The sequence below is a fragment of the Medicago truncatula genome, chromosome 2, assembly GCF_003473485.1.
Source record: "Medicago truncatula cultivar Jemalong A17 chromosome 2, MtrunA17r5.0-ANR, whole genome shotgun sequence".
Lineage (NCBI taxonomy): Eukaryota > Viridiplantae > Streptophyta > Magnoliopsida > Fabales > Fabaceae > Medicago > Medicago truncatula.
The window spans coordinates 51,805,451-51,877,539 of NC_053043.1; the positions used below are offsets into that span (position 1 = coordinate 51,805,451).

Consider the following 72,089-nt stretch of genomic DNA (forward strand, 5'->3'; position numbering starts at 1 on the left):
TACCAATTAGTGATGTTATGTAGTGATAATTTAGGAGAGAGACATAGGGGTTGGAGTGATAAAGAGGTCATGGGTTTAACTCCCTCATTAACAAAATAACAACTAAATTTTTTTTATAAGCAAATGTTAGTGGTTAGCTTGTCAGGGGAAGGGCAAATTGTTGGCAGGAATGATAAAACCCTGGACCTCCTTCAGCATCCCAAACCCATACCGTTTGGCTACACTTTCAGGAACAACAACTAACATTTGTCATTAAAAAAAACTATGTAGTCTGATTTGAGGAAACAAAATTAAACGATAAATGATAGTGGCCTTAAGGTTTCCCCTTATCTTCAAGTCTATCAACATTCCTTTCGAGTACTAACCGCCAAGTAATGCATGTGTATCACTTTCTCTCATTTTCATTAGTTTTACATTGTTCATCTGGTCAAACTCTCATCAACAACAAGCAAGCATTATCCCACTAAGTGGGGTCGGCTACATAGATCAAAGTACGCCATAATGTTCTATCATAAACCATATTTGGATCGAACTCATTACCTCTAAATCTTTTCTAATAGTTTCTCTTATAGTTTTTCCAGGTCTTCCTCTACCTCTTTTGGTCAAACTCTCATCAACTAAATAAATATATAGATGAGAAATACTAGGGTCACACACTCCAATTATAATTCGCCACATCGTCTATTTATTTTACCTATTAACCGGTTGTACAGGTTGAGAAAATACATCTTCTTTTGGAAATTTACCCGCACTATTCACACACAAAAAACTGCAACGCTCATCACTCTCCCAAATTCCATGGCCCCTTCCAATCTTTCTCACACTGCCGCCATTGTCTCTGTCAAGCTCTTATGGTCGATTTCTTAAACATCTTTAGTCGTCGTCGTTGATTTCAAAGAACCAATTTACAGTCCATATCAAATTGAAAGAAAAGATTAAAACTTTACCCAAACCTATATGCAAACAAGGGTACCCAGATCAGAAGTCTTTAATGGGAACCTTTTAATGGGATTTAATATATCAGATTTTTTATTCATCCCTAACTTGCAACTAAAACATGGCAGTAATATGCAAATCAACATCTTAGTCGCATAGCAGCCGCTGCCATATCAGATTTTCCGTCCTCACCTTCCGTCTTAAATTGGAAAATATTCAAACATGTTTGAATTGAAAAAAGATGTGAAGAAAGATTGTGAAAACTGAACTTCAAAAATAGGGTAGTGAATTTTTTCAAAAGTAAATAGAACGTTTGTTCTGGAAGCAATTTTTTACAGGTCCCATTGTTGAATCCTTGAACTTGAAGAGATGGAGGTGGGAGGTTGAAGTGCACAGGAAGATGGAAAGCTTTTTTTTTTTTGTTAAAATAAAAAAAATAATGATTAATGGTTGAAACAGGTACAAGTTATGGAGTAAAAAAAGTGAATGAGGTGTCGAATTATAATTTCAGTTTGTTAGAGAGGTGTGACCTTTGTATTTCTCATATATGGATATAGTTGGTGTTCCAAACAAAACCTCTCAAAAGGCATCCTTAACTATTGACCCTAGTTTAATCCTTTGTTTGTGTTTGAGGAGGGCAGGTAGTAAGTTTTAACATTGTTGACATACACACATACAAAATATATCTTTCATTGTCTAACTCTACTTGGACTTGTAACTTGAAGTTCTCACCTGTAAAATAAGGCCTTACTAGAAAAATGGATACCAGTAAATGTGCAACGCTTGTTAACAACTCACAAATGGCATATATACAAACAATTTCTTAAAAGGAAGAAAAAAAATTGTTAACAAATATGAATGGCTTCATCTCAAGTACGTCATCATGAAGTTAATTGTAGTTGTACAAAGCAAAATAAAATGTGGCAAAAGAAGGAACCTGGTCAACTGGAGCATAAAAATTTTGTTGACTTCTAAGTTGAAAGTAAAGGTAGCTTGCATAGGCGACTAGCATTATACAGCTGCTAAATCTTGATAGAGATAAAACGGACTTCCCAAGATGAACTTCGGAGTGAGTGAAATGAAGCACGGCTGGAAATAGTATTCCCATTACAGCCATCAACAACAAGCCTGAGTTGACAACAGCAGCTGCCTTATTGAAAACCTGAAGTTTATTGTAGTGAACAATACCACCAGTAAAGAATGCACATCCAAGGACAAGAAGCATATTGGACAAGATGGAACCAAGTAAAGATTGCTGAACAACACGAATCATATCGCTTTTCAAAGCGTATATAGATATAATCATTTCAGTTGCATTTCCAAATGTTGCATTAAGTAAACCCCCAAGTGTTGGTCCGGTGTAGAAAGCAAGTTGCTCGGTAGCATAACCTAGACGTTCAGCCAAAGGAGCAATACCCAATAAGGCGAAGAAAAAGACCCAAACATGTTTTCCGCCAGAGAAATAGTGTAGGAAGATGGCAAAAGGACCAAAGGGGAGTAAGATGTTGATCTTAGCTTTGATTAAGACGATATATATACTTTTGCTGATTAGTCTAGTGCGGGAATGATTAAAGAAAGAAGGAGAAGATGATTTAGGTAAAGAAGAAGAATCGAAATGAAAAGAGTGTGGTTTAACAGAAGAAGAAGTATTAGCAGATGTAGATGAAGGTGAAGTTGAACTGAAAGGTGTCTCTTCATCGAAATCAGCGTCCATCTTGTCCCCAGCAGATGCAGAACCCATATCTAACTACTGTAAAAACAACAACAACAAAAACAAATCAGTCAAGTAGATTTAAAATTCAAAAAACAGATCAGATCAGATCAAATGAAACAAAACCTGTGAAAGTGTAAGCCAGGGTAGGGTAGGGTAGTCTATTAATTGTTGTGATTTGGATGGAAATAATACAATACAGATGGAGCCCACAGCAGAAGCAGAAGCAGAAGCAGAAGAAGTATGATGTATTTCGATGAATCTAATCTACCAAGCACTTTCTGTGTGAATCTGGGAATGAATCAATCAATCTGTGATTTAGGGGAAGAAAATCCAAAGTAATTTGATTGATTGATATTAGCGTTGAATGGCCTGCAAGTGGTAAGGATGTCACTCAGTCCCACCTGCGATGCGAACCAAGGAAGCTTCGCCGAAATATCACTCAACCCTTTTTCTCTAAATTATTATTATTATTACTCTGCCTAATTTTCTTTCTTAGTCTCATCTTTTTCCTTTCTTCTCTTCTCTTCTCTTTTTTTAATTAATCATTAAATCCGCATATCCTATAACCTTTCTTTCTAAATCTACACCACTTTAATTTTATTTACTAGTACAATTTTTGGGAGCTTTTTTATCTATTACTATATATATATATATATATATATATATATATATATATATATAACTAGAAACATATATGTACTCTTGAATGAATCGCGCGCTAAACCGCGCATTAACGTGTTGTTCGTTTATACGTGTCATATAGAATATTATATGAGGGATAATATAATTTTGAAATTCTTTTTCAATGATAAGCAAGTTAATTAATTATGTGCATGGTTGTAAGCTGCAAACTCTTTTAAAAGTTTTTTTCCATTCTAAATACCAACATTGTCATTTGTATGAACTCATGTCTTATTTTAGTATTCTTTACATGGATAATAATGAAATAAGTTTTCCTTGATTTACATTAGGAATAGGATCATTCAAATAATTCTTGCTTGCATTACAAAAACAATTGGATCATTGAAATTTTTAGATTTGATTCACCAGTAGTCTGAGTGACAATTAACATGAGAAAAGGTTAAAAGTTTCCCACGGGAAAGTTAATTAACTATTTAATTAAATAGAGAACACATTTTTATCATACACCCACAACACTAGATTTGTTTCCACACCACTATTCTCCCCCACCTCAAAGACTTCGGCTATGGCAGAAAAAGACGACTCACTTTCATAACAGATTCACAACTCGCTATCACCCCAACAAACACATTTTTATTTGTTGAAAAAGGACAAAAAAATTGGGGAAACATTAGGATGACAGTAATGGTAAAGTTTATAAATAAGAAGAAAGAACTTAAAAAGGTATTCTAATAAATATTGGTGAAAAGGGGGAAAATTGATTCTTGGAAGAAAAAAAAAATTCATATTTGATTTATGCTTTCATTGTTAATTTTACTAGGAATTTATTTTAGGATCTGCATTCAAATTGGTTACATGATTCTGTTTTCATTCTAATTTTGAAAGGAAATTACTGATAATTCTATCAACGTATATGTTCAAGGAACTTGTTTTTGGGATGTTAGATGTAATGGGATCAACATGAGGGGAAAAAGCTAAGGTAATGGTCCATGGTTTCGCTAAAAACGGGATTGGATTGAGATTTCAAAGAATTTTAAAAGACTTTTTTGTTTTATAAAAGTCTTGTGGTATTCAATCAAGATTTTTAAGGAATGTAAAACATTCTTGTGGTATTCAATTAGGATTTTCAAGATTTTTTAATGAGTCCAATGAAATTCAGTGGTATTCAATTGTGATTTTGCATAACTTAAAAATTGTCTACTGGTATTCAAAACTCTACGGATTTTAATGGATTGTTGTCAGTAATGGATTTTGTGAGATTGTTTAGTGTAAAATGTACCTACTAACAATCTCACACCTAACCTTGAGACTTTTTTATCTCCCACACATAGCCTTGAGATTTTGTAATACACTTCCAAATTCTTTTTTTTTTTTTTTTTACGTTTCTTCCAAATTCTTTTATGTTCCACTGCAACAATGACAGGTTATATATTTTGTTTGACAAACTTATTGTCGAAATCATCATGCCTCTAACTTGCACTTTTCTTAACATAATTTTTACGTTCATTAAAAAAAAATGTACTGTATAATCTTGTGGTTAATTTACCATCTACCTATATATCAAATTATTATAAAAATCACAACTTTACGTTCATTGGTATTATAATAATTTTTCTACTTGCATTTTTCAATCAAATTATTATAATCAATAAACTAACATAACTTATTTTTTGGTCTATTTATTTTGATATCATATGTCAAGAATTTTTAAGATCAATCAACCTGCTAGTAGTATATTATCTAATAGTCTTTTTTTTGAAGAAATATTACACTCATTGATTCAATATTTTTTTTCGGTTGATTTATAACCGTACTTTTGTTTTTGAGATTTTTTGGTCTGTACTGTATCTTTAAATTTATTGACCCTTTTAAAATCTTTAAAATCCATTAAAATCTTTTAAAATCTATATCATGAATCCATTAAAATCTTGCAAAGAATCTTGATTGTAAAAAGTCTTTCAAAAAAAGTCTTTTAAAATCTCACAAAATCAATACAATCCAACAAAGTCTTTTAAAATCTTCAAGATTTTTTCTATCAAAACAGTCTTTTAAAATCTCAATCCAATACACCCCCTAAGAGTTGAGGATAATGTGAGGGGAGAGTAGTGGTGGAAGATGGTGAGGAAACAAATCTAGTGTTATAGGTGTATGATAAAAGTGTGTTCTTTATTTGATCAAATGGATAAAATTAATTTTTTATGGTGGGAAACTTTTAACCTTTTTCATGTTAAATTTATATAAGATTCACAATTGTCAAATTTATATAACATATTGAAATTCTTGATAGTATAAAGATTGCAACACTAGTTGATATAAGTCTTGCTGCAAATTAGTTCACCTTCCATATATAAAAAAGTTGGTTTTATTAATGTTGATCAAATGATTGATTCACCTTAGAATGATAATGAATATATAAATGGTTAAAAATCCGATTGACTTGTTGGCTTTGATGATCATGAATTAACATTCTTAATCCCTCTTTATTTTTAACTCTTAAAAGTGTCACATAAAGTTATTGTGGCTGAAGATTGATCCAGGGAAATAGATAATGACATTGTAAGTGATTGATCTTAAGATTTGTTGATTGTCATGTCATATGATAATATAGTTGAAAACTATATTCGGTTGAGTTCAAAAGGTCATGGTGATTGTGAAGGCGACATAGACATTCTTGAAATGTTGACTACATTTCAACAATTTTTTTTAGTTATTATTTTTGTCTTGACAATATGTGTTGTTAGTCTTGTTACAATCAATCGAGTACCATTGCATAACCATGTTAACTAACCTCAAAAGCGTATTGGTGCTTCCGATCATCCATAATCATGTGATTAAGGAGACTTGATATCCCGAGGGAGTTGTAAAATTCAGGTGTAAGTACTTTTAAACCTTTATTTCTTTCAGCCCTATCAAATGAGTCAAAACGGAAGGATGTATTCTTTTTCGTTGTCTACTTATAAAATAAAATAAAAATCAATAAGTAATTCATAATTACAGTGTATAAAAATGGCTTAATGTAATTTCAATTATCCGACATCGATGATACTACATAATCATTTATTTCATCTAGTTGTTCAATGGTTGATACAAATATACCTCTACTTTGCAAAAAATCCACATTATTAAAATTTGTCGAGAAGTTGGGATATGCACATTGAAGTATGCCTTTTGTTGGGTAATTAAATTGTGAAATTAATTGAGGCATATTATCAGTTTCAGTTTATTATCCTGAGGCATATCAATTAAGTTGGAATATGTACATTTGACGTCCGGATGGTGTTGGGTTGCATTTATTTAAGCCTTCATCTTGATTGACTAATGGTGAATGCATTCTACGATAGGGCAATCTTAGATTCTCGTTTTTCCTCTAAGGCAAATTTTGGAGTCTGAATCATCCATTGTTGTCGTTGTTAGAGGGTTTTCTAGTTTCAACATTATTGTTGGCTGCATCATGGTTGTCACATGTGAGTTAATTTTGGAAGTTCTCTCGTGGACGTTGTTTTTTAGTTACATCCATGTTGTGAAATCTTAAGGCCTCAGTATTTGTTTTATCGATATTATTATCATTATTATTATTATTATTGTAAATAATGTTAAAAAAAAATGTAATTTTAAGTTTGAAATTGACGGTTAAGACTTAAAATCAAGATTGTGGTAAATTCTATTATTTGCATTATATATAATTTTGTGATAAACCCTATTCAGATAGCTTACCTTCCACTCAACACTAGAATGTGCTGTGGTCATGTGCAGATTTTTTAGCAATTTTCAAAATGATTCATCACGGTTCATTAGGTTACCCTCCACTTAAGTTTTTCTCTACCTAATTTGCACTACCACCTTGAACCACCAACCCACCGCCATGTCTTCCTCCACCGTTCCAAATAACATAATTATTTCTTGGATTTGCCTCTCTTCCCATCCAGATCAAAGCATTATTCCCACCAACAAAGCCAAATCAACTCCAGCTACCCAACAAAAAACATTTGCTAAGTTTTGACATCAAAAATGTCAAATGTAATGTCCAAACATCGTAACAACACAAATAACAATAAACAATAAAAACTTAATGTAAAGTGCAGGAAGGAAGTAACATAAGGCATTTGTTAACCAAGTTCGGTGCAACATCACCTACATCTAGGGGCTCCAAGCCAGGAACGAAATCCACTATAATAGTAATAGTATTAGTTTGATGCCGGCATAAACAACATCTGGTTTACTAGCTTCGCACCTAATCACTATTCGTTATATTTCTATCTAAGACACTATTAGATATGAGACTCCTCTCACTTCCCCTCAACCACTCACCAATGATAACAACAAATACAATCAAAATGGAGACGCCCTCCGATAAACATAATCCACTCTTGCTTAGAAGCTTACGAGTGATTCACAATTACAACTCAACTATTAGTCCAGCTAAATGCATCCAAGTTATACAAAGATAGGCTCACAAATAAAAAGGACAAACACGAAATCTTAAATGGATCTTTTCTCAAATGACAGTTTCATTCCTTTTACAACTGAACTAAATAAACCATCTCTGGATTTTGATAAACAGTGGCAGTAGCCATAGAGGTATACAATAAAGCACAAGGCTTAACAAAGACACGAAACCCTAAAAGACTCTTTCTTTGATATGACGGCTTCGAATACTTCACAAGGGTTTGAGTCTTCCTTATACAATCATTCAACAACTTGGGCTTTTTCTTCATAGGCTAAACAAAAAACAGACCAAAACGTATATTCGGTCTTCACAATATTCTAGGAGCAAATATATTATTTCCTAAAATATTTTGACATCCAACTTAGGAAACATGACAATGGCTAAACCGACCTTTGCTGTTTCTAGAAACACATGCTTCTTGGACAGCAATCCACGTGAATCATATCTTCATAGAATCTTCAGTGATCTCGCGTTTAAAACAAATATTCCAAAATTGTGAAACAAGGCACTCTACGATGTCGTACCAACATGTCAAGACATCTTGCTAAAACACTTGTTTTAACAAAATGCGGCCAATCACAATACACAAACCTATCACACCCCTCTAAGCCAACCACCTCAATTGTGCATCAAAGGTGATTGCGTAACAATTACAATTCATGAATATGAGTATCAAGCAGGTGTATAAGCATGCAAACATAACCTACATGGTAGTATCATCTTGCCTACAAATTCTAGACTGATCTATGTTGATAGCTTGAGAGCCAAGCTTGCTATCTTGAGAGCCAGTTTAAACCTATTGTTATTGCCAACTTCAAATTCAATATTATATAAAAAAAAAAAAAAAAATGGCAGACAGATTAGCTATTATCATGTTAGCTATCACATATGTGCAACAAATGTGATTCATTAAGGGGAGAATCATCAAAGATTCTATCTGTCTTACATCTGAAGCAATTAACTCATTGCATAAGAAATCTTTTTGAGGGAATCTAGTACTGAAAATTGATATTACAAAAGCTTTGGATACACTAAACCAGAACTTTCTATTAAAGGTTCTCAAAGCTTTTGGTTTCCACTAATTTTTTTTCAATTGGATTCATGCCATTCTCAAATCAGAAAAATTATCAATCTCTTTTAATAGTAAGCATTATGGATAATTTTCTTGCAATTGAGGGGTTAGGCAGGGCCCCCTCTTTTTCCTTGCAGAAGAAGTGATTGGTAGAGGCATCACCAAAATGGCCAGGGAAGGCAAGTTAAGCTTAATTCAAGGATCAAGAAGTAATACTCTTCCATCTCACACACTATAGTTAATGATATCATGCTGCTTTGTAAATGGACTTCATCAAATATTCAAGCTCTCACTCATCTTTTCATCATATATGCTGAAGCTTCTGGTTAACATGTTAATCCTAAAAAATCTTCCAATTTTTAGAGGATTTATATCTAATGCTAGACTATCTCAAATTGCTAATTTGATAGCATTTAACATTAGCACCCATCCATTCACATACTTAGGGGTACCGATACATAAAGGCAAACCAAACTATGTTTATCTACAACCAATTGCTGACAAGATTAAAACAAAGCTCTCAGCCTGGAAAACCTCTCTTAGTTTTGAATGCGAAGACTTTTCATGATTTGTTCTTTGATTGTATCTTTGCTAAATTCATTTGGCATCGTATCATCTTAGTTTTGAACTTACATTGTAGCTTCAATTCTTTTATTGATGCTCTTGACATGTGTAATAGGAGTTATTCCCCACTGTGCAAATGGATCATTCTAGCAGCTATCACAATTTGTTGCAGTATCATTTGGTATTGTAGAAACTAAAAAAATTCTCAGAGAGATTCGTTCATCCAAAATCTACAATCAATATGATTATTATTTCAGCGACCTCTCTTTTAGGTAACTCTAGTAAACTTCATGCAAACTCTTCCATCTCATACTTCATGGTTCTAAAATTCAAGGTTATGCTAAGGCATCCTCTTTGGGAAACCATGGGCAACCCGCATGTGGAGAGATTTTCGGATATAACAATTCATATTTTTTTAGGTGCTTTTGCCTATAACCTATATCATTCTAATTTCCTGAATACAGAGCTCATTGGTGCTACGTGTATAGCAGAAATTGCTCATAAAATAAGTTGGATGGAGCTTTGGATTTAAACAAACTCTACGCTAGTTCCCTTAACATACAAGTTATCTAAAAAAATTCCTTGACATCTTGAGAATAAGTGGGATAATTGGCTTATCTTTAGTTTCTCATGCTTGGTGGACTCATATGTCTGTTCAAATTAGGGGTGATTTTACTAGAAATAGGTTAGGTCTTTCATATGTTAGACCCCTCTTTCTCTTGTACTCTTTTTCTCTCATCAATATATCTTGAGGCTTGCAGTTACTTAGGCTTCAATTTATCTTATATAAAAAAATCATATTCAGTTAGTATATTTTTTTAAGTTTTATTTAGTTATCTTACACAAAGACTTTTAGTAACTCAAAAAGTAAAAACCTATTCAAATGATTTCTTCTATTCTCTACAAGTTTATTACTATTTTTACTGCTAAACTCTTGTTTTTTTACAGATACTGATAAACTCTTATAAAGATGGTAATAAATCATTGTAGTATTTATTCGTAATTTACTTGTTCATTTTAATTTTATTCTTCAAGTTTCGAACAAAATGAACATTATGTACTCATAGTAAATTATTATATTTCTATCTTTGCACAACAACTTCTGATGGTTAGATTAGGCAAGTGTACCAAATCGTTTATCAAGTAATAAAGTGATAAGTAAAATATCGTATTTACAGGGATTGTCGTTTTGTCCAAGCAATTCGTGTTAATTATTTGAGAACAAAATAATATAAAAGAGCTGACGGTTTAGAGATTTGCAATTTTTATCTGTTTGCAACATAGCAAGTTACCTGTTTTGGTTGCAGAACGTTAGCAGCGGTTAGGATTCTTTGAATCCCCCTATTCATTTGTTGGAATTATTTAACAGTCAAATCACGTTCAATTATTCTAAGTAGATTATCTAAGTGATGAGTCCGCTGGAACATGGTAACCTAATCGATTTATCAAGTTGCAAATTATGGTCACACGATGATCCTTACATGCGGGTTCTTACTCTCTCGGTTGATTTCGGTCTATCTCTCCGCCTGTTGAGTTGCATATGTTGGTCACACGGTGATCCTTATGTGTGTGGTCTTACTCCCTCAGAGGTAATTGAAACATAAACTTAATACGGCGTTCCTAAATTTCCAAAGGTATGGTGGCCAGTGTTCCTAAAGGTTTTCCCATCTATGAATCTTAGGAGTGCATAACACACTCTTCCTCTTGGTAGTTCTACAAATGGGCAGCCCTATCAGCGACTACCTTACCAAGGTGTGAGGAGAATGGAGTTACTGTGCTGATTTAAGTCATGAAGTCACTTGTTTCCTTAATTACTAACTAGTTACATCTTGGTTTTAGTAGATTTTACTCGATATTAATAATGTCACCTCCTAAGTACTTACTACCGGGTTTCACCCGCTTTAGGTATCTTTCACTAGTTTCTAATTAATTACTTTGTAGATATACATATATAAATATCAATATTAGGCATTGTCACTACCTAAGTGCCTTAACTAGGGTTGCGCTCCAGAGGAGACAAATCTTACGCACTAAAAATTAGGAAAAAACAGTTTTGACCCACACTACTCAATGCTCGGGGCGCACAGTTCATGCCCTAGGTGCATAAGTGTGCAGAACAAACCATGCCCTAGGCGCATTAGTGACTTTTAAATGTAACAAACACAATAAACCATATTTTCCTTAAAAAAAAAACCATATTTACCTTTTCCAATGATAACAATATTATAACAAATATAACAAAAAATTTATCGTTTTTAATAATACCAACAATATAAAATTATTATTCGATTTTTTTTTAAGGGTATAATTGAAATAACAAAAAAGTCAGCCCAAAATCTCCAAAAGGAGCTATTTTCTTTATATATAGTATACCAAAAAAGTGAGATATCCATTTAACCATATATTTTTAGTTAATCATAATTATACTTCCAACTAATTTTCTTCTTTCCCTTTATTACGGGAAACAATGAGAGTGAGATATCCATTGAAGTGATCTCCAAAGGTTTTAATTTCGTTAACTCAAGAATTGTAGTGTTCTTGAATCAAAGCATGAAGAATGCTAGCAACACTCACTTTTCAACACTCTCTCTAGCACTCACTCTTTTATTGGATGAAATCAATGTATGTCCCACCACTTTGCAATTTTCCAAGTGTAGACCCACAATGATTTAAACCAATAAGAAAGTGAGTATTAGAGAGAATGTTCAAAAGAGAGTGTTGTTATCATTATTCATCAAAGCAAATTTGAGGCAATCTGGTGCCGTGACAAAAGTATGATTAAACACTTACAACTACTACGTAATGAGAGTGTTGATCAATCAAAATATGAGCTTTCTATTTATAGTTTTATTTTTTGGCAAGCAAAAATATTTTTATTTCTGATTAATCAAAATTCATTACAAATATATAAAGAAAGAACATGGATTTGGGCTGATTTTCCCATTTCCAGTTTTACCTTTCATTATAAATATTTTATTTACTATTTTATCCTTTTTATAAATATTATTTAAATTATTAATTAAAATATGAACAACCTCACTACACAATAGGAACAATATTATTTATACCGGTGTATCAAAAAAATATATGATATTTTAAGTTAGATTATTTATTATTCCAATATTATTGTCGATACCATTGAAAAATATAAAATTTTATATTATAATTGTTATATTGTTGGTGTAATTTAAAAAGATAAGCATGTTACAGTTTGAAATCACAAACATCTATATGTATAATTTTAATCAAAATTTAACTAATTTTATAATATAAAAAATTGATCATAATATACACGCGTTAGCATGATAAAAAGAATGGACAAATACGTGCCCGTTTGAATGCTAATATAGTAGTATAAATAAAGATATAAGGCAAATTCTATGGTACACCCAATAAATTTGGATGTATCGGTACACCAAGTCGTAAAATTAATAATAAATGAGTTTTTTTTTTGAAGAAAAATAATTATTTTCTATCATTGACAACTAAGATAATTAAATTTTATTTACCAAAAGCTTCGACGAAATAAAATTTAATTTTTAAGAATTTTTATTACTCATAACAATGAATATTGATTATTTTTTAGGACAAAATGTAAATTTTTTAATATGATCCTTATAAATAATGAAATGATGATTTTTCTTATGAAATGATGTTTTCTAAAATATAAATATTGATAAATACCTTTTTATTTCATTAAAGTGATCATTAATTTATATATTTTGTGAAATAAGAGTACCGGTACACTCAAAGTTGTGAGTGTACCGTAGAAGTTTTGAAGATATAAACATAATAGACTCTTGTATAATATGGATAAGGGTTGTTGTCTTGCATCCAATTAGGTCCCAGCATAAGGGGAGACGAGTGGACCATGTGAAAATCTCCATTCTCCACAAGCTAAGCATCTATCAAGCTTGATATTGTTTTCTAGAGTACAAAATTTGCAAGACCAAACTTTAAACTTTAAAACATCTTTTTCCTTCTTTGTTCCACAGGCTTCACATAGCAATAGCAATGGCTGCAATAAACCAAGTCGTCATCAGCAGGCAGTAGCAGCAACATTCAATTCTATTCGATGAATAGGAGTGCCATTTTTAAAAGGCTTAAATATGTATTTGATCCTTGCAATTAGGGATCGTTTAAAAATTGGTCCCTGTAATCGCTAATCCTGGCAATTTATCCCTGCATTGTTTAATCATTTAAAATTTTGTCCCTCTCCCTACTTAATCACTGCCATGCCACATGAAATTCCAATTTTACCCCTGAGTTTCCAATTCTTTCTTCAATATTTTGTCATCTTCTTAAGGACAAAATTGGAATTTCATGTTTGGCAGTGATTAAGTTGGTCAAAGGATTAAATTTTAAATGATTAATGATTGCAAGGCTAGTTTGCAAAGATTAGCGAATACAGCGACCAATTTTTAAACGACCCCTAATTACAAGGATCAAATACATATTTAAGCCTTTTTAAAAATAAATATCTTAATTACTAGCTTTATGATCATCTGTTGGACATTGTTTTAGGGTCCAAAATGCAACACATTAACCAAACAAATAAAATATAATGGTTATTGTTGTATCAATCTCATAATTAAACAGATAAAATATACTGTACCTCATTTAACAAAGTGCAAGTATTGCACTGCCATTTCGCTTCCTTGGTCACCGCAGATTGAACATGTAGAGTTTGACTTGGTCGTCTCTCATAAGGTCTACAGGAACTTCTACCCTCCGGAATGTAAGTGTCGCCGCTGAACCCTTTGACCATCAGTTCTTCACATTCCTGCGGTCAAAAAGGATCTGACTCATCATCTATCTATCTAATATGAATATGATCAATACCAATAAGCATCAATATATATTACCTTCCTGATTTCATCCCAAAGGTTATAAAAGTGAGTATTGTGAGGACCGTATTCATTATGGCAAAGCTCATGTAACATGGTATCGAGAATCTCTTCATATGGGAAGAAATCCCAGTCCCGATCAGGCCTCCGCAGTCTGAGCCTAACTTCTGCACCCGACCCTATATTTTCCCCTAAAAGGGTTGGATCGGCAGGACTGTGTTCAAAAGTAGTGTAAGCGTGTAACAAAAAAAAACAAAAACATGAAGTTGAAAGCTGCTAATGATGTAAATAAAAGAGCAAGTACGTACTAGAATTCAGAAAGAAGCTCTACTTTCCATCTTCTGTCAGCCATAATTGGTTGCACCTGTTTAGCTACTTTTTCAAGAATCTTTCTGGCTTCATCTTCACCAATTTTGTTGAGAGACTTAATTTCCCATACTTTGTTAACATCACTAAAATCCATGCTAGCAGCAGCTGGTATGAAAAAACTACCAAATCAAAAGTCAAGAATCACGTTGTGATGTGTTAGCAAATATTTGCAAGCTTATAAAATAAATCATGTAATACAAAATCAATTTATTATAAACCTAAGAATGAGTTATCATAGTATAAGTTTGATTCTATTCTATTTCTATGACTACAAAGCACAAACCCTTCTTCTCAATTAGCGACTGCACTACACAGCATCTCAACCATCCAATTTCATCCTTCATGTAGTATTTATTCAAGTCATTGTTATCTAAAAGTTGTTACGTGAATTTCTTAATTTGTTACGTTGAATTTGGGGAAATTTGTTACTAAAACCAAAAAAACACTAAAATCAATGTAATTATTTAATTAACGTAACTTTTTGAATATATATATACTATTTTTTTAAATATTTCCTTGTAGAAAATTGTAAAACATTTATTAGTCACTTTACAATATTAATAAAAAAATAACATTAATACCTTATAATTAATATTTCTCTTTCACATACACAATTGATTATATTTCTTAATCTTTATGAAAATGTTAAAACGACTTATAATTTATGACCTAAAGAGTACTAAACTACTCATGGTCTTTCCCAAGAACATCACCTCTCAGTAAGTTTCGGATCAAATACCCCATGGTCATGAAGTTTGAATAATTTATGACCAAAAGAGTACTAAACTACTTATGGTCTTTTCCGAGAACATCACCCTTCGGTAAGTTTTGGACCAAATACCCCATGGTTGAAGTTTGAATTCTAACCAAGTGATAAGGTACATAGAAGAGAGAAAAACAAAATGGTGGAAATAACAAAAAGGGTCTTATAAAAAGGGATAATTTTTTTTTCTCTCAAAATAATCTTATAATTAGAGACAGAGGTAGTATAATAGAAGAGAGAAAAATAATAAAAAACATAAAGTTGGAGATAAATTAGTGAAGAAGATGACCAAAATTCCTCAATTGAGTGAGTGCATCACAATGTGTGAATGGAAATTTGTCTACTATCAATCACCAAATGTTATTTAATAGATCAGATGACATCGTTTTTTTCTATATAATAAAACATTTCACTTGTCTCATAAAATAATTAATTGTGTTGATTTTAATGATAAAATAAGTTATTTTACTTAAACACTTTTATTAATTATTATTAATTAGTGAAATAATTAAGCGAATTGAGATATACTAGTAATAAACAATTGTTATTAGTTCTCTGAAAGAAAAAAAAAACAATTGTATATTAGTGGAAGAAAATAAGATAGTAGAAAATAATTATTGTTTCATTGATATTTTAAAAGTATATATAATTTGAGATATATAAATGTTAAAAAGAAAACCGTAAGGATTTATTTAAATTGGTCTGATGATGATATTGATTTGAAATTATACTCTTTAAGATCTAAAATTTATTTATCTCTTATGCTCACTTGAGTGACTTAGTTTAGCTTCCTTTTATTTAAAAGAAAAATAATGAAAGAGAGAAGTACCTTGTCGATAGAAGAAAAGGAGTGAAAAGGTACCTAACACTTTTGTCGCCTTTATTTATGTTATTAATTTTATCAAGTTATAAAATGCCAAAGTAGGCTTGAATCCATGGATGCAATTGTGGTAAAGTTTGTAGTTAAATGAGTATGAGTAAGGCTCTGATTAGCACGACTTTTTAACCACTTACTTGTATTTTATTCTATTATATTAGAGAATAGAGACCAAAGTGCAGTACACAGTTCATGTGAGAAAAGTCTTTGTTTAATTAATAAATTAATGAAAGCAACAAATATAAGAAAGTGGAAAATGCAACATTTGAAGAAATAACATTCTACTAAAAGAAAAGAAATACAAAATCCACCCAACTTGTTTTTGTTTGGATGTGTGATGAAGTAAACGTAAAGAAAGGTCCGCATACGACTCCATGGTCTTTCTCTTTCCCACCTGACTTGACTTGACCAAGTTGGAACCTGGTTAGTTTAGTGGAATATATTTATTTAAAAAATAGAAATTAAATTGAGGAAAGTGAAGTGTGAAACCGGGAAAAGGAGGAGTAACTAATTAAAATAATAAAGACAGTGCATGTGAAGAAGTATAGTAAGTGTGAAATCATAGAAATAAAAGTACTAGCATTTATGAGAGTGAGTAATGAATGACCAAACCAAAGAGACAGATACAGATACAAATACTGACACCGCTTCATACAAAAATTACAACTCCTCATGAGACTTGTTGTTGTTCTCTTCTTCTTTTTGCATTTGTATTCTGTTTCTGTTTGTGCACTGAACTCAGATGGGGTAGCACTCTTGTCATTCATGTCCCACTGGACATCAGTTCCTCCTTCCATAAACTCAACATGGATTCCATCTCATTCAACACCATGCTCATGGAAGGGTGTCAAATGCAACCCTTCCACTCACCGTGTAGTCTCTCTCAACCTTTCCTCTTGTAACATTCATGCTCCATTACGACCTGAAATTTCTAATTGCACACACCTCAACTACTTAGACCTTTCTTCTAATTACTTTACCGGTCAAATACCTCACTCATTCTCTAACCTCCACAAACTCACCTATCTCAGCCTTTCTACTAATCTACTCACTGGTCCATTTCCCTATTTCTTAACTCAAATCCCTCACCTTCACTTTCTTGATCTCTATTTCAACCAACTTACTGGTTCCATTCCAACTACTATTGCCAACATCACTCAACTTCGCTACTTGTATCTCGATACTAACCAATTCTCTGGTATAATTCCATCATCCATTGGGAACTGTACTCAACTGCAAGACTTGTATTTCAATGAAAATCAGTTTCAGGGTGTCATCCCCCACACTCTAAACCATCTCAATCATCTTCTCCGTTTAAATGTTGCCTCCAATAAACTAACAGGTATCATTCCATTCGGTTCTTCAGCTTGCCAAAATTTACTTTTTTTGGATATTTCATTCAATGCTTTCAGTGGAGGCATTCCCTCAGCCATTGGGAATTGTACTGCTTTATCACAGTTTGCTGCTGTGGAGTCTAACTTGGTTGGAACTATTCCATCCTCCATCGGTCTGCTCACCAACCTTAAACATCTACGCCTTTCTGATAACCATTTGTCCGGTAAAATACCTCCTGAAATCGGTAACTGTAAGTCTCTGAATGGATTGCAATTGTATTCCAATCGACTTGAGGGAAACATTCCAAGTGAATTAGGAAAGCTGAGTAAACTGCAGGATCTTGAACTGTTTTCCAATCAATTGAGTGGTCAAATTCCACTTGCCATATGGAAGATTCAAAGTCTTGAGTATCTGCTTGTTTATAATAACACTCTTTCCGGGGAACTTCCTGTGGAGATGACAGAGCTCAAGAACCTCAAAAACATCTCATTGTTTGACAACCTGTTCTCTGGAGTCATACCTCAAAGCTTGGGAATCAATAGCAGTTTGTTGCAATTAGACTTTATAAATAATAGGTTCACTGGCAACCTCCCACCCAATCTTTGTTTTCGCAGAAAGCTAAGCGTTTTGAATATGGGCATCAATCAACTTCAAGGTAGCATACCTCTTGATGTTGGAAGATGCACAACTCTAAGAAGGGTCATTCTTAAACAAAACAACTTTACTGGGCCTCTTCCTGATTTCAAAACCAATCCCAATCTGTTATTCATGGAGATCAGCAACAACAAAATCAACGGAACAATTCCATCAAGTTTAGGAAACTGCACAAATCTAACAGATTTAATTTTGTCAACGAACAAATTTAGTGGGCTTATACCACAAGAGTTAGGAAACCTTGTGAATCTTCGGACTTTGATTCTTGATCACAACAACTTAGAAGGACCTTTGCCATTTCAGCTGTCAAATTGTACTAAAATGGACAAGTTTGATGTGGGATTTAACTTCTTAAATGGTTCATTGCCATCAAGTTTGCAGAGGTGGACAAGGCTAAACACATTAATTTTGACTGAGAATCATTTTAGTGGCGGCATTCCAGATTTCTTGTCGGCATTCAAAGATCTTTCTGAACTACGGCTTGGTGGCAATATGTTTGGTGGGAGAATTCCTAGATCGGTTGGGGCATTGCAGAATTTGATCTATGGTTTGAATCTAAGTTCTAATGGGCTGATAGGCGACATTCCTGTGGAAATTGGAAAACTGAAAACTTTGCAATTGCTGGATCTATCTCAGAACAATTTGACAGGAAGCATACAGGTTCTTGATGACTTCCCTTCATTGGTTGAAATCAATATGTCATACAATTCTTTTCAGGGTCCTGTTCCGAAGATACTAATGAAGCTGCTCAATTCTTCCCTGTCATCATTTTTGGGGAATCCTGGGCTATGTATCAGTTGTTCACCATCCAATGGCTTGGTTTGCTCCAAAATCGGATATCTAAAACCATGTGATAACAAAACAGTTAATCACAAAGGCCTCAGTAAAATTTCAATTGTGATGATAGCTCTAGGATCCTCAATATCTGTTGTTTTGCTTCTTCTGGGATTAGTTTATTTCTTTTCTTATGGCAGAAAATCTAAGAAGCAAGTCCATTTCACTGATAATGGAGGTACTTCTCACCTTCTTAACAAAGTCATGGAGGCTACATCGAACCTAAGTGATCGGTATATTATTGGAAGAGGAGCCCATGGAGTTGTTTATAAAGCCCTTGTAAGTCAAGACAAAGCGTTTGCTGTAAAGAAGCTGGCATTTGCTGCCAGCAAAGGTAAGAACATGAGCATGGTCAGAGAAATTCAAACCCTTGGACAGATTAGGCATAGAAATCTTGTCAAATTGGAAAACTTTTGGTTGAGACAAGATTATGGTCTTATTCTGTATAGCTACATGCCAAATGGAAGCCTTTATGATGTATTGCATGAAAACAAACCAGCACCGTCCTTAGAATGGAATGTACGATATAAGATAGCCGTTGGAATTGCGCACGGCTTAGCATACCTCCATTATGACTGTGATCCTCCCATAGTGCACCGAGACATCAAACCAAACAACATACTTCTAGACTCTGATATGGAGCCTCACATTGCCGACTTTGGTATTGCCAAACTTCTGGACCAGTCTTCTACATCAAACCCTTCCTTATCTGTGCCGGGCACAATTGGTTATATTGCACCAGGTAACTAACTATTGATTGAATGTTTCTTTTCTTTTCAAAATTCTCATATGGATGATTAACATGTTTTTGTTGGCTTGTGACAGAGAATGCTTATACAACAGTAAGTAGTAGGGAGTGTGATGTGTACAGCTATGGAGTAGTTTTGCTTGAGCTGATAACCAGAAAGAAGGTAGCAGATCCATCATTTATGGAGGGTACTGATTTAGTAGGTTGGGTTAGATTGATGTGGAGTGAAACAGGAGAAATTAATCAAATTGTTGATTCAAGCCTTGTAAATGAATTTCTGGATACCAATATAATGGAAAATGTTACCAAAGTGCTTATGCTGGCTTTGAGATGTACTGAGAAGGATCCACGCAAGAGGCCAACAATGACAGATGTTACCAAGCAATTATCAGATTCCAATCCACAGAAAATAAGTAAGAAGGGCTAGTTTTTCAAAACATATCTAATTTGTATCTATGATCATGATATTGATAGGGATAGTCCTTTTGTTGTATGCACTGTGCTTCAAATTTTGTTGGGTGGCCCTTTATCTGGTGAATACTATCATAATACTAGCTCTTGTTGAAACAATGTTATGATCTTGAGTTGAGATAACCTTTATTTATTAAACCATGTTTTCGTCCATTCAAAACAAAAAATCACATTGTAGCATTATCATTAGAAACTGCAGATATGTAAATCCATATCAGCATCGCGCGTAAGAGTGATATTGCTCCTGTTAATTAATTCTTTAAATTTGTAAGTTTATAAACATGTTTGTCAATTAAATAATCGAATAAAAATATGAGACATCGTACACAGTTGTTTAGTGAATTGTGTTTTAAGTCTAATATATTACGAATACTGTGTTTGTATTGATAAATTGCAGAAAGAGTTACCTTATTTGAACACACACAGAATGCAATACTATATCAACCATCGTACAAAATACACTCTGGATCTAATTAATTTTCAAATTAAGGCGATCGAAAATAACAATGTTTGCGCTGTGGAATGTCAAATTGTGTGTACACAAAACATTTCTCGTGAAACTTATCAGTCTGTTAACTAGAATGAATTTGAAGAGACATGGAAACTCATTTCTCAATGTATGGAGACACCAATCGCACAACAAATGGTATGGAAACTCATTTGATTCAGAAAAAAACATAACAATTCAAATTTTAACTATTGGAATTTTGACAACAATCCACTCCACCCTACCCAAAAAAGGGGGAAAAGTGGTAAATGCATTTCAGAACTCGTCAAAAATTTATATGATTGTATATATGTTGAATATACAGTATATTACAGTCTAAAAGTGACATGATTGTTATATATGTTGAATATCCGGTATGTTACAAGTTCTAGAAAGAAGACTCAGTTCGGCGATATGTACGGTCTTGTCAGTTGTTAGTTAGCTTACTATGAATTGCAGGTTATAAGTTCGGCAACTCATTATGCAGTACGAGACTTCTTCAAGCGCCTAAACGCCCTCAAGATGGATCGCGACATTGGTGTTTTGGGAACTGGAATTAATTTTCCAATTACCGCAAGTGGCCAGCTGTTGGAAGGAAAAATCAGCTGGTTAGTACTATCATATGAAGCTAATATATATTGAGAGGGAAGAATGACTATCATTTTGTGATTGTAAAATGATTATCAATATGGATAATCAACCTTCTACAGTTGAGTGCACTAACCTGACCAGCCCAATACAAACACAAGCAAGCCACTGCTGCCAATTCAGCTTCACTGTTGTTGCAAACTTCCCAAGGAACTCGATGATGATTATCTATCAATTTAACATAGAGACATAGATGCATTCAAAATGTTGCCAACTAAGAAAATAAATAAAATAATGAATGATATGCCTATTTACCTGAAGTACAAAAGTCATTCCCACAATTCCGACAAAGAGACGGTTCTGAGTCACTCCCTTGAAGACATTCATCCCTTCTGGCTTTCGAGCATTGAATTCATTGAATATCTGTCAGTTGAAACATTATAAAACTGTTAAATAAGATTTTGATGAACCAACTAGATTATAAGGTTCTTGAAATTGTATAGGGGGAGAATACCACTTGATGTTTCCAAGCCTTTATTGGATATCTAGTAGTGAAATTGAACGAAATGGAATAAAGTTACCATTTCATTTGTTGGATATTTTTGTGAAAGAATATAGAAAGAAAAAAACAAAAAACGACTCCACACCTTTCCTTCAAATTTAGGAGGACAATGGATAAAATGAGATGTAATACAATCCATAATGTTCCATTTCACTATTTTTAAACGATCCAAACAATGGAACATACTATGATTACATTTCATTTATTTTTACCAATCCATACATAGGATAAGAGTCTGGTATATGAGAGAATGAAGAGGGGTTTAATCCATAAATCCCTGAGAAACCCAATTACACAATAATAAGCAAGGGCATGACCAAATATCTCAAATTTTCATTAACATGTACTAACTTGGCACATGACGAATGCGTTGAAAATTATAGTATTCTTCAATGTTAAGGTATCTGTCTCAGATTCCTCTTGTAGAAAACTGTCACCAGCAAAGTTAAGAACCAGAAGAACAGTCACTTGATAAATAGCCTGCAATGCCAAATTGATTATCGTTAAATAGTAGGATCTTTAGTTTCTTCTACTTCCAATTCACTGATGATTGTAAAAGGTGTCTGAGGAATAAAATATATTTTACCTGTACAAGCAAGTTCCTCCACATGATATTTGTTATAAGAGGTTCCCTGCAAGCCAAACGTAAGATCATACTAAAATTGCGCAAATAAAGGCTAATTCAAAGCCCAAATCAACTATAAGCTCAGTCAGTAGTGCCTCTATTATATAGAAAATGCCATCCTTTTAAATTCAGTCGATTGAATAAACGTAAAAATGGAGGGAGTTTCACAATAAACATGAGGAAAAACAATTCAATTTACTCAAAAATAAAGATGAAGACACAAGGGTGCACGGTGTAAACTCAGTTATCACATGCTTTATTGGTATGATGAAGAACAGTGAGTTCCTTTCTTCTCACTCATTATCATGCTTTTTGGAAATAGAGTTCAGGGATTCATGGAGAATGGCCAAATTTTCTGTGATGTATTTCATTGGACCGTTACATCCGTTCTCTGTACATACTTTGTCACTATCAATACTATTTTATGGGGAAGAAATGAAAAACTCATAATGTTTAATAGAGCGATGAACAAGTGATAGATTTGTGTGTTTTCTTTTATGTGCTAGCCAGCACCGTGCAGGTTCAAGAGTACTAACTATTAAGCTTAAGCTGCAAATATAGTGAGGAAGCCAATCAATCCAAACCTTCGGCCAACTGGTGATCTGTGCATAAGGCTGTCAGTTGGTGGTTCAGTAGCCAGAGCAAGAGCCCCAAGTGTGTCCATAATAAGGTTGACCCACAGAAGCTGTACCAAGAACATGTACATCAGATGTGACTCTTATTTTTAGTTTGAATCATACACACAACAAAAGAGGGCGAGGTACCTGTACTGCGGTTAAAGGAACACCACCAGAAGATATAGCTGCCACGACATTGATAGTAAGAGCAGCAACATTTACAGTGAGCTGGAACTGAATAAATTTCTGAATATTTGCATAAACAGAACGTCCCCAACGAACAACCTATACAGAGTGAACGGCACATCTTAGACAATGAGTAAAGTACATACGACTTCCCATTTTTTTTTGTTTAAAAATAAAAATGGCACGGCTGTGTCACTTTTTGGTGTTCCAGGTCAATTGATCCAAGCACATAACTACAACTCTGTTTGTCTCATATTAAGTGTCTTTTAAAGTAATGTACACTTCTTAAGAAAATCATTGAGTGTACTAAAATGAGTTTTTCTAACTAAAGTACCCTTGTTAATATACTAGTAAAAATTAGTGGAGTAGTTGTGTGGATTGGGATGCAATAAAAAAGGTAAATTAGTGGATAAAAAATATTAATGCTTATAGTGATGCTAACTATGCGGGGTTGATTTTTGTTGATAGGAGATCCACTAAAAGGTACTAGTACTGCACATTTCTATGAGGAAATTTTGTGACTTGAAGGAGTAAAAGACAAAATGCAGTATCACGTTCTAGTACTAAAGCTGAATTTTGAGTCATAGTACACAGCATTTGTGAATTACTTTAGCTTAGAATTATTTAAGAAGACTTGAAAATCAAATGGTAAAGACCTATGAAGCTATACTGTGATAACAAGTTAGCAATCAATATAGGACATAATCCAGTTCAGCATGATCAAACTAAGCATATCAAGGTTGATAGACACTTCATAAAGGAGAAGCTCGATAGTGGGCTGATTTAAACTCTATGTGTGCTCACAAGGTCAACTTGAAGATATTCTCACCAAACGAGCGAGTAGCTCAAATTTTTAAAACACATATTCACACAAATTAAACGGTAGTTTTGTAAATAGCAAGATTTATGTATGTTTCCCATTCAAAATAGGAGCACTTTAAGTCTTAGGTTCATCTATGTTAGATTCATGTACTTAAACATAACATGTAATTAATCATGAAGTGTATATAAATATCATGGTTACTGAGTTTCTTTACTCACTCAAACATAATCAGAAAAATCTGTTTTCTTATTTTTCCTAATTAATGTGAGCGTTAACTTAAAATCAGAAATCTGGAGCATCGTGCCACGATGGAGAAGCATCGCGCCACGATGGTTGAAGCAAGATTCCTGGGCAGACACTGGAAATTTCGTGCCACGATGAAGCCTCATCGCGCCACGATGGTCGCGCTGAAGATAAAAATAAAACGTATTTTTAGTTAGATTTGTTTCAGTTTTATAAGGGTTTACTTTCCACTATAAATACAGCCTTGTATCAGATGATAAAAGTGTGTAGAAAAACAAGGTTTAGACCAACAAACAAACTAGGGTTTATAGAGAATCTCTCTTGGCAACAACTCTAGGGTTGGGATTGTTTTGATTCACCTTGAACAAAACACTATTAGGATTGAGTCTCTTGGTCACGGGAAGAGGCTGGGACTTGGGTAGAATTAGGTTTGAAGACTGATTCTTGAAACTCATTATCTCTTTGTAAAGAAACTCATTCATTATAGTGGATCGGAGAGCTGCTCTCTCCCCCAGACTAGGTCATCATTAGACCGAACTGGGTAAACAAATATCTTGTGTTCTTTCTCTCTCTCTCTCTCTCTCTCTCTCTTTTATCTCTTGCTGTTTTTGTTTGGATTATTTGCTACCCGCTTGATTTGATTACTTGGTATTAATTTGCTCCACGCATCAAGTTTTTATTGGTGTGGTTTTTCTCAACGAATTCACAACAATTGGCGCCCACCGTGGGGCAAAGGTCAAATCAATAGCCAGGTATCATGGGTTCGAAGTGGGATATTGAAAAGTTCACCGGTAGTAACGACTTCGGGTTGTGGAAGGTGAAGATGAGGGCAATCTTAATTCAACAAAAGTGCGTTGAAGCACTAAAGGGAGAAGCACAGATGTCTGCACATCTGACACCTGCTGAGAAGACGGAGATGAATGATAAGGCGGTCAGCGCTATCATTCTGTGTCTTGGGGATAAGGTGTTGAGAGAAGTATCAAGGGAGGCTACTGCTGTGTCTATGTGGAATAAGTTTGATTCATTATACATGACCAAGTCTTTGGCACATAGACAGTGTCTGAAACAACAACTCTACTTTTATCGTATGGTGGAGTCAAAACCTATAATGGAGCAACTGACGGAGTTCAATAAGATTATTGATGATTTGGCGAACATAGATGTTAATCTGGAAGACGAGGATAAAGCCTTACACCTATTGTGTGCTTTACCTAGGTCCTTTGAGAATTTCAAGGATACTATGCTTTATGGCAAAGAGGGCACTATCACTTTGGAGGAAGTTCAAGCAGCTTTGAGAACCAAAGAGTTAACCAAGTTCAAAGAGTTGAAGGTTGATGATAGTGGAGAAGGCTTGAATATCTCAAGGGGGAGAAGTCACAACAAAGGAAAAGGGAAAGGCAAGAATTCCAGGTCAAAGTCTAGGTCGAAGGGTGATGGCAATAAAACACAGTACAAATGTTTTATTTGTCATAATCCAGGTCACTTCAAGAAGGATTGTCTGGAGAGAAAGGACAATGGAGGTGGAGAATCATCCGTTCAGATTGCAAGCAACGATGAAGGTTATGAGAGTGCTGGAGCACTAACTGTGACAAGTTGGGAACCTGAAAAGAGCTGGGTCTTGGACTCTAGGTGCTCTTATCACATTTGTCCAAGAAAGGAGTACTTTGAAACGTTAGAGCTGAAAGAAGGTGGAGTAGTTCGCCTTGGTAATAATAAGGCTTGTAAAATTCAAGGTATGGGTACTATCCGACTCAAGATGTTTGATGATCGTGATTTCCTTTTGAAGAATGTGAGGTATATTCCTGAACTTAGGAGAAATTTAATATCCATAAGCATGTTTGATGGTCTAGGCTATTGCACTAGAATTGAACGTGGTGTGATGAGAATTTCTCATGGTGCATTGGTTATGGCTAAAGGGTCTGAAATACAAGGTCTATATATTTTAGAAGGTTCTACCGTAATAGAAAATGCATCGGTTGCTAGTGTTGACACTCGGGACATAACTAAACTTTGGCATTTGAGGTTAGGTCATGTCAGTGAAAGGGGTTTGGTGGAGCTAGCTAAACAAGGTTTGCTAGGGAATGAAAAATTGAACAAGCTAGATTTCTGTGATAACTGCACATTAGGCAAACAACACAAGGTGAAGTTTGGAGTGGGGGTGCATAAATCTAGTAGGTCTTTTGAGTATGTTCATTCGGATCTTTGGGGTCCAGCATCGACGAAGACTCATGGGGGAGGTTCATATTTCATGTCTATCATTGATGATTATTCTAGAAGAGTATGGGTTTACATTCTGAAGAAGAAAAGTGATGCTTTTGAAAAATTCAAAGAATGGGATACACTTGTAGAAAATCAGATTGATACCAAACTGAAAGTGTTGAGAACTGACAATGGCTTGGAATTTGTTTCAGAACAGTTTAATGAGTTTTGCAGGAAGAAAGGTATAAAGAGGCATAGAACCGTGGCATACACACCTCAACAGAATGGTCTTGCTGAAAGAATGAACAGGACTCTGTTGGAGCGCGTGAGGTGTATGCTGTTGGGAGCTGGATTGTCCAAGAGTTTCTGGGGAGAGGCTGTTAGTACTGCAGCATATTTGATTAACAGATGTCCATCAACAGGGATAGATCTCAAGACACCTATGGAGGTTTGGAGTGGGAGACCGGCAGACTACTCTAACTTGAAAGTCTTCGGAGCTTTAGCGTTTGCCCATATCAGGCAAGACAAACTTGATGCTAGAGCGGTGAAGTGTATTTTCATGGGTTATCCTGAAGGTGTGAAAGGTTATAGACTATGGAAGATGGAACCTAGAGAATCAAAATTTATTATAAGCAGGGATGTTACTTTTGATGAGACCCGCATGGGGATGAAGTGCAAAGACCTGGATACAAGCTCGGAAACGGGAACAGGAAAAATTCAGTTTGAGGTGGAGCCTATCACTGATGAAAGGGAAGAGGAGGATCAGACTCCAGTACCTGATGAGGGTGAAGGCCAAGAGATAGTGAATCCTGACTATCAGCTAGCAAGAGATAGGGAGAGGAGACACATTAATCCACCTAAGAGATACGGTTATGCTGATCTTATTTATTATGCTTTGAATGTGGCTGAAGAATTGCAAGACTCGGAACCAAAGAACTTCAGGGAAGCATTAGAAAGCAATGAAAACAAGGACTGGCTGAAGGCAATGAATGAGGAAATGCTTTCATTGGAGAAGAACCAGACTTGGAGACTTGTTTCATTACCTGAGAATCAAAGGGTAGTGGGAAGCAAGTGGGTGTTCAAGAAGAAAGAAGGTATACCAGGGGTCGAAGCACCAAGGTATAAGGCAAGACTTGTAGCAAAGGGTTTTACTCAGGTGGAAGGGATTGATTACAATGAAATCTTTTCACCGGTAGTAAAACATTGTTCTATAAGGGTACTTATGGCGATTGTTAACATGTATGATCTTGAGTTAGAACAAATGGATGTGAAGACCGCATTTCTACATGGAGAGTTGGAAGAAACTATCTATATGCAACAACCAGAAGGTTTTGTAGAAGACAATACAAAAGTGTGTTTGTTGAAGAAATCTTTGTATGGGTTGAAGCAAAGTCCAAGGCAGTGGTATCGTCGGTTTGATGAGTTCCTAGTAAAGGCTGGTTTTGTGAGAAGCAACTATGACAGTTGTGTTTACATGATGAGAAGGAATGAGAAAGTCATTCTCTACCTTCTCCTTTATGTAGATGATATTCTTATGGCAAGTTCTGACATGCAAGAGATTCAGAAGCTCAAGGAAAGATTGAATGATGAATTTGAGATGAAGGATCTTGGTAATGCAAAGAAGATTCTTGGTATGGATATCATAAGGGACCGGAACAAAGGTGAGTTGTTCTTATCTCAGCAGGGGTACTTGAGGAAAGTGGTGGAGCGGTTTAGAATGAAAGATTCTAAAGTCGTTAGCACTCCTCTTGGTCACCACACTAAGCTATCTATAAAGCAGTGTCCTCAATCCGATGAAGAGAAAAGCAAGATGGAAGGTACTCCCTATGCAAGTGGGGTTGGAAGCATCATGTATGGTATGGTTTGTAGTAGACCAGACTTATCCTACGTAATCAGTGTGATAAGTCGGTTTATGGCAAATCCGGGTCAAGTGCACTGGCAAGCTTTGAAGTGGGTTCTGAGATATTTGAATGGATCTTTGAGAGGTGGTCTAAGGTATACAAAGTCATAACCAGGTAGGGATGCTTTGGAGGGATATGTGGATGCAGACTATGCAGGTAACGTAGACACTAGAAAATCTTTGTCAGGTTTTGTGTTTACATTGTTCGGTACAGCGGTAACTTGGAAGGCAAATCAACAATCAGTTGTAGCTCTTTCAACAACTCAAGCGGAGTACATAGCCCTTGTTGAAGGGGTCAAGGAAGCCATATGGTTGAAAGGTATGATTGGAGAAATGGGGATTAGTCAAGAATCTGTGAAGATACATTGTGATAGCCAAAGTGCCATTCATTTGGCAAATCATCAAGTGTATCATGAAAGGACAAAGCACATTGACATTCGTTTGCACTTCGTCAGAGACATGATTGAGACTAAGGAGATCATGGTAGAGAAAGTGGCATCGGAAGACAATCCAGCAGACATGTTCACCAAATCATTACCAAGATCAAGATTCAAGCATTGCTTGGACTTGATAAACTTCATTGAAGCATAGATGAAGGATTGGAGAGAGCAGCAAGGTGATTGATGGTTAAACTGGCATCATCACTGATTTGAAGTCAAGGTGGAGAATTGTGAGAGTTAACTTAAAATCAGAAATCTGGAGCATCGTGCCACGATGGAGAAGCATCGCGCCACGATGGTTGAAGCAAGATTCCTGGGCAGACACTGGAAATTTCGTGCCACGATGAAGCCTCATCGCGCCACGATGGTCGGGCTGAAGATAAAAATAAAACGTATTTTCAGTTAGATTTGTTTCAGTTTTATAAGGGTTTACTTTCCACTATAAATACAGCCTTGTATCAGATGATAAAAGTGTGTAGAAAAACAAGGTTTAGACCAACAAACAAACTAGGGTTTATAGAGAATCTCTCTTGGCAACAACTCTAGGGTTGGGATTGTTTTGATTCACCTTGAACAAAACACTATTAGGATTGAGTCTCTTGGTCATGGGAAGAGGCTGGGACTTGGGTAGAATTAGGTTTGAAGACTGATTCTTGAAACTCATTATCTCTTTGTAAAGAAACTCATTCATTATAGTGGATCGGAGAGCTGCTCTCTCCCCCAGACTAGGTCATCATTAGACCGAACTGGGTAAACAAATATCTTGTGTTCTTTCTCTCTCTCTCTCTTTTATCTCTTGCTGTTTTTGTTTGGATTATTTGCTACCCGCTTGATTTGATTACTTGGTATTAATTTGCTCCACGCATCAAGTTTTTATTGGTGTGGTTTTTCTCAACGAATTCACAACAATTAACATAGAAGTAAAGGTAAAGAAACAACTGCATAAGAAATCCATATGGCGTTTTACTTGTGCATATGAAGTGGTGTACCAATCACAGACAGAAAAGAAAAAAATTACTTTACTACTGCTGCTAAACCGAATAATTCATTACCTTCACTACTGATGCAAAGTTATCATCCAGGATTATAATATCTGAGCTTTCTTTTGCAACTTCAGTTCCTTGGATGCCCATAGAAAGACCAATATCTGCCTAAAATGCAAAATAGTAAAACAAGATATCAATTTTTTTTTTTTTTTGAAGGAGAACAAGATATCAACTATAATAAGAACAATAGTATCATTGGTGAGCCCATTTTAGTTAATTTGATGATTTGTATTTTAGCATGTCTACATATATTTTAATTTGAATGCAGCAGTGTGTTTTTTTAGGTGAACTGTAAATTACCTAGAAGATAGATTTCTTAACTGTCAGTCAACTGTGTCGAATCTTATTAGTTATGATATTCTTCGTAATAAAAATTCGCTCTCCTCATCATGTGTATGATTTGGTTGACCTTTATAATAGAAATAGTTGTCTATCTCTTTATGACCATACACTATGAGACAAATATCTCTTCAAAACCAATGTCTTTATTTTCCTTACATCATTTGAATAATTGAAGCCTTATATCCCGATCTTGAGCTACTCTCTTTAGCTTTGAGTCATCACACCCAATTGTTTTTCAAGGCTTGTCTCCCTTTTAGTAGCTCGATGAGATTATATGTATGATTCTTATGCAATATATTGCATCTCCTCTTGCATAGTGTTAATTCATTCTTTCATATCATTGTTAGCCGTAGCTTCTACATGGCTTTGAGGTTCTCTTATTCTTTAAGTGTTGCATATTCATTGAAAAATATTTGGTAGATGGTTGTCTCTGTCTGGTTTACCATTGTAGTTGAGGTTAACTAATATGATTTTCCATAATACTTTGATGGTTCCTATACCAAACTACTCAATTGTGTTTGAACACATCATTGACTTCAGTATGATCTCTCTTGACAGATAGCCCCCCTAAATCATCATGGCGTACCATAGGGGACGACTTCTGATTACAACTACTGTTTGACCTTTGACTAAGTTTTCTCATACTGTTTGGAATATTTAGCTGCCTGATCCTAAAAAATATAACATCTCTACTTCTAAAAATCTTCTTGTTCACAAGGTCCCAAATCGCTAATCAAACTTGTATCTTTGAGATCCAAGATAAATCGACTTTTTGGTCTCTGCATCGGACACAAATTATTCATAAAATGGAGGTACTTTTTATTTACAAGGCGTTATCAGTTTTTATTGTCTTTCATTTTTCCATCGGTGTTTGATTCACCATGTACAACATTAGCCTCACCTTTGCATTATGCATAATCTGTCGAGTAATGGGCCAAGCAACAAACAATAGAGAATGAACATAGCACCATATTCTTAACAAAATCAATATGGCTTTTCTATATATGCATGTTCTCTTCTATCATCTTCATTTAGCTTATTTTGAACTAATGTGTACTTTTTCATCACTCACACTTGACAGACAGTTAGGCTTCCCCCTAGGTTGAAGTCTGAGTACTATGCTTTCTCTCCAAAAATTGGGTCATTACTTAATATCTCTCCCTCTGGGTAAAACGTGTTCGAGTACTCAACTTCATCACTGGATACCCAGCAGTTAGTTAACATTATTTTGTTAAATATTGGATTTAAGAATTAAAATTGAATAAAGTTCAAATATAATCTTAAAAACATTGTATTTTTAACCATCAAAAACTTAATTAAGTCAAAAAAATAAATTAACAAAAATTCATTGAAAAAATTGTAATATTTCTTTACACTAGTATCAAGTAACATATTTATTCTTTGGAGTTTTCAATCTGAATACTGTACATCCAAGAAATATACAGACCTCATGAAGAGCAGGGGCATCATTAGTGCCATCTCCTGTGACGGCAACAACTTCACCTCCTTTTTTCAGTGCTTGCACGAGCAAAAGCTTGTCATTTGGAGATGATCTTCCCATCACCTATATATATTTTGCAAACAAAAGGTACAGACAATCAAACCCGAGGGATTAAATAAATAGTATGGATCACTAGCTTGAACGGGTGATATACCACATTATCTCTTCGTTGTGGCGAACGGAGAGATAATGTGTATATCTCCGTTCGCCACAACGAAGAGATAATGTGGTATATCCCCGTTTGCCACAACGAAGAGATAATGTGGTTTATTTACAAATAGTGAAAAGAGATAAATGATATTAGTTGTGTTGAAATGTTCTGGAAGTGTGTGAGTCGTTACCAAAATTTTAGTATTTTAGAAAGGTCTAATTGTTGTAGTTTACTAGGCTTGCCAGGTTAAATTTATCATGAGTTAGTGTTAGCCTGTACGCCGGTCATGACCTGAGATTGGGTCGTGACAAAGTATTCCTTTGTGTAGGATTAATTATTTAATGGATCAATAACACTCTCTAGTACATTCATCTTATGCGTATAACGAGAAATCAAAATGAAAGAACCATACAGTTATTTTCTTAGCAACTTGTTCCCTTTCCTTTTCAGAGAGTTCACGGAATGTCTTTCCTTCAATTATATTTGGCTCAACTGCATCTTCAACTGAAACCAGTATTCCGCACTCCAAAGATATTGCTTTTGCTGTTTGAAGATTATCCCCAGTAACCATGCGTACCTATGGGTTCACAATTCACACACATAAGATGTGTTGGGATCTCTTGATTTTAGATTTTTGAGAAATACTCATGCAAGTTATGAAGTCAAAGCCATGTTCTAACACTGTCCTTAATGATTTCAATGAAATGAAATCTAAATATGACGATATCTAGTTATTTGATTCGATCGATATGAAAACTTTACCTTAACACCAGCCTCAGTGCATAATCTCACAGCCTCTTTGACTCCAGGGCGACAAGGATCCTGGACATTCAGATGAAAGAATTTTAGAAGGAATATACAGGATTAATTTGAAAGCATAAAGACAAAGCGAGCTACAGAACATGATACTTAACAACAACATATTATGTACTAAAGAATAATTTCAACCTCACAACTTTTGATATTAAAAACTATCTTAGTATCTACCTACTATAACGATTGAGGACTAAATTGTTCATAAAGTTGCAAGTTATGGGGGAAACAAATTTGTAACACATTACAGGTGAAAGAAACTTGTGTTTTACCTTTATTCCAACAATAGCAAGCAAAACAAGCTCATGATCGGGTAAGGACCACTGGTCTAAATCCTCTTCCTTGGATGGAATTTTTTCCAATTCGTATGATCTGTATGCAATAGCAATACAACGCAAGCTCTGGGCAGCCATGTCATCAATTGCCTTTCTGAAGAATGCCTGAAGATTATTAAATGAATATTACACATTTAGAAAAGTGCTGAAAATATTATGAACTGCTATCAGTTGCTATATTTTAGGTACTGATATATAATTGCTTACAATCAGAGTAACTTGACACAACACTATAACCTCATTGATATTAATAAAGTTGTTGTTAGGTTGTAGCCTTGCGTGTTGGTGTTTAAATTTGGGTTAGCTATCAACCAAAATAAAATGTTTTTCATATTTCCATTTTGTTCGGTTCAATGATATTAATTCCCTCAAACTTTCTATGACATGAAGCTGCTATTCCTAACCTTCTCTTCTTCAATAGATTGTCGTTGACCATTTGAATCAAGATATTGGGTACATGTTCCTAGAACTATCTCAGCAGCACCTTTCCAATGTATATGCACTTCAGAGTCCGCCTGCCAAGAAGATTACAACAAACGTTTCTGATTAGCACATGAAAGTCGATGGAAACAACATCTAAGTGATATATATACATACATACATACATACATATATATATATATATATATATATATATATATATATATATATATATATATATATGATTCCATAAATAGTAACCAAAAAAAATGCAGGCGCGAAGACTAAATAGGTTCAAAAGTGAGAGCAAAAATATCAAAAAGCACAAAGCGATGGATATTTATGTCTGATAAATATTATAGAATACATTAGATCAAAGGATGAGTTGGTAAACAATTTTATCAAGGGATTACCAGTTTCACAGCAACACCACCTCGTTTTTTCTCAGAATTAAAGGGGAAGACATGGAGAATCTTTGATCTTGATCTGACAAGTTCAAAATTCATTCCCAACTGCCACGAGAATTCAATAATTTGAACTTCAAATCAATACGTTAATCAAGGAATAGAGAAGAAAATAAAAAAGAAATAAATGAAAAAAACAGGGAGGGTACCTTCACTGCCCAAGATAGAATTGCCTTCTCTGTAGGAGATCCTGAAATCTCTGTCTCTCCACCATCCTGCCAAAGCAAGTACGCTACAGTCATAGATAGAAATGCTAATAATTCTATAATGCAAACATTAATGAAATAAGAATCACAATAATCAAGATTCTCAAATAATAAATCCAACCGACCAAAAGAAACTGTTAGTGTTGGACTACAACGAGATCCTTAATTGGGGTAATCAAGTGCCAAATATCACAACATAATAGTTGTTAAAATTAAGTACAAAGGCAAGACATACCTTAGGAATGAAAATATTGCCTGTTGTATTTTGTGCTATGCCTTCATTTATCAGAGATAAAACTTCTGGATGCAATTTTGACGAGTCATCTGGTGGATTTAATTTCTCCCTCCCACCAGCATATGCCTCAACTACAGTCATCTACAATTCCAAGATATAAGCCACTGTCACGTCCTGATAATTCAAGGATTCTAAATAAATAAAAGAAAGAATGCATACAGCAAGGACCATGGAGTTTGGCAGAATAAACAAATAGCTTGTAAGCCTATTAGATATATTAAGCATGTAACAAAATTATGGACATTGTTAACTAGTTTGTAGCTCATTAGGCATTGGGTGAGTTTCAATCTTTTTCTCTTATACCTATGTTTTTGCACCTCTAATGTAACCAAATGAAAAATTGAATTCATTCATTGACCAGCAGATCTGTGACGAGTTCCTTATCTTTCTTTCCATATTATATTTAAATATATTAGGTTTTTAAATTGAGCCTAACTCTTTGTAAACGCATTTCAGGCCTTATCTTTACTCTTTGTAAACGATCTCATGGTATTAATCTTTGCAGTGATAGTGTTTAAATTTTCAGAAATCTAAAATTTGTTTGCTCAACAAAAACATAAATGGACCACATGTAAGCTGAAAATTCTAGAGAGAAGAGGTTATCAATCTATAATGAATCTGTTGAAAATATATTCTGATATATGTACTTATTGTATAGGCATATCATATCAAGTAAATAGGGATAGAATTGCCTATATTTATATTTGTAATTTTTGCTTTGAGCCTATAAAAAAAAAAGACTTCGCTGCGTAGTTCAGACACAGGGTTTAACCATATGTCTGTCTCATTTTCACTCTATTTCAACAAAATCCAATACCAATGTGAGCTGCATCAATTAAATAACTCAAAGCATTTGTTCACAAGCAAAAATCTAAATTATGGTCTGAGTCCTCTTGGACTATCCAATCCTCCGATCACAGAACCCACCTGGTTTAAGGTCAAAGTTCCAGTTTTATCACTGCAAATTGTCGTAGCAGAGCCCATGGTTTCGCAGGCTGATAGCCTTCGCACCTGTATCATTGTTAGGAAATGTTTCAACGGAAAATATCGCAAATTGTTACAAAAATTACAAGAGTATTGGAGAAAATAAGATACTTACCAAAGCTTTGTCTGCCATCATCTTCCGCATCGAGTATGCCAGGCTGTCATTAAAGTTGATGAGATTGTAAATTACAGAGATTAGAATAAACGTCAGCCAGGTTAGTTTTTGGCTACATCTTGCATTGTACAATGAAATAAACTAGCAACATGTACTCACGTTAAGGTAACTGCTAAAGGTAAACCTTCTGGCACTGCGACAACCACAATTGTTACCTGCACGACTCTATTTAGTTGAGAAAAACTATTACAAAAAATTAAAGAAGAAAAAAATAATGTATTTAACATTAGTTATAAATCACACTTACAGCAATGGTAAAAATTGCGATGAACCCTTCTAAAACTTTGTCAATCTTAGTCACCTTATAAACAAATTGCACTTTTCCATCTGAACCCGTTGTATGGCCAGAAAAGTATCTAACATTCCAAAATCATGACACAGCTGATCAAAGTTGTCATCGAGCTTGCATCAATAAGTTAGTACATCAAAAAGATCAATCTATGTTTACCTTCCCAAGAGAATTACAAGAACAGCAATAGCTACAGTAAGCCCAACAATACCAACAAAAGTTGCTACTCCATTCAATCGTACCTATTACATACCAACAAAAAAAAGTTTTAACAAATAGGTGATGTAGGTTTCTTTAAGTACAGCCAAAGCAACAGCTTTTATCCTTATTTGTTTTGTATAGGGCAGGGGAAACCTGTAGTGGAGTCTCTTCTCCAGTGTCCTCTGAGATAGTTGCCATCAACAATCCCCACTCAGTATTTATACCAACACTAGTTACCTACAGATGGAAGCATAAAAGTGTCAAGGTATAAGAATTGTAAAAGAATTTTGTGCTTGTGCTTAAATACCATAAAAACATAACAACAAAGTCTTTTTCTGCCAATTAAGAGTAAGTCACATGAATCAAATGACGCGATGATGCCATGTAGTAAGTCATGTTTAAAGATAAACTTCTAAAGAAAATATTAGCATTCATGCAGCTAAAGAACAAAATGCGCGGCAACAAACTTTATAAGTCAGAAACCTGTTGCACTATAGTTATTCAAATACTGAAAATAATCATGCCTTTACTCATCAAATAACAAGCAGACTAGCAGAAAGAATATAATTTCATATTATACCAGCATAGAACCAACTCCGTCTGCTACTTTGCAGCCTGACATAAAAAATGGTGCTTTGTGATCCTTGTGAACCTACAGAACACTCGATGCTTAAAACTCAATAAGGATTAAAAACTAGGAATTAGGTCAATAGAAGATATGAGCAACATACAATCTTGCTTTCACCAGTCATGCTGGATTCATCAATGGCAAGTGAGTGACCAGTAATTAAAACTCCGTCAGCAGGAACCTGAGATATAAATAGAGTAATTAATGTAGAACAAAAATAATTCAATTACCAGAGAAAAAAACTAAGATTTACACAAATTCACCTGATCTCCTATTTTAAGGGGCAGTACATCACCAACGACAATTTCAAATATCGATATTTTTATTGTTCTGCCACCTCTTATGGCCTGTAGCAAGTTTATGAGTGCATGATCGATCAGTTCAACTTCCACGTGATGTTATTTTTTAATAATATAATAATTTTACACACCTCCAATTGTATATTTTGTTTTTCTGCATTCAAGTTCTGAAACTGAAGAGATTGCCGATAATCACTGACAGCTGACAGACAAAAGTAGCAACATAAAGTTAATATAAATAAATTAAGAACCTTCCAAACCTTCCTTAGGGATTTTAATATTCTTTATAAATAAATCGCACCAATCATAAAGTTGTTTCATACTTGTCCCTTTTAATTGTTTACACACTATTGAATTAAAAGATGTGATTAAAAGTATGACGCATTCACTCAAGTGATACATTTAAAATGTCTTACATTCGTAAATTATTTGATGCATGAGGTTAAATATAACATAAGTTGTTAGGGGAAGGGAAAGGTGATTTTGACTTCTATAGAAGTGGAAGTAAAAAGTTTATCAAGTGAACATTGATTAATAAAAATAGTGTTTCTTTTATAACGGTAATGGTTCATGCAAGACACCAACCAAATGTTGGTCAGGATTAAATACATATATATATATATATTCATTAAAATGTTGATTCCAATACCTGTAACTACAATGACAAGTAAAACTGCAAAAGCAATGCTTCCTCCATCCAACCATCCTTTTTCCCAACCCTGGCCATTTCAAATAAAGATAAAGGTAAATCTTCAAGGAGGAAATAAACTTAAATAGAATGAAAGAATAATTGCAATGAAACCAAGCACTGCCAAGACAGAAAGAAGGCAAAGATTCCAAAATAAAAGAAGTAATATATACAAATAACAAAATGAAAAATTAAAAAATACAGTGAATATCTATTGTGAACAAAATACAATCAGTTCACTTTTTCTTGTTATGTATATGCAGTTCACCTTTTCAAATACTCCAAGCACTAATGATACCACAGCTGCTATAATCAATATTATAAGGGTCAGATCCTGCCAAGCTTCCCATAGAAACCTCTGTAAAACAACTGTAAAGATTTAGTACCAGCACAGGAATTAACTCAACACAGTTAACTTTTTTAAAAGAAAAAAAATTAAAAATATCACATACCCAAAGACTTCTACCCTTTTTCCGAGGATATGTATTAGTTCCAAATGCATTTTTCCTCTTTGATAGATCATCGTCATCTCCACTAATCCCTTTATTCAAATCTGACTTTAGAAAACCTGATAAGCCTTTAACCTGAATAAGACATCACTACATTATATTATCAGAAAACCAGACGGCTTCAACAAAATACGACACAAAATTACGTTGAAGTAGACCTACCCCTCCATATTGTTGTAAAGTTGAAATGTTTTGATTCTTGGACATTGAAACAAGTTGTTCGAGTCCAACTTCATAGTCACCACCTGGAGTTATTGTGGAAGCCACTGATGTACCTGTTACTGCAATTCAAAATATTAATTTAATGTTATAAGCAATTTGAAAAGTTCTTCATAACTCAAAATAACTAAGCTTTAACCAAAACTAATTATATAAATTTAGATTTATTCGTAAAACAATGAACCAAAAAAAGTAAAGGAACAAATCGTTCTCAGTGTAAGCAGAAACTATTTAAGGGTTACAACCAAGATTCAATTTGATAGAGACTTAAGAGTATAGAGCAAATACCAGGTAGGACCTAAAAGCAAGTCATATTACATTAATTCTATAATGGTGATTGCTGGATGATGTTCACTAGTTAACATATATATCCAGTTCTGTAGGCAAGTCCATATAGAGCAAAAAGCTTTACTCTAGCTTTAAATTGACCGCCCATTGGTGGATGGTGGAAATTGTCCCCCGGATTAGTCGATCTTTGGACCAGATACCGAGTTTTTTTAAAAGAAAACATATATATCCACTTATCCAGTGCTAGAATCTAGATTCTAGACCATATATCTACCTACGAATGACAAATATATACAATTGAACATTTTATAATGATAAAGAAAGTGAAATAATTTCCTAACAACTAGTTATGCTTATGCAGATACCGCCTGGTACTAGCTAGTGCTAGTTTCCAATGTGGTAAGTTTAAGAAAAATGGAAATAAAGTGAATGCAGGTTGTGAAAATGAGGGAGATTGTAAAAAGTTATACCTAGTTCGCGTTCACCGGCCATTCTGAAAAGCAAAGCAGCCTAATAGAAGAATTGATGATGGATTAGAAAATAAGATTAGCAATAGAGAATTAAGGAATTTGTGGCAATAATTCATCAGATATGTAATAATTAATTAAACATTACTCTGATGACTTGTGCATGAGCTCTAATCATGCTTTTCTTTTGTTCTTTCTCCTCTTCCTTTTTCAAGTCGAGAGTATATCTAAAACGCCTCGACGCATTGAGAACAAATGCTGCTTGCTGCAAAATCAATCAGATTGAAAAATGAATGAATGAAACAAGCACATATTGAAATGGAAATGCAAATGCAAATGAAAATGGCGAAGTATTGTTAATTAATAATAGAAAAAATGCATGCATACTCGCCAACGCTTGAGGGTCTCGGGAGGAGCATTTTTGGTTTGTGTAATATCAAAAGGATCGTCAGGATCAACGAGGAGGTCATCGTCATCGTCGTTGGCAGCGGGGCCGTGAGGGTGAGTGCTGCTAGCAATGGTGACGGTGAGGAGACCATTGGAGGATGAGGATGAACCATGAGATGTGGAACCTGTAGTAGTCTTCATGTTTTGCATGCTATTGCTCATCTTCCTCTTCTTCTTATTCGCATGCAAATTTCTTAAATTCTAGTTAGTAATTAATCAATCGGAATCATCACAACTCCCTCCCATTCTCAATGCCTATTGTTGGCAAATACTATTATTAATTAATTAACTGCTTAGATGGAATGTTAATACATTCTCTTTCTTTCTCCAAAAATAGATAGCCATCCCGAACAAAACAACACCATCTATCTATCTATCTGTCTACATTTTATTTATTGAATAAAATCTATACATAATCATCTGCCTAATAACTAGGCACACACTTGCGGTGTGCGTGCACTCTCAACTATCATCCTCCTTTATACTTTCATTTTGTTTCCCTTACCATTTAATTGTATTACTTTTTTTTTTCAACATTAATATTTAGACACCATTTATTTTTCTACACTCATTAAACACCATAGTGGGAACTTCTACGGTACACCTCACAAATTGAGGTGTACCGGTACTCTCGCTCTATAAATTTATAAATTAAGGATCATTTTATGAAATAAAAAGCTATTAGTCAATATTTATATTTTAGAAAATATCATTTTATATATAAAAAACACCATTTTATTGTTTATAAGAATCATATTGAATTTTTAACATTTTTTCATAAAAAATTATCAATATTCTTTATTATAAGTAATAAAAATTAAAAAAAAAAAAAAATTTATTTCGTCGAAACTTTTGGTAAATAAGATTTAATTATTATAATTGTTAATGATAAAAAATAATTCTTTTTCTTAAAAACAACAACTCATTTAATCATTAATTATCGATTTGGTGTACCGGTACACTCAAATTTTTGGGTGTACCATAGAATTAGCCCACCATAGTTTTATCTATATCTCTCTCTTCCTATAATATCGTCAATATATTACATAGAGTGCTGATAGGTATACAACCCCAGCTGGCAACACACTCCATACACCCCCATGTGGCAAGACATTTTTGATATTTCAACATTAAATGGAGGGCAGTTTTGTAAAAATGCTTATAAACCTACCATCTTCCTCTCTTCTCCACTGCGTTCTCACTATTCACCACCGGAAGAAACAAAATCATAGCACCTCACTGTTCACCACCATCAGAATTGCCGACACGATCCTCGCCGTCCTTTGCCTCCGTTACCAGATATACCGTCGTCCTCTATCTCTTCCATTTTCGACGACGACATTCTTTGCCTCTTTCGTTTTCGGCGACAACTCGCTGACGAATCTCCCGTTCTCCGGTGCTAGATCTTTTATTCCTTCTCTGTTTCATTCCGCCCACCGACTGCACCATCCAACCTCCATCACGACCACCGACTACACCATCCACCTTCCCTCACCACTACCACCGCAGTTGGTCCACCGATCACACCCTCTTCCCTCCCTCAACACCATTGTAATCTTCATCATTCTCCTCCTTCGTTCATCCTTCCAACACAACAACAACATCTCCGCCGTTGAATCTTTTCAGATCTGTTGTTTTACGATGGTGGGAGGATATGGAGGCCACCGGCTGCGACGGTTTTCTCCAGATCTGGACAGGAGTTGAGCGACGGTGATGGTGGTGACCGCTGTAAGGAAGAGAGAATTGGAAGTTAATGGGAAGCAAATGACAGAGAGTTTCTGGCGGAGGGGGCGGCGGAAGGTGGAGGTCTGAGGTGAGGAGAGAGAGAGAAGAGAGAGCCCGAGAAGAGAGAGAATATTTTTTTTATTAGATGAGACAAAAATTTAATGCCACGTGGGCAGTGGTACAAGGAGTGATAAAAGGTAAGGGTGTCTATGCATCATTTCTGTATTACATATATCATATCACTATCCTTTTCTCTTTATCTCAATGTGTATACACCCATTGAGATGTACACAAAAGATTTTTCTATTTTTCTTCCTGCCTTATGAGTAATATATATCTGTAGATTTTTTTTTTATATATAATGTATATTTGTAAATATATACATAACAAAATGTATTACTCCTCTGTAGATTTTTTTATATATATAATTTATATTTGTAAAAATATACATAACAAAATGTATTGCCCCTCTCCTTCAAAAAAAAAAAATGTATTGCCCCTCTGTTTCAAAAAAAAAAAAAATGTATTAGTCCTCTAAAACTCACACAAGTGCGACATCTTAAGTTCGAATTAAGGTGAAGATGTTCAACCTAATAATTTTGGTATGACAAATTGAACTAGACTTTACGGATCATATTTTGCTTTAATCTTTTTAAATAGTTTTTTTTGTCTATACAAATGTACAACTTCTTACTTTTACTCCATGGTATTTTGATTTAGTCATTGAAAAACCATTTTATATTAAAATTCGTGTCATTATATAATATTCATTTTAGTTTTTATTTTTAGAAAATAAAATTAATATTTTTACATCCATATAGGATAATTAGAATGGTTTAGAAATTGCTTTTATGACGGTAATAAATTAATGTGATTTTAAAAACAAATTAAAGTAAATTTTCTTGTTTCTAATTAACTTTGTCGAAAGAGAAGAATCCTAGACTATTAAACATCTTAAACCCCGAGACATTAGCCACCTTGAATCTTAGGTTATTCCATAAAAAAGTGTCACTCGAACCTCTCTAGAAATTCCAAAACTCGGCCAATTTCAAATTTGTCTGCTCTTATGAAACAAAGTATTACATCAGTGTTTCGTTTTGATCATAATTGTTATTCGATCAATAAATTCGTGTTTCAAATTTGTTTATGTTATTTTTCATACAAAACAACTATTTTACTCGGATACATTTCCATTACGTATATTTTTTAAAGTGTGTTTATTTTAATTTTACCAAATTTATTGTTACAATGGGTATTGAGTATTTTTATTAAATATGGTTGTAGAATATGAAGATGAGAATTTTATTTATTTAGAAAACAGATATTTGGATAACATTATAATATTCTCATATGAACCATAAAAATATGGATCGTAATAGGTAGTTATACACAATTTTATTCTCATATTGGTGAGGACTTCATTCCCACCCTTTTTTTTAAGAATTTTTTTCTATTCTCACCAAGAATAAAATTTAATAAATTTGTAACAAACATAGAAATGAATATTTCTTCCTTAAAAAAAACATAGACATGAATATTTCTATCATTTTATTCAAAAAAATCTACGAATATAATTTAAAATAAATGCACCATAAGTTTTAAAAAACGAGAGTCAATATCTCCGTTAATCTATTTAAGTAATCAAGCATCCGTCAAAATAAGGTACAAATGGTACTCGATTTATTGTTACAATGGGTATTGAGTAGGTTTATTAAATGAGTAGTGATATTTAAACAACCATTTGAGACAACTTTTAATGACAGCTTTTTTTCTCTCTCTTTTTATTAGTTAAAAACAATAGAGAGAGAAAAAGAAAGAGAGAGAATAAGAAAATAACGTGAATATGAGAAAAAAAGTTGTCAAAAAATTATCATAAAATAATTGTACAAATATCATTTTTCTTATTAAATATGATGTCTCATGATCCTTATGTCTTCCACGACCATTGTTTTACTTAAAAGTTAAAATCTATGGAGACAACAGATTAGACTAGATGCTTTGATGATCTCTAGTGTCGTGTCATCTTTGTGATGTAAGTTGCATAATATGATGAGTAAGTAAAATGCGTGTTCCTCTCTCTTGACTGATTGCGATATTACACTTTTCTCCCCTCGTTTTTTTTTTTTACAAAATATTTATTCATTTAAATTAATTTGATAGAGTATATGGATACAATAGAAATTCAAAGTCGCTAAAAACAAAAATGATGATTCTGCAAACAAACTCACATCATCTATGTTAATAGCATAAAATGACAAAGTATACATACCTAAGGATGTGTTTGTTTCAAGTTTACCAAATTTATTCTTAGGAATAACATTCCTTGGAACATAAAGATGAGAATTTTATTCCAAGGCATTTTAAAAAAAAATGTTTGCTTAACATTATAATATTCCTGGGAACCATAAAAATAGGAATTATAATTGCAAATTACTCATGAATTTATTTTCATCTCCATGGGAACTTTATTCCCACCCTTTTCCTTGGGAAAAATTTTCTATTCCCATGAACGTTTTATACCCGGGAATAAAATTTAGTAAACTTGTAACAAACATAGACATGTGTATTCCTATCATTTTATTCCCAGAAATCTACGAATATAACTTGAAACAAACGCACCCTAAAAATATTACTATATTCAAGTCTCTGGAATATTCATGTCTTCGGATCTGCAACGTTGACGACGTTAAAGTCATTGATTAGATCTGCATTTGCTCAAAGATAATCTTTCAACATGAGTCAAATAAACACCGTACTAAGATGAGAAATAAAAAAAAAAAACACATCGCACAAAGACGGAAAATCAAAACAAACAGAGTCGTGCAAATACGATGAAATCACAAAAAATAAATAAAAGAAGACTAACAATATATGGAAATCACTTATTCAATTAGAAAATAATGAAAACAATTCGGATGAGTGATTTTGAGTCAAAATTTACCGTAAATCACCCCATCTTCAATAGAAAAGAAGAAATGGATGATGACTAGAACTTCGGAAGTAATCCTCCCCTCTTGTTTTAAAACACAGTTCTAATAATTTGATTCCTTCTAAAAAAATTAATAATTTGTTATACTTAAACCATTTTAAAATTGAGCATTGCTATAATAAGGATCTTAAATGTGTTTTTTTTTTTTTATTTTACATGGTATTTTTTAAAATTTACGTATATTACAGAGTCAATTTAAACATTTAACCCTAAATAAAATTTCTAATAGAATTTGATTTGAACTTAACAGAAAATTTAAAATGAATTAAATATATTATATGATACCTCTCTCGGGAGGTGAGAAGTGTAACATCAAAATCATTCAAAGGAGTGTGTATTTTACTCTAATATGATTTTGTTGATATGGTTGTTGTTTAATCTGATATGATAATTGAATGTATGTGTATTTATGTATGTCGATGTGAAATTGAGCTGTTCATATGTTGATGATGTTTACGTGAAGTTTCTGCAAGTTTCTTTTGTTATGTGTGTTAGATAATAGATTAGTGTAACTAGTTTAATCAATTAATATGCCAAGACTATAAAAATTATAAGAATTTTGAATTAATAATACTTCTGTGGTCCTTTTTATAAGAAATATGCTAAATTACATCAAAGGTTCTTTAAATTATTAATCATAATAAGTTGATCTTTAAACTATTTTTTGTATCGGTGAGTGTCTTTAACTTTTTTAATTGTAACAAGTTAGCCTTTAAGTATTTTCATACCACTTAGATCATTGAAGTTATTTAATTGTAACTTTTGTAAAAAATCTTTTTTTAATATCCTAAACATGCATGTAAAAAATCATAAAAAAAATAAAATAAAATAAAACTTAAGTCACTTTTCTGGATTTTGCATGTATTATAGAATAAAAAATAGGAAGAATATCAAATTACAGGATAGTATGTGTTTTTATTTTTACAGGTCATTTTTTAAACTTCACATATATTACAAAGTCAATTGAACAATTAACTTTTTTTTTTATTTAGTACTCCTATAAAAAAAAATCCATGAACACCCTTATATTAATTACTTTTCATCCCACCAATTTACTTACTCTTAAATTCTCTCCCATAATAAATAAAGACACATGAAATTTAACATCCAAGAGACTAAGACATTTAAAAATTGGTCAATATTTCTTATAAAAAGGACCAACAAATTTTACATTTTTGTTTCTTAAATAAAAAAACTGGAGAAAATAGTAGATAGTCGATCAAGCAATTAATATTGTTAGGGTAATCGATTGGTTAATAAAGAATGATCGATTAATGGACTGAAAAACAGTCAGATTAATTGTTGATCAACAAACATGTTAGATGTGATAATAGATTAAATTAGGATGATAATCACTTAGTTGATGTAATAATCGAATAATTTGATTAGATAATCTATAAGGTGACAGAATAAGACAATTGTCTAAGTTATAATCGATTAATAGGAGTCGTATGACCAATTAACGAGTAAAAATAGACCGTGTAATAGGATTGGCCGATTAATTTGAAGTCAATGGCTTAAAACACTTGGTAATAATTATTATTAGGACAACAATTGAATGTAGTTACTTAATTAATTAATTAAAATATACTACTTGCTAATGTGTTGATGATAAATATGATGATGATGGATGGTGATGATGATAAGTTAATTTGTGGGGGTAGCAAGTGGCTTCTCTTACCCGAATCAACCTGGAGTTAGAAGGATTCATGTGTGAGAATTATTTGAAGATTAGGATGCAGAAGTTACCGCCATGCATAATGATTGTAGATTATTGTAGTAATATATATGATGATGTGCAATAAAACTACAAATATCTCCCTGATCCAGCTATGGGTTCATGAGATCTCCAATGATTCAGAAGAGTGTTTTTCTAGTTGAATTAGCATATTTTATAAGTTTTCAGTGAATGCATTATGCAGCCATTAAATGATGTGGCAAGTCAACATGCTATAGAATTGTTATATTAAGACAGGGATGGTAATGGCGCAATTGCAGTGTATGGAAACGACATTATAGTCTCATGATATGCAGTGTCATACTACTTTTATTCCGTGATATAAGTTTTCTTAGATGAGTTGTGTGATTTGAATTTGAGGATTTAGTGATTTTTCCCTAGTTAGTTTTTATTCAATCTAATTTATCTTTTTAATATATAGTTTTAAAAAAGTTACAGATATCCGGTTAATATATTTAGTGATGCCAAGATAGGTTTATAAAAGTGAGGGTGAATGAAAACTTGTTATACCATATATTTAATACGAGGGGTGGCTATCGCCCGTGGGTCTGGCCCTGCAACAAACCCCGAGGCAACTAGGCAGAAGATGAATCCATAATGCACAACAATGTAACAGAACATGATTCCATAATGCGCAAGAATGTAACAATGGTGTAAATTATTTGATGTAGATGAATGGGGACTTTGACAACTGCATATTCTTTTATGGTGAAATTAGGGAGAAAAAAAGCATGCGACTTTTACCTTCTATGCATTGCTATAGATAAGTCCATATCCATAAAAGGATAATAGGTACACAAAGTCTCAAACTTAAATCAACAACAACACCAACCAAATCTTTTTCCACTAGGTGGGGTATGCTACATGGATCAAATGACATCATAATATTTTGTAAGAGACTGATTTCACAGATAGTCCACTTAATTATAGATATCATTTAATGGTTTTGCCTATATTTTCGTTGGTCTGCCTTTCTCTTTAGAATGTTTCTAATTTAACATCTAAAAGTGGAAGACCGGAAACTTAAACAAGAAAGAATGGGATATACATATACCGGCTAGTAAAGGCCCAACATCCTTAGTTCTGTCACATGGCTGGGGTCGAGTTCGGGCACGTCCTTTACATGTTCTCGATCTTCTACCACATACTCCTGACGTCAAAAAAGTAAACAGCAGAGTGAAGAGTTTAATACCTTAAATTTTTGTTAAAGAGGAATATAGTCCTTATATGACTCAGAATCAATTATAATCCTTAAATGATAAAAGAACGGGTAGTTAAATGGTTGTTTTCCCGAAATTGCATATCTTATGACCAGAGACGTGTTTTGCAGCAAGCATATTACTAGTTTTGAGTAACATATTTGAAGGAATTTATTACTATTACATAGCAGACCTTTGTCAATTCTTGTTTGGCAAGAACATGGTAGTGGCGTTCATTGATTCTTTGCCCACATATTATTGCTATAAAGAAGCCATAGAGCAAACCCACCAAAATAATGGCAAGAACTGCAAAACAGAGCAAAATTATCAAGTTTCCATTGCATTTAATAAGTTGGTAGGTTAAGATAGCACACTAGTCAGTTGTTACACATCTTAAGTGTTAAATTTACTATCTAACTGAAAAAGTCACAAATGAGTGGAAAAGCTGCAAACATTGGCCATGAATTTGAGAGTGGTGAATAAATGGGAATACCGGCCATTGTGTAAAATCCGTATGGATGTTCTTCATAACCAAACATTTCTCTAAGTTCATCTCCATAGAATTTATAAATAAGAACTCCCAAGAAAGCAACAACCTGTGCAATTAGAAAAGGAAAAGAAATTAACAGACATTCTCATCAAATCATACAATGTATATGCTTAAATAGAGTCCTAGAGGATACATACGAGTTGAACAATGATGAAAATGAATGCATGATCTCTGGCAACAAGAAACTGAAATTTCAATCTCAACCACCAACGATCTTTAGGGACATTTGGTCGAATTATGAAGAGAGCTCTGCATTCAGTACAGTGAGAAAAAGCAAAGCCCTCCTAGGAAAGGAAAAAGAATGAATGAATGAAAGGGTGAATAAGCAAAGCATAAGGAAGATGATTATGATTATGAATGAATGAAGAAAGAGAGAAGTTACCTTGGTAGACCTCCAATTATCGAGACATGATCTGTGGACATACTTTTGGGTACCTTTGCAATGGCAGGGGGCAATTAAGTCTTCTCCTCCAAGATCAAGGCATATCCGGCATTGTGGGTGATCAGCATTTACAACAAGAAGATGAGAAGACTCATTGTCGTAGTCATCGTCTTCGTCGTTGGCAGGAATAGGAATAATTTCACAGAGGTGATTCTTCAATATGGGTTGGGTTTCTGAAGAAGAAGAAGAAGAATCTTGGTTGTCAGTGTTTGAAGCTAATTGCATTTCGGGAAATGTATAATATAATATTTGATTTGGCAGAGAAGAAGATCATTTCAGCCTGCAAAAGAAAAGAAATGAATTCTCAAACTATCTTAGCTGCCAAACCCTCCCCCCAAAGGCAGAAAATTAATATTAAATTAAAAATAGATAGATAGATAATCCATATTGTTATGTTACCTTACCTGGATGAGAGAAGAAAGAGGAGATTGATTTCAGGGAGATTCAATTCAAATTCAAATTCAAATTCAAATTCAATTTAAGAATGAATGAATCTAGGGTTCGTGAGCGGCGACCAATAGACAAACAATAATATTCTCAAATGGACGACGGACGGACGGACCCACTTAACAAACAACTTCTAATCTTCTAATAATAGAGGGACCAGGACGGACGTTGTTCGATCTTTCTCCCTCTCTCCACCACACATCACTCCGGGTCGGGTAACTAGGACAAAACATAGTACTTTCGTTTTTTTTTTTTTTTTTTTTTTAAATAAAAGAGGAAACTTATAATATATCATTAATCAATATTTATGTTTACCCTACCAAAAAAAAATCAATATTTATGTTTATTCAATACAATTTGATATTTTTATCACTATTTATAAACTATTTAAAGATGAGGTCTCGTCTTAGTTAAACTATGGTTTGTCTCGTCTATTTTTATTTTTATTTTCTATTAACTTCTATTTTTATTTTAATCTCTGATATTAATTGCATGCCCCCATATGTTAAAATACAAAAGGAAATAATTATGTGTTTACATTTTGGTCCCATAAATTGTAAAATTCACATTTTGGTTCCATAAATTGTAAAACTCACATTTTAGTCCCTTTGGTTTTGCTCCGTCAGTCAAATTGACCCCCTCCATTAGTTTTTTAATATCTAAATTTTTTGATATGATTTTAACTGTTTGATTGCATGTCCATCATACCTATAGTGAACCGTCAACATCTAATTTTTGTTCATTTTTCATCATCTTCTCTCTTCTTCTTCCTCAATCTATAAACATTTTTCCATAAAAAAAAATTTTCTTTCAAAATACAAATTCAAAGAAACACAACATAACACAAAAATTACAACAACCTTCAAGAAAAATTCACCACCATCATCTCATCACTACACATAAACAACAACCTTTGTCACCACCATTATCCAGCAAAATAAAAAATTCTTCAATCATTATTATAATGTTTGTACCACACCTAGCATTTGTTCACTATTTTGCTCTCGAATTCAGCCTCACGTAGTTAAGTGATGTTTTAACTTGTTGTAATTGACAAAGCCCAAGTGACTGCAGTTATGCATGGGAAGATTCGGAAAGAAAAAAAAACCATAAAATCTAATTTTCCCGGGCGCATACATGCAATAGGGATGCGGTGGTGATATGTTCCGACACGATGGTACCATTTTCCGGCGCGGTGGTCACCGAAACAAGGTCACCCAATATTGATTTTTATTTGTGGATTTTGTAGAGAATATGAAGGAGAGTATGTTTATGGTGGTGGTTTGTCACATGACATCTTGTGGTGGTCTAAATCTAGAATGAAAGTGACGGTTTGGAGACTAAAAAAAATGTCTCCTATCAAAAATTTAATTTCAGGAAGAGATAGAGAACGAAGAGAGGGTGAATATTATGTATTTTGTTTGGCAAAAGAGGGCCGAAAACACCACGGTGGAAGGCCGGAAATTTCGGTCGGAAAAGGAGAAGAGGGAGAGTATGGTTTTGTAAAGAGAGAAAGAAAGAAAAGGAAAAGAAAGAAGAATCACAAGGAGAGTATGGTTTTGTAAAGAGAGGGAGAGTATTTTATTTCAAACAATATTGTGAGATCAATTGTATCATTCAATCGTCTATGTCTCCAACGAATATTGTTTGGACACGAATGATGTTGTCGAGGGATACGTGATAATATCAAAGAAAAGCTAGAATCCAGGTATGATCATTAGGTTATGTGTGACGTTTGATCAAGGAACTCTAATTCTAACAAGTTTCACGCCTTATTAATCTCAACTTTATTATTCGCAACAATAGTTAACCTAGTTATAAACAGACAATCTATTTTTTAAACTTATAATGATATTTGGTGTCGAACGGTCCGTGATATCGCACTAGTCCCTGAGAAGACGATATATAAATACTTATTTTTGATCGTGTAAAAATACTACATCACTAACGAGCAACTAGCCATTTCTGGAGCATGGTTTTTGATCGTACTATATAGGTTTGAGTATCAACCACCTCATTCCAAAATTTATTGCTTCTTTGTTTTCAAATGTTCCAAAGCACGCAACTAAACAAAGTCACATCTTCCATTAATAATACCTACAACACCTTAAAAATAATATCCACGTTGTTCGTCCCCTAATGATTTAGATTGGAAACTAAAATTGATGTTGATGTTTTTTTTTTGAACAAATCAAAATGGAATATATTGCTTAAAAGAAAAGTGATTCACCCAGCACAAGGTGTGCTAAAAGCGATGAATCACTCAATGTCTGTTACAGTAACTAGGTGACTGACACAAGCACATGTCACGTCAACTCAAAAATAAAAATTTAGATGACACCTATACAAAGAAGTGGGTGCCCCCACCAATCATGAAAACCAAACGCCATTGGTACAAAATTTGACGAAAGCCATAAAAAAGAATTCAGCTTCACCTTTTCGACAATATTGTAAGGATCAATTACCGCATTTTTGAAGATAGTATTATTTCTCTCCTTCCATTGCCCGTACACAAGCAAGCCAAATAACCTTAAGATAAAAATATGAAGCTCGTGGCATACCTGCCAAATGAGTAAACTGGTAGTAGTGATCCGCAACCGAACCTGGAAGAACATAAGAAAAATCAATCCAGTGACAAAGTAAATACCAAACTTTCCCAAACAATTCACAACCTAAAACAAGATGATCCACCGTCTCAATGGACCACATCCTCCAACACACAAAGTGTCGTTTGCTTGGAGCACATGTCGACGTGCCAAATTCGACCTTGTGGAAATTCTATCTTTCAATAGATGCCACGTGAAAAGAGAAACTTTTGAAGGAACCAATTTGTGCCACAAGTCGGTGTTTGTAGCAACAATCACCTGATCCTCTAAATATGTTAGGAAACGGTAAGTCCCACTAACCGAGTAGCCATGAATAGGATCAAGCACCCAACGCTAGTGGTCCGGTAAATTTTCCTGCAAAATAACGTTATTCAATAAATTCGCGCACTCCCTCACACTATCCTCCTACCAAGCCAACAACCGACGTCTCCATCTCCACCCATCTCCGCCTTCCTCCCACCCCATTCTCGCCATATCCTTCATCGAACATTCCTTATGCACCGACAACTCATATAGGCGGCTGAACCGGATATGTAAAGGAACTCCATCCATCCAATTGTCAGTCCAAAAGAAAGTGTTACACCCGTTACCTACCACCCGCCTACATTTATCATCAAACCAGCTCCCTAACCCCGTCCCCATCCCTTCTCTAACGTGACACATCATCCTCCACCACCCTGAATCACTTCTTCCCCCTCCCTGAATTCGACCGCCTACCTCCCCATACCTAGCCTTTAAAACACGATACCACAACCCTTCCTTATCAACCAACAGTCTCCAACACCACTTCCCTAACAAAGATAAATTAAATTCCCCTAACCTCCGAACCCCCAAGCCACCACGATCCACAGGTAAACAAATAGTATCCCATTTTATCCAAGCAATTATTTTAGCGACCTCACAACCCCCCCAAAAAAATGTTTTAAATAAAGATTCGATAGAGGAAATTATACCTGTAGGAGCCTTGAAGAAGGAAAGAAAGTAAACCGGAAGAGAGGACATGACAGACTTCAGAAGAACTAGGCGACCACCAAACGACAAGAATTTATTATTCCACGACGACAAACGGACAACAAGACGATCAAGCACATGTTTCCAAAAACTTAGTTTCCTACAATCTCCACCAATAGGCATCCCTAAATATAAAAAAGGAATAGTACCAGTTCTGCAATTCAACACTGAAGCCGCTTCTGACAACCAAGTTGGAGGAACATTAACACCTATCAGCATACTTTTATTGAAATTTACCTTCAGCCCCGACACTTCCTCAAGTAATAACAACACAGCCCAAATTGTACGCACATTCAACCAGCATTTTCACCAACAATGAGAGTATCGTCTGCAAACTGTAGATGTGACAACTTAACCTCCCCTCGGTTTCCAACATCAAAAGGTCGAAATAAATTATTTTCCACCGAGGCCTTCATCATAACATTGAAACCTTCTGCTGCCAATAAAAATAAAAAAGGGGAGAGAGGATCCCAGTGTCTAAGCCCCCTATTGATAGGAAACTCCTCCATCGGACAACCATTGACAAGAACCCACGCCGTAACCGTTCTTATACACTCCATTATCCACTTCCGCCAAAGTGTTGGAAAATCCATACTCAACATCACAGAATTTAAATAATTAAGATCAATCGAATCATATGCTATTTCAAAATCAACTTTGAACAATAACAAATTCTTTTTCATGCGTTTATCTTCATCCACAACTTCATTCGCAATAAGAATGTCATCCAGAATCTGTTTGCCATGAACAAACGTTGATTGAGTATCGGACACCACCAAACCAATTACTAAACGTAATCGATTTGCAAGAATCTTTGCTAACACCTTATACATGCAACCCACTAAAGATATTGGTCGAAAATGTGCAATCACTTGAGGGCTATCCACCTTCGGAATCAACGCAATGAATGTTGAATTGACCCCCCTTTGGTAATCTCCCATTTCGATGGAACTCCACAAAAAATCGCATAAAATCATCTTTCAACTCATGCCAAAAATCTTCAATGAAACCGAAATTTATACCATTCGGCCCTGGACTTTTAAAACTCTCACAATCCCAAACGGCCTTTTTAACCTCCTCCAAAGAGAAAGGGTGGACCAAATTACTAGCTTGAGCATATGACAGTTTTCTAAAACTCAACCCTTGCACACCTGGCCGAACGACCTCTGGAGCATTGTAATGTCTACAAATTGATTAAAAACAGCCATACGAATATTTTGTACCCCTTCCACCAGCACTCCATTATCGTGAATCATGTGAAAAGAATTCCTACGCTGTCTGCTTGACATAATATTATGGAAAATTTTGGAATTAGCATCTTCTTCTTTTAACCAATTCATCCTCGCCTTCTGCCAATTCATACTAGTATGCACACGAGACAAAGAATGCAAATTCACTGACAACTCATGAAGTTCCTAATTAGCATTGAAACTCTTCGAATAGCCTTGAAACTCTGCCCAACACTTCATCAAACGCAAAGGACGAGGGCCCCAATTAGCATCATCAACGTGCAACACCAACGAGACATGATCAGAGAGACCCCGCTGATGATCCACCTGAATACAATTTGGCCAAGAAACACACCAATTAGCAGACACCAAAAATCTATCCAACCTGCTCATTGTCAACTCATCACCGCGGTACCAAGTAAATAATCTACCACATAGCGGTAAATCTAACAAATAGCTTCCCTCAATAAAATTGTTAAAATTATCTGCATCTAACTGACGGAACACTATGCTTCTTCCTTTTCTTTCATCCTCTGATCTGACAGAATTAAAGTCACCACAGATACAAATATTCGCGTCTCCATAGGAAAGAATAAAATGAGTCAATCGACTCCAAAGTTCTTGCTTTGCCGAAGTATCACAAGGAGCATAAACATTTGCAATAATAAATTCTTTACCAGTATTCAACACCCTCCCTTTAACAATCAAAACATGTCTGAGACTCAAAGTACACCAAACCTCAACCACCGTTGTGTCCCACAATGTTACTAACCCTCCAGACGTCCCCACTGAGGCTTGATAAGAATACCCATAAGGCGTACTCCCCCATAAAGATTTTATAGTGAATTCATCAATCATGCCCAATTTCGACTCTTGCAGACATACCACAAACGGATGTTTCTCTTGAGTAAACCGACGAACCTCTGCTCTTTTCTCAAACCCACCAAGCCCCCTAACATTATAAGATAACAACTTCATCACCACACCGCTCCTCCCCGACCACGCCCTATCTACCACCCCTTACACACCCTCACCAGTCGGCCTCCCATCCCCCATCTCCCCTTCCATAAACACGTTCCCTCTCCCCGCCCTCCACTCTTTTCTTCCTTCTCTTGTCAACAAATTACAACTATCATTATTATCCCCCTTGAAAATAACACCCAAATACTTACCTACTTCCCTAATATCCTCCTTCGCCAAATTTTTATTTCCATGAATCATAACCCAATTCTCCCAATCTTTATTTACCGAAGAAATAGAAGATAAATTTAAACAACCTGGGCATTGAAAAAATAAATGAAGATTATCTTCACTGTATACACAAAACACAATTTGCAAGATATGTAACTCCTTTATCTTTTAGGCACATATGAGTCGGTACACTGTTTCTACAAACTCATCACATAAAAATTTTAACTTCCTGAGGAACCTTGATCTTCCAAATTACATCTTACGATCTTGCACCTTAAAATGTGATATATCAAGTCATTCTTGCATACATAACCTATATCCACTTCGGAACAATGACCTATAAACGGTCTTCAATCACAGTTGGGAACAATGACATGTTCACAATATGATCAATTATTTGCTGCTAAAAAATTGATTGCAATAATGGCAGATTCCATTCCTTTAACCCATGAAGCATATAATATGATACTATTAGATTAGCTAAAGGGACGTCACCAACCACCTGATTACATCATCAAAATCCAGCTGTTATTCCAAACTGGAATTTCCGCTCCATCACCAATCCTCCACCTACTTCCCGCTTTTAGGATAAATTTTGAATTACATATACTTCCCCCATTGTAGAGTCAAAGAAATTACATCTAGGATAATATCTTGCATTGTAAAGTTTAGCTATAAGTGAATTTGGATTTATCATGATTCTCCAACCCTACTTTCCTAACATGTTGATGAGTCGTTTATTATCTATTTTAATATGTTATTTAGTTTTTTTTATTAGATTTAATTTTATTTTATTTTAATATTATTTCCTTTTTGAGCTATTTTACTACAATTGCATATTGTTATATTTCAGGAACGAATATTTGATGGATTGAGTCTTGAAGCAAAAGAAAGGGGTTTTGAAGCAGATTCGGTACGAAAATACGAAGATTCGGAAACAAAAATATATCTCCCCCAAGTCAGAAACTTGGCACGGCCCGTGCTAGTCTTGGCACAGCCCGTGCTAGTCTTGGCACGGCCGTGCCACCCTCCAGAGTCACTTTTGCTGCTTTTGCTTAGATTTTAAGCTACTCTATTTTAGCCCGCAGTTTCTTGTGGAATATTCTAGTAATGTAATTGCTTAGATTTTAAGTCGAATGTAAGCTATAAATATACTAGCCATCACAAATAATAATCTTTTCTTGGAATTCAATAAGTGATAATTGTCTTTCTAATAAAAGTTCTTTTATTTTCCTTTACTTTCTTGTCATTTACTTTTATGCTTTCTCTCTTCTTCTCCATGTCTACGATGAACATGAGTGAGTAGACTTCTCTTTGTCTTGGGATTGTTGGATAAGACTAAATGACATAATTTCTTATCTAAATTTCTTATCTAAGCCTTAATCTTATGTAACCCTAATTTCTTATCTAAATTCACCGTTTTAACATGGACCAACCATTATCAAACCGTGGAAACGAAAGTGGAGGGTTTGATAATTGTTTATCCATCATCTCAAATATCAATTCATAAAACGAAAGTGGAGCTTTGATATTCGAACAAGTGAATTTAGACAAGGATTGCAAAGGCAGCGAAATAGTCTTTGCAATCTTTGAGACATATAGTTTCGATCTTCAAGAGAACTAATAATGATCAAGTCATCGAAATAGGCTTGGTTGTTAAAGGAACCAAAATCTAATAGTAATCAAGTCAGCGAAATAGGCTTGGTTGCTAGAGGAACAAAAGAGAACTGTCTTGAGAAATTAGGTCTAACATAAAGTTATAATAAGCTTATAGTTTGGTTTGTGAAGGACTTGTCATTTAGATGAACCAATGATCCCAAGACTCCTTTTATTATATTATCTTTCAATCTTTTGAAAACCCCAACTTGCAACTCGATTCTCCTCTAATCATCACCAAAGGTTAATTGAATTAAACTACTCCCTGTCGGAACGATACTCTTTTCATACTACTTCGGTAAGACCGTGCACTTGCGGTTTTATCCCATCACATGTTAGATTAAAAGAATATAAACTTTTAAAATTCATACCTCCATTATTTTTATGCATAGACAATTTATCCCAGTAAAGACAATTAATTCCTCTATTTAGACTCATGAATGTCCCCACTAGAAGGAATTCACCATCCTTTCAATTTATTCCTAAAGAGATACACACAAAATGAATATTTATTTCTATCTTGATTCGCCGCTCTCAAAACTAGGGTTTATAGGTGTATCGTTTTGTTTTGATTTGAAATAAAATTGATTGATTAACTGATTTATAAAATTGTGGATGAAATATTTATTTCTAAAATTAAGCTTGAATTTGAAAACACGAAGAAGAAAATATGTGTAAGTTATCATGTTTAGTGTCATGATTACTTTTGGACTTGTCACTTCAATGTTAAATTGTTCGTAAGTACGTATTAATTAAGTTTGACGAAAATGAAATATTTTGTGATTAAAGGATCAATTAATTGGGAAGCCCTTAATATGGTCCTTAATTTTAAAGGTCCATCCATGGTCCTTCAAAATGGCCTTCAATAACCGGTTTCGCCAAAAAATATTGTTTCATGGTCCCACACACCAAAAAAAATTAAAATTGATGAACATCATTGCATAATACTTTTGCACCCTTCTCAGGATCCTAAAACCCAAACACCATTTCTCTTCATCTCCCTCTTCATCGTTATTCTACTCCTCTCTCTATGTTCATTGCTACTCATATCTTCTTCTATCTAATCTTAACATTCACCCTCACCACTCATACCCCTCCTTTTAACTCGTAAACTTTTAGATCAAAATCATTTCATCACTAATTCCAACAACACATACTTAACGTGGAAATGGTAAAGTTACAAAACTAATCTTTATGTCAAAAAGGTAAAAATCCACTGATTCCATAAAATCATTGATAAACTAAATGATTGTTATATTGAAGTCCTTCAATTATTTCATTTATATCCTTACACTTAATTTTTAACATTTTCCATTTAATATCTACCTACAACTAATTGATTCTTCACTTATATTTTTTGTGCAATGCGCAGGCTCAGAATCAAACTCGTACTAATACTAATGCAAATGGACCGCTAGACTTATTCAATTCATAGGAATCACATTATTGCAACTTCACAGGCTAGGCATGATAAACCAAATTTTCAAATTGGAAATGAAATAAAAAATATCTAGAAAGAAACAAATTGGATTGAGTTATTATGAGTAGAAAAAAAAAACTTTGAATTTGAAAGGGTCCCAAAATAAATAGTCAAATTTGATCGGATTAACGAATATGCTACGAAGACTCGCGTGAATTGAAGGAATCGGTGAAGGAAAGTTTTGGGATTTGGAGAGAATATTAAGAATTTTGAAAGATTGAGAATTGAAATTGAAACTGGATTTAACCCTAATTGACGGGGGTTTTGGGGGTTTGGGTGAAAAGGAAGAGAGAGAGAGAGAGAGAGAGAGAGAGAGAGAGAGAGAGAGAGAGAGAGAGAGAGAGAGAGAGAGAGAGAGAGAGAGAGAGAGAGAGAGAGAGAGAGAGAGAGAGAGAGAGTCTTCGTTGCAGTTGTAAAATTTTGGGTGAGAGGAAGAAGAAAAAGAATAGAGAATATGGGCATGTAATCAATTCATGAAGGTGAAGAAGAGATAGAAGAAGAGTCCGCCGATGAAGAGAGAGAAAGAGAGGAGGAAAATGATTTTGCACCAAGAGTTTTGGTTATATGAAAGGTGATGTGATCATGAGTTCATTAAACATGTGGAAGGAAACATATAAAAAAATACATTGCAATAAATTTGTTCCGATACTTTATTTCATGATTTTAGCTTTTTGGGCAGCATATGGTTTTGTTTTGCGCAGCATTTGATGTCAATCACATTGAACTCGTGTAACCAAAAAAAAATCACATTTAACTCAATTAAATCACGACATCTTTAGTGGATGTAGTATACATGTGTTGAAGTTATTGGGCTGGAATGCAATTCACGGTTATGGAGATGATGAAATGGCTCATTATTGGCATTTGATGCTTACTAGCTCTTCAACAATTTTGAGTAGTAATTGGCAAGATTTTAACTCACATATAATTGATGCAGCTGATATATTATAATAGGTGTTATTCATTTGGATATTTAGAGGTTACAATTTGTCAACTCTACCTCCTGGCATACAATTATATTGACCGTAGCATAGTTTTTAATTTAAGATTTACTATGCATTTCATTTTGTAGAAAATCTTGGGTCTATTGAGGCTAAGGTTTCTCTATATAATGTATCTAGAAATTGATAATATATATATATATATATATATACTTTGTGTGTTATGAGAGTTTTGTCTCTTTTTTTTATGTTCTAGATTGAACCAAATTTATCGAATCTTATCAATGACTTTGTTACCCTTGTGGCGATTCTTCGTAGCTTAACATTCCTTATTGGATTGGAAGTGAGTGTGACGCGTTCTTTTACTATTCCTTTCCTCAATTCCATATTTTTATTTTATTTTTATTCTTATTTGATTTCTTTCCTTTATCAGAAGGGCACAAAAGTAATATCCACTGTTGCACTTAATCTTTTTGTTGTTGTTTGGGACCATAAAACATTTTTTTTTTGTCAAACTTGTAATTGAATGTCATTTTGAGAGGACCACAGACGGACCTTTAAAACTAAGGACCATATTAAGGGCTTCAATCAATTTGTAACAAAAAAAAAAAAAAAACTGAAAGACTAATTTGTTGCAAAAATCTAACTTAAATGAACGTAGATTGAATTTGACCCATAGTAGTCAATCTCGGATGGCAGTGCATAGCGGCCGACCCCAAAAATGGGATAGTGTATAACGGTATAACAAAGAGCGGTCACCGGTATTTGATTATTTTTAGGACAAATTATAAGAATAATACTATAAAGTATAAACAAACTTAAATAGTTCTCGACAAAATGAAAACATATATTTAATATAAAATTAAATATAACACTAAAATATCAGGAGACATTCAAAATCAAAACACCTAAAAACAAAAGACAGAAGAACAAATAGAAAAAATTGTAAAACAAGAGAAACCATAAGATTGAAGAGTGCGTTTCGCGGAGAGAAGAGAGAAAAATTTGAAAAATGATAGGGTTTACGATATTCTCAAAAAGCTCTAAAAATGATTTAAAAATAGGGTCAATTTGAAAATTTCCTACCAAAATCAAATAACGGCTGAAGCGCCTGCTATCCGCTCCGCAAGGATATGTCGTTGTAGCAGCAGAAGAGGCCGCTATTTGATTTCGCACCACTACGACGATTACCGTAACGGTTCGTGGCCGCTATGCTACGCTTGTCCTCTATAGTGTCGTTATTGGCCGCTATTGACTACTATGATTTGACCAACAAAATATAATGAAAAAATGACTTGGGATGAAATTAAGCACTATAATTCAAGGATTTACATTGAAAGAGAGGAAAAAAAAATAAAGAAACCCCAATCCCAATTAGTGAAAATTTAAATATGTCTGAAAAAAAATAAAAATGAAAGAAAGAATGTTACCAACATTAGAGTAATGGGTAATATAATTGGCTTAATTGGTAAGGGGTAGACTTACCTACAATGTTATGGGTTCAACTTTTACTTCAAACATAATGATCGTTTTAATGGATGATCTGTAAATATATTTGTTAATGATGATCGAGCTTTGAGATCTTTTTTAACCCGGTGAACCTCTGAATTGCAACTCATCCAATTTATTTATTTTTATCAAATAAAGGTGTAATGTCGAATATGGAAGACAAATTTACTCCCCCTCTCCCAATCTCTCATCTGTCTCTAGTTTCTTTATTTTATTCAGTTTGGCAATGTACTCCCTCATTTATATTATATATGCGTATATCTATTTCTCAGCTATATTTTTCACTTAACTACTGCTATAATTTTCTTCTTTTCTTTAATCAATTTCTCCTATAGAGAAAATAACAAAGAACCAAACCAATGTTATTTAATATGTTTTTGTAACCGGGTGATTGTTGAACTAAAATAGGTTGCGCACACTAAAACAAATAGGTATCAATAAATAATGTTAAAATAGAGTGATGTTAACTTACGTCATAATAAAACATATTAAATAACTTAAAAGTAAAAATATTTTCTAAAGTTTTGTGCATTCAATTTATTACAAAATATTCTCTCTATGGCATATAAGGATATGACAAGAAAAATAAAATACAAATGTAATGACATATCAATAAGTGATGGTAAGTTATAACCCCTCAATCGTTAGGTTTCAAAAAATTAATTGTTATGACATACGGAATAAGGTGCAGTAAAATCAATGTTGTGCGTTGATTATGTATGTTAAAATATAATCTAATGATGGAAAATCTAATCTGAGCGAAAGGACACGCTTTCACAGCTCAAATTATACATGCTGAAAAGAAAGAAGGAATAAAATTAGAGGACCTCCTTATACCTCTCATGAACACAACTCATTCTCTGATGACACCTAAAAAATTAGCGCACTCTTAGTTTACTCCTTTCAATTGTTTGTTACCAATATTTCCTTTCTTACCATATCACCACATTCTCTTTCTTATCCCGTAACAACACCATCACCCTTGGCCCTTTTCGGCCCTTAATGGTCAGAGATGGTGCTGTTAATTATTATTAATAATAATAATAATATTATTATTTATAAAAATAATAATAATAAGGAGAAAAGGACAGAAGAATTACATTTATGTAGAGGAATCCAACCAATAACAATACCCTCCTAATAAGAATAAGAGACATCTTGCAGATTTTTGCTCTATCTTCGTCATTATCTCCTCATAATTAGTGTTAATGGGCGCGCACTCTTATTTAATTGTGCGCGCACCTGCTGCATTTAATAATGTCAAGTTCTTGGTTGTTATTATGGTATTATTACTACATTCATGCACAAACATGTCAATGTCATCTTCAGATGCTGAGGCCCTATTGAAGTTCAAGGGTTCATTGACAAATGCGGTAGCCCTCAGCAGTTGGGATCCATCCATAAACCCAAAACCACCGTGTCAAGGAACCATTCCGAATTGGGTGGGCTTGTTTTGTTTGAATGATAGGGTGTGGGGGTTACGCCTTGAGAGCATGGGATTAACCGGAAATATTGATTTGGCATCTCTTGCTTCAATGCCGGCATTGCGAACACTTAGCCTAATGAATAATACATTTGTTGGTCCCTTGCCCGACATAAAGTTGTTGCCCAATTTGAGGGCCCTTTACCTGTCCTATAATCATTTCTCCGGACAAATACCCGATGATGCATTTGCAGGTTTGCCTAGGTTGAGGAAAGCGCATTTGTCTAATAATGAGTTCACCGGTAAAATTCCATCAACTATTGCTACCTTGCCTATTATTGTCGTCCTTAGGCTTGACTCAAACAAGTTTCAAGGTGAAATCCCCAATTTTCGAAACAAGAATAGTTTGAAAGTTATCAACTTATCTAACAACGAGTTAGAGGGTCCTATACCACCTAATCTAAGACACTTCGACGCCTCCTCATTTAGCGGAAACGCACTTCTATGTGGGCCTCCTTTGATGAATCAATGTCAATTACCTGCAGCAGGAAAGGAGACTGGTACTCTATCCAATCTGCTCGTTATGAAAACATCACTTATTGTGATTTCAATAGCATTTTTAGTAGTCATTGTGGTTTCAATATTTGTCATCTTTCGTTTGAAGTCCCAGAAGAAGCAGTTAGATGATGAACACCATTCTTCTATGATTTCAACATTCCATGCGCAGGCCTCCAAAAAATATGTTAAGCCTCCTGTAGTTTATGTGAAAACCAAAAGCTTGGCCGAACATTATGATCCCGAAAGTCCTAAGCATGATCGCCACAGTCATGGACATTCCAAAAAGGGGGAACAAGGCAAGCTTATATTCCTTAGGCAGGATGGAATAACGTTTGATTTACAGGATTTGCTAAAGGCGTCTGCTGAAATTCTAGGTAGTGCCTCATTTGGGTCATCGTATAAAGCGGTGATTTTGGACGGACTTAAGTCCGTGGTTGTCAAAAGGTACAAGCAGATGAACAATGTACCGAGAGAAGAGTTCCATGAGCACATGAGAAGGTTAGGAAACCTTAACCACCCCAATGTTCTACCTCTCATTTCTTATTACTATAGAAGAGAAGAGAAGCTTTTGATCTCTGGATTTGTTCACAACGGTTGCTTGGGTAGTCATCTTCATGGTATGTATGTATGTATGCATGCATGCATGTATGTAAATAACTAAATCCATATGAATTAATTAATTAATTAATGTTTACATTACAGGTAACCACAACTATGAGAAGCCAGGACTTGATTGGGGAACCCGTTTGAAAATAGTGAAAGGTGTAGCAAGGGGTTTGTCTTATCTATACAGTGCACTCCCAAGTGTGATTGTACCTCATGGTCATCTAAAATCTTCGAATGTACTTTTAGATGAATCTTTTGAGCCCTTGCTCACTGATTATGCCCTAAGTCCTGTTATAAACCTTGACCACGCCCAACAAATAATCATGCCTTACAAATCCCCAGAGTATGCTCAACTGGGTCGTATTACAAAGAAAACTGATGTGTGGAGTTTTGGGATTCTAATATTGGAGATACTAACGGGTAAATTCCCAGAGAACTATATTACACCAAGGTATAATAGTGATTCTGACTTAGCAAGTTGGGTAAATATGTTAATTACTGAGAAGAGGACAAGTGAGGTATTTGACGTTGAGATGGGAGGAATCGGAACTAGTAAAGCTGAATTACTCAAACTATTAAAGATTGGTCTAAGTTGTTGTGAAGAGAATGTTGAAAGAAGGTTGGACATCAAAGAGGCTCTTCAACAGATTGAAGAATTGAAAGAAACAACAATTGATGGAGGAGAATACTCTTCCTCCCTTATCACCTCTACCGAAAGGGATGCTTACAGAGCTGTGTGATTTCCTCATTAACATCAATCCAATCCAATATATGCAATTAATTTAACCTTGAATTAATTTTTTCTACATCTTTTTCTTGTTAATACATAGCATAGGTATTTGCAGTGATTTTTCAACCCCACATTTGTACTATTACTTTTGTTAGTAATTTAATTAGGTTTAGTAAATCAAGTTATGTCCTTTCTCATCTCTCTATATATAATTGTCTTTAAAAAAAATTAAATAATTGATTTATTGTGTAAAAAATATTAAATCAATAAAAATAATTAAAGTCTAATTCTTTGGCTAATTAAAAGTATTATTAGTGCAAGATTTGATTGGATCACAGCTATGGGAGGAATAAAGGTGGAGGGGAAAGTCAACATTAGTAACGTAAGAAGAAAGAAAACTCCACATAGCAACCTCTTTGCAAGGACATTTCTTTCCGTTTTAGTCCCTATATTGGGTAACTAAGGATTGGTTATATTAGAAAGAAAACTCCACATAACCTCTTCGCAAGGACATTTCTTTTAGTTTTAGTCCCTATTGGGTAACTAAGGATTGGTTATATTAAATGTCAAATTTAAATGTAATGACATATATAATTACCAACATTCTCTATAAAACCATCGACCTCACTAAGCAATTGAATTTAAGTGATTAATAAGTTTCATTAAAAAATAAATCTTTTGAGAAAATCCGAATTCAATTATTGAATAAATAATTCTGAATTAAGTCATACTTATCTCATGACCGAACTCCGCATTGCCATGTATGTGTTTGGTTTGACGACGATCAGAATTGATTTTGATATAATTGAGTTTGAGAGAATTGATTTTGATTAAAAATGAGTTCGATGTGAATTGATTTATGTTTGGATACACTCCGTTAAAAATGATTATCATGATTTGATGTTAATTGATTTTGAATATATAATGACCAAATTATCCTTTTAATTGTATTTTTTTAGATGCATCATTTTTATTTTATTTAAAACTAAATATCTCATTTTCATTTTAGATGATTATTTCAACTTATCATAAATGGATTATGATTTGTCCAATGAGGATGGATGAGTGGCAACAATGGCGGAAAGTGCTCCGGTACATTGGCGATGAGTCTTCCTGGTGGAACGAAAGGTGCATGCAGGCACGTTAGCACTCCAACGCTCAAGTCAGTAATGAAACTGAGAAAGAGTGTGTAAAAAGTGTGGTGAAAATTGAATCATACCTTGAAGGTGAAGCTAAGTCACCCTTGTATAAGCACGCGTGAGAATAACTGTCTCTGAGATATGTGGCGTGTGATTAGAGAGCAGTTAGAGGACACATGTAGGATGATTGTTGCGCGGAGGCGTGCTCGAATAGAATACAGTGCACTGATATTTACGTGTTCCTTTAGGCACCGTGCCTGGTGCGGTGGACGTTTAGTCCACGTTTGAGTATGGGATTTGTCCATAACAGATTATATTGCTTCAAAAATTATTTTTAAAATAATATTAATATATTTTGCAACAAATTTGACAAAAACAACTATCAGCTAAAATACATTCCAATTTCAATAAACTCCAACCCAACCCAATAGTAAAATAAAAGGTTTAGAACATTTAAATTTTCCGAAATCTTCAAAACCATTGTCTAATATATTTTCGTCAAATTATAGTATAAACTTAAAACCCTATCTTCATTTTTTTTTACAAAAAAGTTACAACTCTGTCAAAATTAAAATTGCATAGACTTATAATTTAATAGAATATAACCAGGAAACAAAAAATATATTAAGTATAGTTCCGCAACATAAATGATAAATGAACACAAAAAATGTGACACATAAATGACACCATACATGTATTTTACTGTACTATACGTTGCTGAATACATTTTTTTTTCTTCTTTTCCCTTTCTTTCCCTTCCCTGTTCCATGTACACGGTTGTAACAATTCTTCTTTCATTCCCTTCCATTCCTCGTACAATGTTCAACTTCCCTTCCCTGGACACTTTTCAACGATGGCAGCCAGAATAAATTGACCCATTTCGATCACCACACATCGTTGATGAAGATTATGTTGACGACCTTGGTGATGGGTGAAGGACCGGTGAAGGTGATGACACGCCGGAGAGGAGAGAAGAAGGGGGCGGCGAAGGAAGGATTGAGGGCGGAGAATCTAGAACGGGCAGTGAGTGGAGAGAACAAAGACGACGAAGGATGTTAGAACAGCTGGTGTGGCGAGAGAAAAACGAAAGGAGGAGAAGGATCTGAAACAGACGGTGAAGGAAAGAGATAACAGGCGGTCAGTGGTGTGAGAGAAGAGAGAGACGAGGATGCGCAGAGAAGAGAAAGAAAAGGGTAGGTTGTGTTTTGACAAAATTGCCCCTGTTTTAATGTTGAAATGTCAATACTACCCATGGTGTTGTATGTGTTGTATTTGTGTCAAATAATTTGTGTTTGTTTATCATTTCTCGTTCCGTAATTGATATAGATGACCCTAATAACAGGAAACAAATACATAATAACAGGAAACAAATACATAACCATGGTTGCGGAAGATAAAAATACAAAACGGATCTTGTTAACCAATGTTTCTGGGGCACTAGTTAAGGAACTAAAAGTAGAAAGAAAAGTCAAATTTTGTATTGAAAATAACACTTTTTTAACTTTCAAAAAGTAGAATCCATAATTTCCAAGACAATATTTCCTTTTATAATTCCTTAACCAATTTCTCAAAACAAAAATATGTTACCTTTTTTTTTTGCACAAACCAAAATGATATATATATAAACAACCACGCCGCCAATCCCCGCACAAGGTGTGCTAGAGAGAGACCACGATCAAAAGTTTACAAATGACGATGCCTAGAAAGAAGAGGCATCACCAGGAAAGAAAATTACATGTGAACACCTAAACATGGAAGTGGGTGTTGCCACCAATCATGATAACCAAAATTTAGGGACGGGCACTTAGCCTTGAGCCACAAGAAGGAATTCAACTTAACCTTCTCAAATAAAACTGAATGATTTGAACCTGTATTGTTAAAGACACGGTTGTTGCGATCCTTCCAAATCACCCATACATAAGCAAACCAAATTACTTTGAAAACAGAATGAGAGCTTCTAGGCATACCAGCCATTAAAGTAAATTGTGTAAAATGTTCACGCATTTGGCTAGGAGATACGGTAGATATGCCTATCCAATTTTAAACCTGTAACCAGACCATAGTAGGAATTCTGCAGTCTAAAAAGAGGTGAGTAGCAGATTCCAACTTACCACACCCATAAACACAGTCGACGACATTTGCAAGGATAATCCGTCGCCGCATCAGATTATCTTTAGTTGGTAAACGGTTTCGAAGAAGACGCCACACAAACAGGGACACTTTTGTGGAATGTATCTATGCCAAACATCATCAACAACAGATTGATCCACGTACTCTCCGGAGGTTGTTATATGTCGATAAGATTCCCGAACAGAATAACCATTAATCGGATCCAGGAGCCAACTCCATTTGTCAGGGACATTCACCTGCAAAACAACGTTATGTAATAACAATGTGCATTCCCTAACACTGTCCTCCTCCCACGCTAACAGCCCCCGTCTCCACACCCAAGCCCTCGCACCTTCCGCCCACCCTAAAGTCGCCATCTCCCCCACCGAACACTCCTTATTCACTGCCAGATCAAAAAGCCGAGGAAATTTGGTACACAAAGGCATTTCCCCAACCCAACTATCATACCAGAAGAAAGTATTATTACCATCACCGACAACTCGACGAATGTTCTCGTCAAACCAATTCCCCACTCCCTCACCCACCCCATCACGAATATGACACAACATCTTCCACCACAAAGACCCCTGTCTCCCACCCTCTTGTAACCTCCCCCCAATCTCACCATAACGGGCTTTTAAAACTCTATACCATAATCCCTCCTTATCCACCAACATCCTCCAACACCACTTTCCTAATAATGATAAATTAAAAGCTCCCATCCTCCTCACCCCCAACCCTCCAACCTCCTTTGGACTACAAATAGAGTCCCAATTTATCCAATTTATTTTCCTATTTTCCTCACCACCCCCCGAGAAAAAGTTTTTAAAAATAGATTCTATAGAAGAGATTATACCTGCGGGGGCCTTGAAGAAGGAAAGAAAGTAAACCGGGAGCGAAGACAGGACAGATTTCAACAATATCAGGCGACCACCAAAAGACAAAAACTTGTTATTCCATAAGGACAGGCGAGCTTTAATACAGTCAACAACCGGTTTCCAAAAGCTCAACTTTCTGGAATCCCCACCAATAGGTAAACCCAAGTAAACGAAAGGAAGAGTCCCCTTTCTGCAGTTCAAGACCAAAGCCGCTTCCACCAACCAAGTAGCTGGTATATTAACACCAGTCAGCATACTCTTATTGAAATTCACCTTTAATCCCGAAATCTTCTCAAACAAAAGCAACACCGCCCGCATAGATCGGACATTCAACCAACTCTTCTCACCAATTATGAGAGTATCATCAGCAAACTGGAGGTGAGTCAACCGTACCTCACCATCACGGCCAACCCCATACCCCTTGAACATGTCCGCCCCCACCATAGAATTCATCAACACATTGAACCCTTCGGCCGCGAGCAGAAATAAGAAAGGTGATAGAGGATCCCCTTGACGAAGGCCTCTCTCTATATGAAACTCCTCAGTTGGACTACCATTAACAAGGACTGAAGCCTTCGCCGTTCCCACACACTCTGAAATCCACTTCCTCCAAAGGGTTGGAAAGTTCATTTGAGTCATCACGGAATCAAGATAATTTAAGTCGACCGAATCATAAGCCTTTTCGAAATCAACCTTAAACAACAAAAGCTCCTTTTTCATACGCCTTGCCTCATCCACTACTTCATTAGCAATCAAAATACCATCTAAAATTTGCTTCCCTTTAACAAACGCTGATTGAGCATTGGAAACCACACTTCCCATAATTGCACGAAGTCTATTAGCTAATACCTTCGCTAGAACCTTGTACATACTCCCCACCAGAGAAATGGGACGGAAATCATTAAGCCTTTGCGGGCTTACCACCTTAGGAATCAAAGCTATAAAAGTGGAGTTGACGCCTTTTGACAATTTCCCATTACGATGAAATTCCACCATAAACCTCATGAAGTCATCCTTAATCAGGTCCCCGAAGTCTTTGATGAATCCAAAATGAATGCCATCCGGTCCCGGACTTTTGTAACTATCACAGTCCCACACCGCTTGTTTTACTTCTTCTACCGAAAAAGGTTTAGTTAGCTGACCTCCTTCGCGAAAAGATAATTTTTGAAAATGAAGTCCCTCCACACTAGGCCGATCAATTCTCAAGGATTTAAAGTGACTAGAAAAATGAGCAAAGACAGCCGCTCTGATCTGTGGCACGCCTTCAATACTAACCCCATCAACATTCACCATATTGATAGCATTACGTCGGCGACGATAAGACATAACACCATGAAAGAATTTAGAATTCGCGTCGCCTTCTTGTAACCATTGCATCCGAGCCTTCTGCCAATTAATGCTATTATTTATGTGAGCCATTGAGTGTAAATTGGCCGATAAGTCATGAAGCTCCTTCATCTCATCCTCAATGAGCGCGGAGGTCTCACCCTTCGAATCCAGATAAGAAATTCGTTTTTTTACCTCCGTTATCTTACCTTCCATGTTCTGAGAATGTTGTTGGTGCCACTCCTTTAGACTATTCTTTAACAATTTTAACTTCTGACGCAACACAAAGTCGCCCCACCCTTGCAAGTCAAAAGATCTCCACTTTTCACGGACAAAGTTCGAATAACCCGGATAATCCGACCAACATTTAAGCATCCTCAAAGGCCGAGGTCCCCAATTAGCATCATCCGCATGTAAAATCAAAGGAACGTGATCGGAGAGACCACGTTGATAAGCTACCTGAATACAATTTGGCCACACGTCACACCACTTATCAGACAACAAAAAACGATCCAATCTACTCATCGAAACTCCGTCACCGCGGTACCAAGTAAATAACCGACCACAAATTGGCAAATCAACTAGCATGCTGTCCGCAATGAATTTATTAAACACATCCGCTTCAACCTGGTTGAAAATTGTGCCACGACCTTTTCTTTCATTAGCACTTCTAATGGAATTAAAGTCCCCACACACACAAACACAAGAATCAAATTTACTAATAATAATAGGTACCAACCGCTCCCATAAATCTTTTCTGACAACATTATCGCAAGGCGCATACACATTAAAAACAACAATATCCTCCCCTGTGAGAATGACTTTGCCAATAATAACAAGGACGTGAGCAAAACTCATAGAGGACCGAACATCAATAAGAGATTTATCCCACATAGTAATCAAGCCACCAGACGCTCCAACGGAAGATTGATAAGAATAACCACCAGAATCATCACCCCAAATTGATTTGATCAAAAAATCATCTACCATTCTCAACTTAGTTTCCTGAATACACACCACAAAAGGATTCTTTTCTTGGACTAAACGACGAATCTCCACCCTCTTCTCACCACCTCCTAACCCCCTCGCATTATAAGAAATAATCTTCATTAAAACCACCATCCTCCCCCACCTCTCGCCACACCTACGCCCTCAACACCCCTCCCCATCACCCGAAGAACATCCAACTTCCTCACTATCTACAGCACCCACCCCTGCTGCCCTCAATTCTTTTCTTCCCGCTCTCGACAATAGATTAAAACTATTATTAGAATCACCTCTGAATTTCACCCCAATCACTTTACCGATCTCCTTAACATCTTTAGCAACCTCTGCTTCCTTACCGTGAGCCAACACCCAATTTTTCCAATCGTTAGAAACTGTAGGTGATGAATTCTTAGAAGAATTCGAAGTAGAAATTGCATCTGCTTTAGAATTATTGGGAGATTTTCTTGTGTTTCGTTTCCGCTCTTGATGCTTAATTATCTTTAAAATTTCTTTTCTGTCGATTGATGGCATACGAGCAATACGTTTCAAGAACCCCACAGAATGCTTACTGGATGTTTTATTAGTAGTATTATTAATCGCTTGCTCATGCACTACATTCACCAAAGAATTCTGTTCGGCTGCTGCTGATGGTGCTGCTGTAAACAGTGTGCCGCCTTCTTTAATGGGAACATTTGACAACCAATCAAGACTCCAAGGTCCCTTGGTATTAGGCCGTAAAGACCCTGCTGAAGGCTGCACCTCGCTGCAAAGCTTCGTGTGGTCATCTTGAGGAGCAGCAAGACTGAGAAGCGGTTCTAAAACTGGTGTAGGAGTTACATGCTGCTGTTCAAAAGTTGCTGCCTTCTGTGTACAAGTTGCTGCCTTCGATACATCTTCCACAATCAATTGTTTACCTTCCTTGTTATCAATATGTTGAGACCACTCTTTGTGCAGATCATTCACTAGATCATCTAACTCCCACTCCCCTTGAACCTCGTCTATACCATTAACATCGTTGAATTGCGGTGACGTTTCCGGCACATTTTCAGATTCATCCTCCCTCAAAAAGGCATCCTCCCCCAAATTACACCCCCACTCCTCCACCAACTTGATAACAAACATACAACCATCGATAGAGAATTCAGAAGTCTTGTTCACAATGTCTATATTACGCGTAGAAATAAGAATACGTGCGAAATCCATCCGTGCCTTATCCACCGTACATTCATCCGTACAAATAAATCTGCCCGAATCCATAACACAAAGTCGAAAAAAATCCTCATTCCAAGCATGGGCGGGAACACCATAAACACGTAACCAAGCCCCACGTTCATACTTGATGTCTGTCACTGACCATCTATGGATGTTATTAAATATCATACCAAAAAAATGAACTGCACCATTGAACACTTGCCAAATATCCTCGCCGTTGGTAGTGTGCAAAAAGACTCTATCACCTCCCATTGGCGTAACATTTATTGACACAAATCCTGCATCCTCAATTCTTTGTTGTAGTGACAAGGTGGATTCACCTTCGAACACGGTTGCTACCATACCGGAATTAGCCCAATTGCGGTCCTCAAGTTTAGATTTATAAATTGGTACAAAACAAGATTTTTTAACATGAAGTGATGTAGGAGCTGCTGTAACAGCTAAAGCAGGCAGCCGCACCTCCTCTTGCATCCTTGATAACTCTTTTACGACAGCCTTCCCTTCCACCACACCCTCACCCGCCACACCTGCTACTCCCACTTCCTTCGGCATCCCACCCACAGCCTTGATACCCTCCTCCACCCTCCTCACCTTCTTCTTCCTCTCCTTGTTTTCTAACATAACCTCCACATTCCCCACTGTAAAGTTTTTATCTCCCTGAGCCCTCGACACCTCCACCGGTTTCAACACTCTCACAT

The 72,089-nt window shown here is 34.9% G+C and overlaps 6 protein-coding genes across 8 annotated transcripts in view; 2 read left to right on the forward strand and 4 right to left on the reverse strand.

Annotated features, from left to right (window-relative positions):
- LOC25488013 (vacuolar cation/proton exchanger 2) overlaps window positions 1-3,120 on the reverse strand; it is a 7,596-nt gene extending 4,476 nt beyond the window's left edge. The window contains exons 1-2 of the mRNA XM_013610189.3: window positions 2,774-3,120; window positions 1,874-2,686 (exon numbers count right to left, since the gene is read on the reverse strand). Of these exons, the coding sequence (XP_013465643.1) occupies window positions 1,874-2,677 (804 nt within the window). The 5' untranslated portion in view covers window positions 2,678-2,686; window positions 2,774-3,120. The remainder of the gene's footprint in view (window positions 1-1,873; window positions 2,687-2,773) is intronic.
- Window positions 3,121-13,121: 10,001 nt separating this feature from the next.
- On the reverse strand, window positions 13,122-14,965 carry LOC25488016 (DNA-dependent metalloprotease WSS1 homolog). Of its 2 annotated transcripts, none has more exons than XM_024777477.2 (5): window positions 14,875-14,965; window positions 14,531-14,696; window positions 14,241-14,436; window positions 13,991-14,158; window positions 13,122-13,393 (listed from the first exon to the last, which is right to left on the reverse strand). In XM_024777477.2, the coding sequence occupies exons 1-5, from the start codon at window positions 14,933-14,935 to the stop codon at window positions 13,214-13,216; spliced, it is 771 nt and encodes a 256-aa protein (XP_024633245.1). In that variant the 5' UTR covers window positions 14,936-14,965; the 3' UTR covers window positions 13,122-13,213. The 2 variants fall into 2 exon arrangements, with proteins under 2 accessions (XP_024633245.1, XP_013465646.1); XM_013610192.3 differs by having other exon boundaries at window positions 14,531-14,710; window positions 14,875-14,954.
- Window positions 14,966-16,838: 1,873 nt separating this feature from the next.
- LOC25488017 (receptor-like protein kinase) lies at window positions 16,839-20,411 on the forward strand. Its single transcript, XM_013610193.3, has 2 exons — window positions 16,839-19,796; window positions 19,880-20,411. Exons 1-2 carry the CDS (start codon window positions 16,904-16,906, stop codon window positions 20,227-20,229), a joined length of 3,243 nt encoding a protein of 1,080 aa, XP_013465647.1. The 5' UTR covers window positions 16,839-16,903; the 3' UTR covers window positions 20,230-20,411.
- Window positions 20,412-21,043: 632 nt separating this feature from the next.
- On the reverse strand, window positions 21,044-39,851 carry LOC25488026 (calcium-transporting ATPase 9, plasma membrane-type). Its single transcript, XM_024777206.2, has 33 exons — window positions 39,651-39,851; window positions 39,412-39,528; window positions 39,267-39,306; window positions 38,452-38,570; window positions 38,233-38,364; window positions 38,049-38,138; window positions 37,742-37,811; window positions 37,224-37,294; window positions 37,057-37,140; window positions 36,897-36,974; window positions 36,746-36,817; window positions 36,319-36,402; window positions 36,124-36,206; window positions 35,923-36,031; window positions 35,775-35,830; window positions 35,616-35,658; window positions 35,444-35,527; window positions 34,457-34,597; window positions 34,165-34,230; window positions 33,965-34,063; window positions 33,536-33,646; window positions 33,069-33,236; window positions 32,746-32,805; window positions 32,396-32,560; window positions 31,779-31,895; window positions 29,996-30,094; window positions 23,300-23,437; window positions 23,120-23,220; window positions 22,497-22,542; window positions 22,262-22,390; window positions 21,664-21,771; window positions 21,485-21,576; window positions 21,044-21,345 (listed from the first exon to the last, which is right to left on the reverse strand). Exons 1-33 carry the CDS (start codon window positions 39,849-39,851, stop codon window positions 21,240-21,242), a joined length of 3,279 nt encoding a protein of 1,092 aa, XP_024632974.2. The 3' UTR covers window positions 21,044-21,239.
- A 6,921-nt stretch (window positions 39,852-46,772) lies between these two features.
- LOC25488027 (E3 ubiquitin-protein ligase MARCHF2) lies at window positions 46,773-49,042 on the reverse strand. Of its 2 annotated transcripts, XM_013610205.3 has the most exons (6): window positions 48,758-49,040; window positions 48,294-48,633; window positions 48,049-48,195; window positions 47,855-47,957; window positions 47,555-47,667; window positions 46,773-47,312 (listed from the first exon to the last, which is right to left on the reverse strand). In XM_013610205.3, the coding sequence occupies exons 2-6, from the start codon at window positions 48,576-48,578 to the stop codon at window positions 47,220-47,222; spliced, it is 741 nt and encodes a 246-aa protein (XP_013465659.1). In that variant the 5' UTR covers window positions 48,579-48,633; window positions 48,758-49,040; the 3' UTR covers window positions 46,773-47,219. The 2 variants fall into 2 exon arrangements, with proteins under 2 accessions (XP_013465659.1, XP_013465660.1); XM_013610206.3 differs by lacking the exon at window positions 48,049-48,195 and having other exon boundaries at window positions 48,758-49,042.
- Window positions 49,043-61,733: 12,691 nt separating this feature from the next.
- On the forward strand, window positions 61,734-63,750 carry LOC25488030 (pollen receptor-like kinase 4). Its single transcript, XM_013610209.1, has 2 exons — window positions 61,734-63,021; window positions 63,107-63,750. Exons 1-2 carry the CDS (start codon window positions 61,734-61,736, stop codon window positions 63,748-63,750), a joined length of 1,932 nt encoding a protein of 643 aa, XP_013465663.1.
- The last annotated feature ends 8,339 nt before the right edge of the window (window positions 63,751-72,089 follow it).

Coding starts and splice junctions, on each gene's coding strand:
- LOC25488030 (XM_013610209.1), top strand. CDS start 61,734: ATGTCAATGTCATCTTCAGATGCTGAGGCCCTATTGAAGTTCAAGGGT. Junction 63,022..63,106: donor CTTGGGTAGTCATCTTCATG/GTATGTATGTAT, acceptor TTTACATTACAG/GTAACCACAACTATGAGAAG.
- LOC25488026 (XM_024777206.2), bottom strand. CDS start 39,851: ATGAAGACTACTACAGGTTCCACATCTCATGGTTCATCCTCATCCTCC. Junction 34,064..34,164: donor TTCTATCTTGGGCAGTGAAG/GTACCCTCCCTG, acceptor TTCTCGTGGCAG/TTGGGAATGAATTTTGAACT. Junction 21,772..22,261: donor ACGCATTCGTCATGTGCCAA/GTTAGTACATGT, acceptor TTCAACTGACAG/ATATTCAATGAATTCAATGC.
- LOC25488016 (XM_024777477.2), bottom strand. CDS start 14,935: ATGAAGGATGAAATTGGATGGTTGAGATGCTGTGTAGTGCAGTCGCTA. Junction 14,159..14,240: donor TTTGGGATGAAATCAGGAAG/GTAATATATATT, acceptor TTTTGACCGCAG/GAATGTGAAGAACTGATGGT. Junction 13,394..13,990: donor CTTGCACTTTGTTAAATGAG/GTACAGTATATT, acceptor GGTTTATTGCAG/CCATTGCTATTGCTATGTGA.
- LOC25488017 (XM_013610193.3), top strand. CDS start 16,904: ATGAGACTTGTTGTTGTTCTCTTCTTCTTTTTGCATTTGTATTCTGTT. Junction 19,797..19,879: donor AATTGGTTATATTGCACCAG/GTAACTAACTAT, acceptor GGCTTGTGACAG/AGAATGCTTATACAACAGTA.
- LOC25488027 (XM_013610205.3), bottom strand. CDS start 48,578: ATGCAATTAGCTTCAAACACTGACAACCAAGATTCTTCTTCTTCTTCT. Junction 47,668..47,854: donor CGGATTTTACACAATGGCCG/GTATTCCCATTT, acceptor TCTGTTTTGCAG/TTCTTGCCATTATTTTGGTG. Junction 47,313..47,554: donor CCAAACAAGAATTGACAAAG/GTCTGCTATGTA, acceptor TTTTGACGTCAG/GAGTATGTGGTAGAAGATCG.